The 72089-nt window shown below is 35.4% G+C and overlaps 5 protein-coding genes across 7 annotated transcripts in view; 3 read left to right on the top strand and 2 right to left on the bottom strand.

Annotated features, from left to right (window-relative positions):
* The first annotated feature begins 18080 nt into the window (after nt 1–18080).
* LOC128225949 (uncharacterized) lies at nt 18081–21318 on the top strand. Its single transcript, XM_052935842.1, has 3 exons — nt 18081–18363; nt 20037–20258; nt 21097–21318. Exons 2-3 carry the CDS (start codon nt 20058–20060, stop codon nt 21316–21318), a joined length of 423 nt encoding a protein of 140 aa, XP_052791802.1. The 5' UTR covers nt 18081–18363; nt 20037–20057.
* A 15217-nt stretch (nt 21319–36535) lies between these two features.
* Nucleotides 36536–38382, top strand: LOC128228610 (TELO2-interacting protein 2-like). The gene has a single exon (XM_052940017.1). It carries the CDS (start codon nt 36592–36594, stop codon nt 38176–38178), a length of 1587 nt encoding a protein of 528 aa, XP_052795977.1. The 5' UTR covers nt 36536–36591; the 3' UTR covers nt 38179–38382.
* A 4719-nt stretch (nt 38383–43101) lies between these two features.
* On the bottom strand, nt 43102–46470 carry LOC128226194 (zinc transporter ZIP1-like). The gene has a single exon (XM_052936086.1). It carries the CDS (start codon nt 46345–46347, stop codon nt 45244–45246), a length of 1104 nt encoding a protein of 367 aa, XP_052792046.1. The 5' UTR covers nt 46348–46470; the 3' UTR covers nt 43102–45243.
* A 1256-nt stretch (nt 46471–47726) lies between these two features.
* Nucleotides 47727–59150, top strand: LOC128228760 (lim and transglutaminase domain protein ltd-1-like). 3 transcript variants are annotated; one of them, XM_052940258.1, is made up of 14 exons: nt 47727–47860; nt 50073–50182; nt 50676–50789; nt 51320–51404; nt 51861–52002; nt 52756–52948; nt 53242–53955; nt 55130–55291; nt 55429–55452; nt 55850–56021; nt 56290–56433; nt 56658–56794; nt 57660–57845; nt 58256–59150. In XM_052940258.1, the coding sequence occupies exons 2-14, from the start codon at nt 50120–50122 to the stop codon at nt 58706–58708; spliced, it is 2589 nt and encodes an 862-aa protein (XP_052796218.1). In that variant the 5' UTR covers nt 47727–47860; nt 50073–50119; the 3' UTR covers nt 58709–59150. The 3 variants fall into 3 exon arrangements, with proteins under 3 accessions (XP_052796218.1, XP_052796217.1, XP_052796219.1); XM_052940257.1 differs by lacking the exon at nt 47727–47860 and having other exon boundaries at nt 49861–50182; XM_052940259.1 differs by lacking the exons at nt 47727–47860; nt 55429–55452 and having other exon boundaries at nt 49861–50182.
* A 3253-nt stretch (nt 59151–62403) lies between these two features.
* LOC128228151 (cytosolic carboxypeptidase 1-like) overlaps nt 62404–72089 on the bottom strand; it is a 32160-nt gene continuing 22474 nt past the window's right edge. Inside the window, exons 19-25 of the mRNA XM_052939298.1 lie at nt 71743–71814; nt 71208–71316; nt 70306–70435; nt 69216–69353; nt 68242–68421; nt 67750–67919; nt 62404–67626 (exon numbers count right to left, since the gene is read on the bottom strand). Coding sequence (XP_052795258.1) covers nt 67488–67626; nt 67750–67919; nt 68242–68421; nt 69216–69353; nt 70306–70435; nt 71208–71316; nt 71743–71814 — 938 coding nt within the window. The 3' untranslated portion in view covers nt 62404–67487. The remainder of the gene's footprint in view (nt 67627–67749; nt 67920–68241; nt 68422–69215; nt 69354–70305; nt 70436–71207; nt 71317–71742; nt 71815–72089) is intronic.

Here is a 72089-nt window from a genome sequence, read left to right as displayed (position 1 = left end):
GAACGCTTTCTCTTATAAAAGCGTTCTGCATTAATTGAACACCTTTTTCAAAGACCACACTGTCCTAGTTTTTGGTTTTGACTGGTCGCTTAAAACTGGTTTGACTGTATTTCTTCCTAATATCCTACCGATAACTATTATGTAACATGTTATTGAAGTCTAGGTAATATATTGCATTCGCTTCTTCAGTTTAAGATTTTTTTAACTTTTTTGCTTTTAAATTTAGTCCAATCAAAACACTCATACTTAACAATTAAGAAAAAACATAATCTTAAGAAGCTAATACTGGAATATGAGCTTATCAGAAGAGTAAGAAATAACTGATCCGATTACGATAGTTGTATGCCTGAGTGATAAATTTCATGTAAACGCCACAGCAAAGCACATTAACAGGTTCGTTTATTTATCATGTTTACAAATCGTCAGGTGTGCATGAATACAAGTTCGATGATATGCTGATTGTTATCATCATATTAGTCCCGTGAAAGAACAGATATTTTCCCATACATTTTAAAAGTAAAATAATTTAAGTATAGATCTATTTGTGTTAAGTTACAATATTTTATTAACTTATCTAGATACTGTTAAGCATAGCATGGAGACTGAAACTTTCTGTCTCCGCATGTGGTTAAATATACCGGTGAGGTGCGCAAGCCTTTCAGGTCAACGCAATATCTCAATTATTCAGCGGATTGGATGTTAAATAGAGACGCCACCCATCACCCCAGATCTTTTTGTTTATTTAAATCAAATACAAGTATTGATTTTTGGAAAAAATTATCAAAAAATATCGGGACTAACAATGTTAATTAAGGTAAATATTCATCTATTTGTATGCTTTTATACGTGCCAAAAGGCCCCAAGATAGCACCAAATGCGATGTTGGATTTCAAAATTTTCCATCATGCCCCCGGACCCCCCTAGACTGTGCGTATCCTAGATTTTGACCTAGTTACACCCCTGACAACTTAGTAACTTGAGGCCACATTGCAGTAACTTGTAGCCACAACTCAGTAACTTGAGGCCAAATCTCAGTACATGTGGCCACAACTTAGTAACTTGTAGCCACAACTTAGTAACTTGAGGCCATATTGCAGTAACTTGTAGCCACAACTCAGTAACTTGAGGCCACATCGCAGTAACTTGAGGCCACATCGCAGTAACTTGTAGCCACAACTCAGTAACTTGAGGCCACATCGCAGTAACTTGTAGCCACAACTCAGTAACTTGAGGCCACAACTCAGTAACTTGAGGCCACATTGCAGAAACTTGTAGCCACAACTCAGTAACTTGAGGCCACATCGCAGTAACTTGTAGCCACAACTTAGTAACTTGTAGCCACAACTCAGTAACTTGAGGCCACATCGCAGTAACTTGTAGCCACAACTTAGTAACTTGAGGCCACATCGCAGTAACTTGTAGCCACAACTTAGTAACTTGTAGCCACAACTCAGTAACTTGAGGCCACATTGCAGTAACTTGTAGCCACAACTCAGTAACTTGAGGCCACATCGCAGTAACTTGTGGCCACAACTCAGTAACTTGAGGCCACATCGCAGTAACTTGTAGCCACAACTCAGTAACTTGAGGCCACATCGCAGTAACTTGTAGCCACAACTCAGTAACTTGAGGCCACATTGCAGTAACTTGTAGCCACAACTCAGTAACTTGAGGCCACATCGCAGTAACTTGTAGCCACAACTTAGTAACTTGAGGCCACATCTCAGAAACTTGTGGCCAGAACTTAGTAACTTGTGGCCACAACTTAGTAACTTGAGGCCACATCTCAGTAACTTGTGGCCACATCTTAGTAACTTGTGGCCACAACTTACTAAAACGCTGTGTCAACGTACTTACGACTAATTTGGAGGACCGATATAAGGCCCATTCCCTAAACCAATGAATATACTACTACTTCTTCCTCCAAATTTGGGGTAATAAAATCCCCTCTGAAAATGTTTAACCTTCATTAAAATCATTGCAGATTAATGGAAATAAAACAATATATTTATTATTATTGCCACTATATCGTGTACTGTGTTTTGATAAATGTACAAGGGTTTGTCCTTAGTTTATATTTATTTTTATATGCCCGACGAACTAGAAAATATTTATGTATGTCCATTAACACATGTGCTTTTAAATACATTTCCCATTATTTTGATATTATGAACAAATCGAAAGAAACATGTTGTCATAGCAACACAGTGCATCATCTTGGATGCAGCTCAATCTACACTTGGCCTCGGAGACTCACTTTGAGATAAACATTTGATTATATATCAATCAATTTTCTGCAAAAACGTCAAAATAAGTACATGACGTCATTATCAACAACTTACGTCAGATGCTTGGATTAAATGGGCGTTCACGCAGGAAACAGCAACGATGTCATTATGGAGACAACACCAACTCTGAAAAGGACGTTCACGTCAGGACGCCCAACAATGCGCAGTCATAAACTTTTGCACGAATCTTGGACAAATGCTACAGGAGATAAAAACTATGATGGAGCAGTCATTGAGAAACCAGCCATTGTGTCGTCGGAAGTGTGCAAGTAGCACAACCTTTCTCGAGAGGGGAAAACGACACGGTCGCCCGGTTAGTTGCCCGGTGTACAAACAGGAATATTGATTATATTAATGGTATAACTGAAATATATCGGTGAGTTACTTTAAGGGATCTTAGTTTAGAAATGGCACTGGTACCGGATTTTAAAATTCAATCATTTTTAAAAAAAAAAAATAACAAAAAATTCCAAACATGTTAGTATATTATACAGTACAAAGTGGATATTTTTTTAAAAAAAATCAATGTTTTTTTCACATTTTCGGTATTATAGTTTTAAGTTCGGAATTATAAGATTTAAAAAAAAAATGATTGAGTTTGAAAATCCGGTGCCAGTGTATCTTTGTCTTAGTTTAACGGAGAACATTGAGGCACTGGGTATACTAATTCATCAAACAAGCATACAGTCGAACCCCGTTGCGGAAAAAGATTTTCCTTCAGTGTATATCAATCGGTCATTTACATCCAGTTCGAGCCAACGAGGAATTCGAGCCAAACCAATTCGAGCCAACGGGGTTCGACTGTATCTACCAAATGTTAGACACTAATTTATGTGTGTGCGAGTTGTGTTTCATTTTATTCGAGCAATTGGATGAATTAATCTAAAAGATATAGTGATGGAAATTGATGTTTTTATTCATTTATTATCAGCATTTGCTGAAAAGGTGTTACAATAATGATGAGTTAACGGTACAGTACTGTCCTACTGATTTTCGTTAACACAATTTTTATACGCTGTCTTATAACTATTCAAATCTCGTAAAACTGGCTTTGCGGTTTTATATACCATTTCGACACAAATATTGTGGGCATAGTCCGCTGCCACTAGACGTTAATTTTACACACATTTTATGCTTTTCCGAGGATGTTTGTTGAAGGTCACTGCAGTCCCCGCTCTTCAAGATGAAGAAAAACGGAGTGAATCGAGAAGACTTGTGAATACCATGCTGCTGGCAGGTCGTAATTTGGTATACCGCAATATATCACGACTCAGGGCTGTCTTTCGTACGGTGGCACAGAGATGACATCCGCAACACTTTATTCATACTGTGGCCACAACTTAGTAACTTGAGGCCACAACTTCATAACTTGAGGCCACTGCTTCATAATTTGTGGCATCTCAGTAACTTGAGGCCACATCTCAGTAACTTAAGGCCACATCTCAGTAACTTGAGGCCACATCTCAGTAACTTGTGGCCACAACTTAATAACTTGAGGCCACATCGCAGTAACTTGTGGCCACAACTTAGTAACTTAAGGCCACATCGCAGTAACTTGTGGCCACAACTTGGTAACTTGAGGCCACATCGCAGTAACTTGTGGCCACATCTCAGTAACTTGTGGCCACATCTCAGTAACTTGTGGCCACATCTCAGTAACTTGAGGCCACATCTTAGTAACTTGATGTCACATCTCAGTAACTTGTGGCCACAACTAAGTAACTTTTGGCCACATCTCAGAAACTTGTGGCCAGAACTTAGTAACTTGTGGCCACAACTAAGTAACCTTTGGCCACAACTTAGTAACTTGTGGCCACAACTTAGTAACTTGAGGCCACATTGCAGTGACTTGTAGCCACAACTTAGTAACTTTAGGCCACATCGCAGTAACTTGAGGCCACATCGCAGTAACTTGTAGCCACAACTTAGTAACTTGAGGCCACATCTCAGTACATGTGGCCACAACTTAGTAACTGGTGGCCACAACTTAGTAACTTGAGGCCACATCTCAGTACATGTGGCCACAACTTAGTAACTGGTGGCCACTACTTAGTAACTTGAGCCCACATCTCAGTAACTTGTGGCCACATCTTAGTAACTTACTAAAACGCTGTGTCAACGTACTTAACGACTAATTTGGAGGACCGATATAAGGCCCATTCCCTAAACCAATGAATATACTACTACTTCTTCCTCCAAATTTGGGGTAATAAAATCCCCTCTGAAAATGTTTAACCTTCATTAAAATCATTGCAGATTAATGGAAATAAAACAATATATTTATTATTATTGCCACTCTATCGTGTACTGTGTTTTGATAAATGTACAAGGGTTTGTCCTTAGTTTATATTTATTTTTATATGCCCGACGAACTAGAAAATATTTATGTATGTCCATTAACACATGTGCTTTTAAATACATTTCCCATTATTTTGATATTATGAACAAATCGAAAGAAACATGTTGTCATAGCAACACAGTGCATCATCTTGGATGCAGCTCAATCTACACTTGGCCTCGGAGACTCACTTTGAGATAAACATTTGATTATATATCAATCAATTTTCTGCAAAAACGTCAAAATAAGTACATGACGTCATTATCAACAACTTACGTCAGATGCTTGGATTAAATGGGCGTTCACGCAGGAAACAGCAACGATGTCATTATGGAGACAACACCAACTCTGAAAAGGACGTTCACGTCAGGACGCCCAACAATGCGCAGTCATAAACTTTTGCATGAATCTTGGACAAATGCTACAGGAGATAAAAACTATGATGGAGCAGTCATTGAGAAACCAGCCATTGTGTCGTCGGAAGTGTGCAAGTAGCACAACCTTTCTCGAGAGGGGAAAACGACACGGTCGCCCGGTTAGTTGCCCGGTGTACAAACAGGAATATTGATTAAAATAATGGTATAACTGAAATATATCGGTGAGTTACTTTAAGGGATCTTAGTTTAGAAATGGCACTGGTACCGGATTTTAAAATTCAATCATTTAAAAAAAATAAAAAATAAAAAAATAACAAAAAATTCCAAACATGTTAGTATATTATACAGTACAAAGTGGATATTTTTTTAAAAAATCAATGTTTTTTCACATTTTCGGTATTATAGTTTTAAGTTCGGAATTATAAGATTTAAAAAAAATGATTGAGTTTGAAAATCCGGTGCCTGTGGGAACTTGGATATGAGTTATAGAATGTCGTAGAAAATAGTCACGGAAGACCTTAACTTGAGACGGATAAGTGTATGGTGGCTCCAGTGTGTATCATGAAATTGAGATGCCATGGATGCGCGTTTCTCACAGCTCAAGATTTCTTTAATGGAACAAGAGAGGTCAGTCATTTTTACAGAAATAAATTTTATCTGCTCTTGAGAACGGATAAATTTACCGACGCTATTTTAAAAATCACTGGAGTTTACTTGGTAAACAACCCTAGTAAATTTTGAATCGATAAAATGCGCAAACACTGCGAAAAAGTGTCCTAAGCTATTTGATACTTCAGTAAGTAAGATTTATTGCGTTATACACAACGATGTCAATTTTATGTAACTTTTTGACAATTATCTTTTTTTCTTCTTGCAATTGAATCATCGGGTGTCTAGCCCCTTTAAAGCTGCACTCTCACAGATTGAACGTTTTAAAAACTTTTTTTTTTATATTTTTTTTTGTCTTGAAACGAGCCAATATTTGCGAAATTGCATGGATACCAGTTATATAAAACTGCTGACAAAAATATTTCATCGCAGATTTTTAAATTTAAGTTAATAATTAATGTTTTATGCATTTTTCTAAAACCGTTAGTAACGGTTTAAGCCATAAAACATTAATTATCGAACGGAAATATGAAAATCTGCGATCTGATCTTTTGTCAGCAATCTTTTATCATTGGTTTGCAGATATTTACGCAAAAAAATGCTCTTTCCAAGACAGAAAAAAAAGTTGTAAAAACGGTATATCTTTGAAAGTGCTGCTTTAAGAAGTGCAAACCAACATCACTGCCCAGCTTTGTGCAGAGGACCTCGAGCACCCACCATACCCTCCTTACCTGTTCCACGCCTAAAGAAGAAACTTAAGGAAAAGAAAATTGTAAATTTAAATGAAGTACAGAAAGCAGCCATGAACATTCTGTATTCGTATGAGAGTGAACAAGAGTGAACAAGAGTTCGTCGCAATCAGCGTTTTATTGTAATAGGCCGCGTGTTCATACTGGGGCTATGTTACAGAGATTGGTTAACTTAAATGTTCTTTACTTAAACAAATGTACGTTAATTGAGTTTATCAAATTTATTTTGTATTCGCCAAAGAAGCTTTATATATATATATATGTTATATTGAGGGTTTTAAAGATATGCACATACCTTTAAGTCATATTAAGGGTTTTAGAGATAAATATTCATCTTTGATTTATATCATATTGGGTTTAAAGATAAAAATTCATCTTCCATAATATTATACTACATGTTATATGTTATATTGAGTATTTTAAAGGTAAACATTGACGTTTTATTTGTGTTACATTTGAGGGTATGAATACTAAACTCGCAACGTTTCATGTTATATCAATGTTGTTGTTTTGTTTTTTTAAAAAACACAGGTCTTCAAACGATAAGCATACAAAGAAGATGGAAGGACATGATATTCAATGGATGTGAATGCAACCAATGCTGGTTTAACCTGTAAAGGTCCCCCCCCTCACCCCTTCACCCACCCCGGAACTATTCGATTGTTTTAAGTAACTTAATAATAGCATTTTTAGGAAAGAAATATTTTTTCTGTTTAGTATATGCCTAAAAGGGATATAAAATGAGTTATTTTCAGAGAAGCGCGCCAAATTGAATGTCTCGAACTTAACGTAATTTCTGAAATGATGTCGTTGGTATTGTGACCAAGCTCTGTTCGCACCGACGTTTGATTTGAAAGTGAGTGCGGACCACTGGCACCGGATTTTCAAACTCAAACATTTTTTTAAAAAATCAAAAAAAATCTTATAATTCCTCACTAATTTTTTTTTTTTAAATATTTTTTAATATTTTTTTACATATTCGGTATTATAATTTTTTGTGAGGAATTATAAGATTTTTTTTTATTTTTAAAAAAAATGTAAGAATGTTCATGGTAAAACAGTCGTATTACGGTATCAAATGTATGAATTAGCTTGTCAATTAACCAATACTAATACGGGTAATGAAAACAATTTTGAATGCCTGTACAATGATGGTTTCATTTGAAAGAGTATTGCTTACTGATTCCTGATAAGGAGAATAAATTGCCGAAATTGAAAAATGAACAAATTAATTTCAGAAAGTAATTCGATGTTTATTAATGAATAAAGACTTTCCGGGTGAGAGGGGGGGGGGGGGGCATTCCCTTCCACCCTCTTAACTGGACGGTCCTGCACAATTGATGTAGCTTCGCTCGAGGGTGCAAAAGAGAGATCAATTAACTCGATCTTTGGTGTGTAATAATTTAAGCCATCGTGCTTCGGCATGCATCACCGACATACAATTACCAACATGACACATGTACACAATATTTATGTGTGTGTCTCAAAAAAATGGAATGTATTATACGGGCGAATGTTGGCCCCAAACGTATATATTGTTTTATATAAAATACAATACATAATTTAACTACGCCCCGCTATGACAGCTCACGATAATCAGGTGCAATTAAAGTAATCCGTGCAGGGACAGACATCACTCTCAATTAAAGTATCTTTACAAAATACATTGTGTAATGATTATAAAGTAACCGAACAATGCTTTCTAGCCCGCGGACATGTGTACAGTCAGTAGGTTTGAGTGAACGGAGTCGTATGTGGTTAGCCTTGCATGTACATGTCACAGTCTTGGACGTATATTGCTCAGTTGAACGCGGGAAACGAAAAAAGAATGACCTTTCATATTGGCTGTCAACAAGACAATATCTGCAGGAATGTGTTTGTGTGGTTTACATGCTTTTTTCCTGCTAAAATTTAATGTTTTGTAGGTTAATGCCGAATTGTTTCTGTTGAGTTTGTGTTTTTTTCTGCCAATTGTTGTTGTTAAACAAATCGTTCTGAACATCGGATTATTCTAAAAGGACCAGCTGAATAGCAAAAAAATAACAAAAGTGTCAGCTATATCTATGTCAAACGATTTTGTTTTCGGTGTGCTCTGTCTTGATTTATTTTAGATATTTCATATATTACAGTCGCTGACGTCTCCTCCGCGATCCATTGACACCCTCCCACGCCTGACGCACTCCGACGGCCAATACACCTGATCTGACCAGCAACCGTCGAAACAACATCAATAGAAGTAAGTGTTCTAAAAGCCCAAAACCTCTCTTTTGTATTTCAAGTTTTGACGGAAGTTTAACAGTTAAAGTTCCGCACTGTAAGTCGACAAGAAAATTAATGTTTTCACTAAATAAGTCACTTTCTATTTCAAAAGTTTATCTATTATAAATAAGAATAATATGAGAAATCTGACTTAGTTAATTTCTTCTTTAAATGAGTTGAATATAAGATATCATAATCGATTTGATTTTCAGTGTCCACGGTACCGGAAGCGTCCAAACATCCAACAGCTACTGGTGGTGATGCCCTTCGCACTGGAGTTGACTATGACGCAATGGCTCGATGGCTGGACTGGGGAAAAGGTTAGAATAGCATAGTGTATAAATACCTGCAAATAGGTAAATTATATAATGAATATAGCTTGTTCACCGATAATAAGGATGTTGGATGGTGGTTATGTACGTTCATGATAAACAACTATAGAGCTCCGCTAATCTTAACAACTCGGCCATCCCCGGCAAGCTTCGAGAGGATTCCTGTTGGATACTGGGCGAGGTGTTCTGATTGGAGCTCAATGACTGTTTAAAATTCAGATCAAGGAGGAGAACTTCTGAAATGCTATTTTATTCAAAACTGTTGACTGCCTCGTTGAGTCGGCCATATTATTTTGTTCAAGTTTCTGCTGGGTATGTCATTCGCCATATCATTTCGGTTGTTTTATATCTTTACCAGTCATAGCGGTCTGCACTAGTTCCATATGTTTTTTTTTCAAGTACTTCTCTAGTATTTGCAATGTGTTAGATTGTTATGTTAACTTTTGGTTGAATATATGAGTTATGTCACATATTTCCGCGAAAAGTTTTGCAAAAATATTTTTTGAAAGTATTTACTTATTGTCTTTTTGCATTTAAATCAGCAACAGGTGCTCTGACTCCATTGAACACTAGGATATATGAAAAGAAAAAGAATAGTGTTTGTAATTGCTCTGTGTCAATATTTTTTTTTATTTAAATCAGTCCCCAAACTATGACACTAAGAAGTCTAAGTTTAATGAACACATTTCTAAATTATTTTCAACAATATTTGTTAATTACAACTTTTATTTTAATGTTTGGTCGATGTTCTAATTATGGCAACTGTCCTTTTGCTGTGAATGATAAAAAATGATGTTCACATGCATAGAAGTTTCTTCGTCGTTTCTGGTGCATTTGTTTACTTAGTTACTTTGAGCTGTAAAACTGTTTGTCAAATTTTTGGGGAATGCATGACATGGGTAGAGGTTTTATTGATATAGGTCAGTTTTGGAATAATTTGTAAACCTCCCTTTCTGATAGATCAAAAATATCATTACATATAGGTTTCCCCCCCCCCCAAAAAAAAACAACCCCAAAAAAACAACAACATAAAAACTAATAATAATGGCAGATCACTTTGGGTTGAAATAAATTGTGTAAACATGTATGTTTTGCATACAGTTGTCAATAAATTATATGCCATGCTATCAATAGCATATATATCTTAACCATGAATGCATCTTTTACTGTTAATTTCACTCAAAAAGACACTGACAAATTTGTACAGTAGCAGTAATTGGGTCACCCAGCATTTACCATTTAAGTACAATAGTTGTTTTAATTAAATGTGTTTTTTTTTTAAATGGAAGTCTCTATTCAATGCTTCAGCATCAATGGTACTGAAAGTGTCCCAACCAACCAACAAGAAGAGATGCCCCACTCGGTGGAGTGTGCTATGGGTGACGGCTAACTGATGTCCAATGGCCTGATAGCTGGACTTAATCAGGTAAGCATAAATATGTAGAGTATGAGAATGATGAGAAAAATGCTTACAATCACTAATTTATCAATGTTATCTTTAACAGTTTTCATGTTATGCCCCTTCAAATTTGAAAAATCAATCATTTTTAGCTCGACTATTTGAAGAATAAGGAGGGCTATACTACTCGCCCAAGCGCCGGCGTCCGGTTCAAGTTTTAGGGCAAGTTGGGATTTTCACAATAAGTCCAATACCCTTCATTCAATTGACGTAATACTTCACACAGCTGTTCATGGCCATCACATAATGAGGTTAGATATCTACATATTACCCTTTATACAAATTATGGCCCCTGATTGACTATGGAACTTTGGTTAAAGTTTTAGGGCAGATTGGGATATTTATTAATAACTTCTATAACTTCTATACCCTTCGTTCAATTGACTTAATACTTCACACAGTTGTTCAGGATCATCATACATTTTGGTTACATAACTAGATATTATCCTTAATACAAGTTATGGCCCCTGATTGACTTAGGTTTAAGTTTTAGGGCAGGTTAAATTTTATGGCAAGTTGGGATTTTAATAAAAACACTTCTATAGCTATCATTCAATGCACTTAATACTTCGCAGAATTATTGACAACCATCTTACAACAAGGGACATAACTCCATTTTAACCCTAAATACAAATTATGGCCCTTGAATTTAAAAAAAAATATATATATATATATATATATATATTTAATTTCTTTTGAAAGGCATATTTGTATATTCTTTACCACATTTTCATAATGAGAAATCAAGTTATTTGAATTACTTGCGTCATTGTTCAGGCAGGCTGGTGGGGGGGCAGCATCAAAGTCACCTTATGTATCAATAATTATGACCCCCTTCGAAGAAGAGGGGTCTATTGCTTTGCACATGTGATTGTCGGTCGGTAGGTCAGTCCGGCGGTCCGTCGGTAGACCAAAGCTTGGCCGAGTGATAACTCAACAATTCCTAGATGTATGGTCATCAAACTTGACATGAAGGTTGGGCCTGACCAGTAGATGACCCCTATTGATTTTAGGGCTCATCAGGTCAAAGGTCAAGGTCACAGTGACCTTTATTGGTAAAATAATTTTAAAGCTTGTCCGAGTGATAACTCGACAATGCCTGCACCCATGGCCTTCATACTTGACTTGGAGGTTGGACCTGACAATGAGATGACCCCTATTGTTTTTGGGGGTCATCAGTCAAAAGGTCATGGTCACAGTGACCTTGAATGGTAAAAGGTTGTCTGAGTGATATCTCAACAATGCCTGCACCCATGGCCCTCAAACTTGACTTGGAGGTTGGGCCTTACCAGTACATGACCCCTATTTTTGGGGGGGTCATCGGGCAAAAGGTCAATGACACAGTGACCTTGAATGGTAAAAGGTTGTCCAAGTGATAACTCAACAATGCCTGCACCCATGGCCCTCAAACTTGACATTTAGATTTTTGGTGACTAGCTGATGACTCCTATGGATTTTGATGTCAAAGGTCATGGTCATAACACTGTCTATCCTCACACTTTGAATGGTCATAATCTTAAAACTGCCTAAACAGCATCCAATGTCAGTGACAAAGCAGCTGTGATTTCGGTCCATGCATATTTCATTCAATTGTTCATATAATCCTGACAACATGGTGCTCAGGGGGGGGGGGGGGGGGGGGGGCGTAATGTTTGACAAACATCTCTTGTTTTAGTTTTAGTTAGGTTTGACATAAAGAGACCAAACTTGGTAATATTACATATTTATTGTATTCACTTCTAAGTCAAAGTGAGGTAGTCAAGCGCTGTCCTACGACAGCTCTTGTTAAACAATTGTTTAATTAATATCAGTTTTTCCCTATCAATATCAATGTTACAGCGTCCACGGTACCTGAAGTGGCCAACCATCCAACCGGAAGAGATGTCCATTGCAGTGGAGTTGGCAAAGAAGCGTAATGCAGCTACATTGGCAGTCAGGTTTGAGTAAAATAATGTGGACAACATCATCAACCAAGGTATGTATTATTTTGCTCACCTTTTTTGTATAAGATTTGTTTGTACTATTTGGCCCATCATTGTTGTTGTTTTTAAAAAAATCATCCTGAAGGAATGTTTTCACTAAGTATGTCACTTTATATCTCATAGCCTTATGATGTATTTATTAAAATATATGGATTTCATTTTTTAAATTTCTTACTAAATCAATTACTTTATTAAACATATCAATGATTCTTCGAATTAATGGTTCTTTTTTTCCAAATACACCAAAATTGAAAAGCATTTTCTGTTGGTTTTTGAAATCTTAAAGTGAGAATGCTAAAAGGTACCAGCATTTTTCCCAAGATTTCTTTAACCGAACCCAAGTAGCAGAAAATGTTTTTTTCATTTTCGTGTATGTCAAAATATATTATTTTTAAATAAAATGATTCACATTGGAGGGGCTTCATTTGTACAACTGGTAGGAAAGGCTCATGAAATGAGAGTGCAAAACAATATTAAACTGATTAAATTCATATGAATATATTTGTTTAATGAACATAATTTAATTGATTTGGAATGATAATTGTTTCAACTACTTAATTCACATGTTTAACAATTGTTTTTTTTAATTTCTTGAAATAAGTTACTGTATCAGTTTTTCCTATTAATATCAATGTTACAGCGTCCACGGTACCTGAAGTGGCCAACCATCCAACTGGAAGAGATGCCCTTTGCAGTGGAGTTGGCGAGGAGGCGCAATGCGGCTACATTGTCAGGTTTGAGTAAAATAATGTGGACAACATCATCAACCAAGGTATGTATTATTTTGCTCACTTTTTTTGTATATGTTTTTGATTGCACTATTTGGCCCAGCTTTGTTGTTGTTGTTTTTAAAAATTCAACTTAAAGAATGTTGATATAAGTAGGTCACTTTATATTTCATAGCCTTATGATAAATTAATTAAAGTATATGGATTACATTTTTGAAGGTTTTTATTAAATCAATTACTTTATTAAACATATCAATGATTCTTCGAATTAATGATTCTTTTTTTTTCCAAATACACCAAAATTGGAAAGGCATTTTCTGTTGGTTTTTGAAATCTTACAGTGAGAATGCTAAAAGGCACCAGCATTTTCCCCAAGATTTCTTAAACCGGACCCAAGTAGCAGAAAATGTTTATTTCATTTTGGTCTATGTCAAATTATAATATTTTTAAATAAAATGTTTCACATTGGAGGGGCTTCATTTGTATAAGTCTAAACGTGGTCAATAATTAAACTGGTAGGAAAGGCTCATGAAGTGAGAGTGCAAAACAATATTAAACTGATTTAAATCAGATGATTATATTTGTTTAATGAACATAATTTAATTGATTTTGAATGATATATGTTTTTTAACTACTTAATTCACATGTTTAACAAATGTTTATTTAATTTCTTGAAATAAGTTACTGTATCAGTTTTTCATATAAATATCAATGTTACAGCGTTCACGGTACCTGAAGTGGCCAACCATCCAACTGGAAGAGATGCCCTTTGCAGTGGAGTTGGCGAAGAGGCGCTATGCGGCTACATTGGCAGTCAGGTTTGAGTAAGCTAATGTGGACAACATCATCAACAAAGATATGTATTATTTTGCTCACTTTTTTGTATAAGTCTTTGTTTGCACTATTTAGCCCAGCTTTGTTGTTGTTTGTAAAATTCATCTTGAAAGAATGTTTTCACTTAGTAGGTCACTTTATATTTCATAGCTTTATGATGAATAATTAAAATATATGGATCACATTTTTGAAGGTTCTTATTAAATCTATTACTTTATTAAACCTATCAATGATTCTTCGAATAAATGATTCTTTTTTTCCAAATACACCATAATTTAAAAGGCATTTTCTGTTGGTTTTTGAAATCTTACAGTGAGAATGCTAAAAGGCACCAGCATTTTTCCCAAGATTTCTTTAACCGAACCCAGGTAGCAGAAAATATTTATTTCATTTTGGTGTATGTCAAATTATAATATTTTTTTGTAAAATGTTTCACATTGGAGGGACTTCATTTGTATAAGTCTAATATAGGTTAATAATTAAACTGGTAAGAAAGGCTCGTGAAATAGAAGTGCAAAACAATATTAAACTGATTTAATTCATATGAATATATTTGTTTAATAAACATAATTTAATTGATTTCGAATGATATTTGTTTTTTAACTACTTAATTTACATCTTTTATAATTGTTTATTTAATTTCTTGAAATAAGTTACTGTATCAGTATTTCATATAAATATCAATGTTACAGCGTCCACGGTACCTGAAGTGGCCAGCCATCCAACCGGAAGAGATGCCATTGCAGTGGAGTTGGAGAAGAGGCGCAATGCGGCTACATTGGCAGTCAGGTTTGAGTTAGCTAATGTGGACAACATCATCAACAAAGATATGTATTATTTTGCTCACTTATTTGTATAAGTCTTTGTTTGCACTATTTAGCCCAGCTTTGTTGTTGTTTGTAAAATTCATCTTGAAAGAATATTGTAATAAGTAGGTCACTTTATATTTCATAGCCTTATGATGAATTAATTTAAATATATGGATTACATTTTTGAAGGTTTTTATTAAATCAATTACTTTATTAAACATATCAATGATTCTTCGAATTAATGATTCTTTTTTTTCCAAATACATCCAAACTGAAAAGGCATTTTCTGTTGGTTTTTGAAATCTTACAGTGAGAATGCTAAAAGGCACCAGCATTTTTCCCAAGATTTCCTTAACCGAACCCAAGTAGCAGAAAATGTTTATTTTATTTTGGTGCATGTCAAATTATAATATTTTTAAATAAAATGATTCACATTGGAGGGGCTTCATTTGTATAAGTCTAAATGTGATTAATAATTAAAATGGTTGGAAAGGCTCATGAAATGAGAGTGCAAAACAATATTAAACTCATTTAATTCAGATGAATATATTTGTTTAATGAACATAATTTAATTGATTTTGATTGATAATTGTTTTTAACTACTTAATTCACATGTTTAACAATTGTTTATTTAATTTCTTGAAATAAGTTACTGTATCAGTTTTTCATATAGATATAAATGTTACAGCGTCCACGGTACCTGAAGTGGCCAACCATCCAACCGAAAGAGATGCCTTTGCAGTGGAGTTGGCAAAGAGGCGCAAAACGGCTACATTGACAGTCAGGTTTGAGTTAGCTAATGTGGACAACATCATCAACCAAGATATGTATTATTTTGCTCACTATTTTGTATAAGTTTTTGTATGCACTATTTGGCCCAGCTTTGTTGTTTTTTAAAAAAAAATCATCTTGAAAGAATGTTTTCACAAAGTAGGTCACTTTATATTTCATAGCCTTATGATGAATGAATTGAAATATAAGGATTACATTTTTGAAGGTTCTTATTAAATCAATTATTTTATTTAACATATCAATGATTCTTCGAATTAATGATTCTTTTTTTTTTCCAAATACACCAAAATTGAAAAGGCTTTTTCTGTTGGTTTTTGAAATCTTACAGTGAGAATGCTAAAAGGCACCAGCATTTTTCCCAAGATTTCCTTAACCGAACCTGAGTAGCAGAAAATGTTTATTTAATTTTTCGTGTATATCAGTATATAATGATTATATTGCACATTGGAGGGGGCTTTGTTTTAGTTTGAATGTGGTTCATAATAGACTTCACATTAGGAAATGCTTATGAAATATAAAGTGAAAAACATTTTAAGAAGTAGTTTAAGTGACATATTTGTTTTTTAAATGATAATAATTATGTTTAACTTATTTTGAAAGATATTTGTTTATTACCCTTTTTTATTCATATGTTTATGATACTTGTTTCAATAATAAAGAAGTTTTTTATTGAAAAAATGTGACTGCATTGCTTCAATTCTTTCAGCATCCACGGTGCCAGAAGTGTCCAACCATCCATCCAGAAGGGATGCCCCTTGCAGTGGAGTTTCCTATGGGAGACAACTCACTGATGAGGCGATGGCTTAATAGCTGGATTCAATCAGGTGAGCATAGATATGTAGTGTATGAAACTTTGTACCCATGTTAACAGTGGCAATGTGCACATGTATAGCAAGGCCCATATTCCGGACTTTAATGAATGTGAGTTATGCCCCTTATTTGACTTATAACGACTTACATTGTTATTCACATATGGACACTCCTGTTTTTTTTTATGATCAGTCCCCTAGCTCACATTTAAAGTTCTATAAATGTCTTTGCCTTTTCTACATGATCTGTTTGATTTAGGTTGTTCGCACCGGCTGCTGTCAACAACATCCTGAACAAAGATATGTATTATTTTGCTCGCTTTCATGGTTGAGAATAAAGTAAAAAAGCCTGTTTTGCATTATAAATGAGTGAGAAAGTTTTAGTTATAAAATTTGCGCTTTAAGGATCTTTTTATGTAGCAAAAGACTAATTTTTTCACTAAGTAGGTCACTTTATAATTTGAGCTTATCATTAATTGATTAAAATTTGTGGACAAAAGGTCTAAATGTTTATTATCAAATCAATAATTTTGAGAAAAAAATCCAATTATTTTCATATTCATCTTTTTTTTTTAATTACACGAAAAATTAAAAAGGTATTTTCTGCTGGTTTATGAAATTTTACAGTGAACATGTTAAAAGGCACCAGCATTTTCCCAAGATTTCTTGAACCCTACCTGTGTAGCTGAAAATGTTTATTTCTTTTTTCATGTATATCAATATATATTTATAATACAGGTGGGAGGGGCATTGTTTGTTTTAGTTTAACTGTGGTTAAAAATAAACTTAACTGTAGAAAAGGCATATGAATAATAAAGTGAAAAATAATATAAGAAATAATTTTTGTTACATGAATATATATCTTTATTGAACATATTTTAAATTTTGAATATAAGTTCATTACCACTTTTATTCATTTGTTTAACATTTGCTTGTTTAATTATGATACTAATGTTTTAACAATGTAGAAGTTTTACATTGAAATAAGTGGCACTCTTGTTCACATCAGCTGCTGGTGACAATACCTCACCATAAGTATGTATTTAATATACTGCTCACTTTCCTGTAAAATGGTTTGTTAACACTTAAAAGGTCTATATTGCATTTTAAATGATAGAGAAAGCACTTCTAGGATCATCTCTTTTTTTGAAAATCAATGTAGCGAAAGGCCACTCATGTTTTCACTAAGTAGGCAACTCTATATTTCAAAAGCATTTAGATTAAAATTTTTAGACAGGAATTCAAATGTTTCTTATCACATCATTAATTTTGAGAAAAAATCAGTTATTCTTCATATAATTTTTTTTTTCTTTTAAATACATGAAAATTAAAAAGGCATTTCCTGTTGGTTTTTGAGTTGCCTTTAGGCAAACTCTCTGGAGTCATGTTTGATACCATATTTCAGAGTTACACTCTTTTTCGCGGACCCCTTGATTCAGGTAGAATGCCGCGCTGAAAGAAGTTCCATATCTATCATGTTTTCCACATGCATAGTTCAATTATTATGTGTGATGTGTCTTAATAAATCATTTATTGTGCGAGTCTGAAACTCGATTATTTGCATTTTGGTCAAATGAAGGTATTAAAAATGATTTATCCTGTCTCGTAGTAATTTATGCTTTTACATATTGTCAGAGGGGTGAGCGCAAGACTGTGTTAAGTGTAAAGCAATAAAGAATGCGCTCACCCCTCTGTCAAATTGTGCAGTACCGGGTAATAAAAGTAGTCCATTGAATTTCCCGCCAGCTTGTCAAAACCCGCCCAATTCTGTGGTACTTCGGCTAAAAGTAGTCCATGAATGTGAAGTGTCGGGCGTGCTATTTTGTTATTTCATTAAAATAAACGTATGGAAATTAAAAAAAATTAACGTCGAGAAACGTTTGTTATCATAAGTGATTTATATACAATTCATTTTGAATGTTCGACTAAAATATCGCGGAGGAATCGTCGCCAGCTTCAATCCGGGCTAACTCTTCTACAAACCACAAACTATATCTGGTAAGTAGCCAACTATAACAAATTGTTTTTCCTTCAATTTCTTATTGTATGTGTTGAGTATTTTACAATCATAGCAGTGCATTGTTATTTTTGTCTTGTGACATATCTGCACAATTTACAAAGCGTCCGAAGTCAGTCATTTTTCAAAAACTCTGGGCATCGTTCAACAACACCGGAGCCTGCCATTTTGTAAAATCTCGGCCCTCGTTCAACAACAACGAATCGACAATCAGCAGTTCCGTTTGCATGCACTTGAATATATTGTCATTCACTTGAGTTTTCTTTTTATCGTAGGTTATTTATGTTTGATGTTCTCTGTGCATTTTTAAACAAACCATTTTTGCACAAATTACGTGAATTCGACTTCGGAAAAAACGATCCGTCTTCGTTCATTTTAGCATGCATGGAATAATTTCGTAACCAAGCCTTATGTTTATCTCGGGTTATATATGTATGTTGTATTCCGTGCATTTCTACTTAACGTTACTCGAGTGCGCATGCTAAATTTAGGTTATCAATGATAATATCATTTTACTGCGCTATTCGCCCCCACCACCATTATCAAACACGTACATTTGGGATTTTTTTATTGATGTTCACACTCACAGACATGTATTGATTTGACATATTAAAGACTGGTTAAAAATCAATTAACATTTTGTTTACATCAAGAGTTTGATAATCAATAGTTTGAGGTGTTTGGAGTATTGGATACATTGTTAAAATATTGTAAAGCAAGTATTTGAGAAGCACTTGTGACTTTTTTCATCAAGTGTTTACATCACACGTGTTTGAATATTGGAAACGAGATTTTAATTGTTAAGTGTGTGTTTGATCAATAGTTTGATTTTAACTTTTTCATTTTTATTGGTCGAGCTTCTTTGATTCTAAGTCCTTTGGACTGTATTGAGCACAAAGTGTATTCTAAGTGTTTTCTCAAAGTGAATATATATAAAAGTGAACACTTAAAAATTGATTGCGTAATTGTTATACAAAGTATACCATCACCCATACATAGAGCTTATTGGATAGAGTGTAACAGGATTCGCCCTATGTGTCTGTCTAGCCGTACACATGTTCGTGTCTGATCCATATCTCCCGTCATGAATAAATGATTTTTTAAATTTTACAGAAATGCTAACCACATCCAAGATTATGTGTTGCAGGTCAAAGTTCAATGTCACAAAGCTTAATTGTCATATATTCTACTAATACAGCTAGTGACTTCATATTTGGCATGTAGGTGTACCTGATGGAGCCACCAATTTTCAGTGGTAACATTTGAAGGTCAAGGTCATCCTTCAATGTCAAAGGTCAACTTTTGAACTATTGCAGATACAGAATTGATACTTGACATGCATGTGTATCTCATTAAGTTGCAGATATTCATTTGTAACATAACACAGTCAAGGTCATCCTTCAAGGTCAAATGTCAAATTTATTTGTGACAAGACCCTTTGGGCGCATTGGTGTTTCAACTACACACTTTTATTTACCATCGCAAGGGTTACAATTTGACAGGGTAATAACTAACGTTTTTTTTTTGTGTGCAAATTTAATGCCCCTTTACAGGCAGACAAATGTTGGCATACATAAAAGATGATGATTGAAAATAAGCAATCAAAAACTTCTTTATGCCACATCAAAGATGTCGATGTTATTTCTCCTTGCAGGACAGCGTTGCCACTACAGTAATGGTGAATGACAAAGAGGTGAATGTGCGGACCATTACGGTGGAGGACCGTACTGGGAAGGTGAAAGTCAGCCTGTGGCGCAACATTGCAGCAGAGCCTGTGGTGTTGGGGGATGTTGTTGCCATCACCAATATTGTTGTCAACAGCAAGAGATATAACAATGAGGAATCCCTGTCGTCAACACAATTTACAAAGATAGAGGTAAATGCTATATCTTGGAACATACAAACATACATGTACTCGAGCAAAAGTTCCTTTCCAAATCCTCTGATCTACCTAAACTATTTGCAATGCACAGACTTGAATTTTAGCATGAAGGTGCATCTCAACGACCCACACATTTTAAGGGTCCACTTGTCAAGGTCACATTCAAGATGTAAAGTTGCCATTAACTTTTCATCCATTTGACAAACTTCATATTTAACATGATATTGCATCTCAGGAAGCCGCTCATTTTTTTAGCGGCCATGTTAAGGTAAAGATGTCCCATCAACATCAAGCGTTTCATTTATGAAATGTTTATACTACCCCTGGCAATTACGCATGTAAACTATTTCGATAGTGTATTTGTCCCATACTCTAACTTAAAAACTACTTGAAAGAATTAAAGGAATTGAAGGAATTTGATTGAAACTTGCAACTTAGATAGATAGCAATGTGAAGTTGTGCACTTTGCAAGGGTTATAACGCTTGGTCAATTTGTTGCAGAGTTATCTCCCCTTGTTCCATAGTTTAATAGTGTAAACTTTGTCCAGAGCATACTATGACAACTACTAGATTATATTTGATAAAGTTTTAAACAATGGTAGAGCTCAATTAGAGGAAGTACAGTTTACAAATACCATAACCCATGTTTGCTTAATGACAGAGTTATTTCCCTTTGTTACTTTTTCTTGTCCAGTGCATAACTTGAAAACTACCGGATGGAATTTCATATACTGCATACAATGGTAGAGCTCAATGAAAGGAAGTGCAGTGTACAAGAACCATAACCCCTTTATGCTTAATAACGGAGTTATTCCCTACTTTATTTATATAGGTTACTGACATGCCAAACACCGAGATGACGGCCACCATTCTAGGACTTGACCTGGGTGATGTGGAATCCCAGTTACTCACAGAACAGGATGGAATCTTCAATGTATCAAACGAAGTGCTAGTTGCAGCCTTTCAGTGTCAGTTCGAAGACATTACAGCCAAACTACCAAAAACACTGAATTTCATAGCCAAAGTACAGTCTGTGGTCACCTTTAATGAGTGAAAAATCATGTTCAAAGTTTATAGTTTAGAGATGTTTACTTTTCATACACTGGAGCATGACAGTCTGTGGTCACCTTTAATGAGTGAAAAATCATGTTCATAGTTTATAGTTTAGAGATGTTTACTTTTCATACACTGGAGCATTCATAGTGTTGCCTGTTATATCATTCCATCACCAAGAATTACCAAACTTGCTAGCTCTTGACCTGGGTGGTGTGGAATCAAGCTTAGTCACAGAACAGGATGGAATCTTCACTAAATCGAACGAGGATCTAGTTATCACCTAGGATTACCAAACTTAGTGTGAGGATGCATATATTGAATGCAGCGTTCCACTTTCATCAGTTTCATGTCCTTCTGACGTTGACCTTTACATTTGATCTTCATTATTTAGAGTAATATTCTTGATAAAAATTCACTTTAAAACACACAAAAATCTATCTTTGTCTGTCAGAGGACATTACCTATCTGTCATTGATGTGACAGATTGATGCATTATTTGATGTGAAAGTGGCGTATTTTACCTATTATAAAAGTCATTTGAATTCAATTTGAGAATTTTATTTCTCATAGTTCCTGCCCACAACTGTCAATCATTATGTGAACCACCAGCCGCGTTTCACAATTTTACTTTAAAGGTACCAGTATGAAACAAGAGCAGCAATGTGCCAATCAACCTCTTGTGTACTTTTTAATTGGCCAATTGTAAAGCACGCAACGGTTCGTAAACTAATTTACAATCTGGGGTGGGAATCATGAGGCATTTAAATCCTCACACTTTATTCATTTTGGTGTAATTAGGGACCCCCACACATCAATGTGGGAGCCCTATAGTAATCACCCTGTTTGTCTGTCCGTCCATTCGTTTTTTGTTTTTCTTCCATAACTTCAGTATTTCTTAACACATTATCCCCTATGCTATATTTAGATTCCGACGTCATTTTTATATTTTTAGCTAACCAAAAATAATCTTGAAGGCTTGAAGTATCGGTTTATCTCAATGGTTTTAAAGGCATTATGGGATATAGAGCATTTGCTCCTAAGGAGCAAATGCTCTATTTCTCACAATTTCTTCAAACATCAGCCACAATAATTGTGCAATAATGTGTCTCTAGGAGATAATGAGTTAATGGAATTTGATAAAACTTCATACAATAGTAAAGCTCAATGGGAAGAAATGCAGTGTACAAGAACCATAGCTCTAATTTACCTAATTATGGAGTTATTGACCTTTGTTACTTTGTCTTGTCTGGAACATAACTTGAAAACTACTGTATGGAATTTCATAAAACATCATACAATGGTAAAGTTCAATGATAGGAAGTGCAGTAATTTGCTTAATTACAGAGTTATTGCCCTTTGTTACTTTTTCTTGTCCAGAGCAAAACTTGGAAACTACTGGATGGAATTTCATAATACTTCATACAATGTTAAAACTCAATGAGATGAAGTGCAGTGTACAAGAACCATAACTCTTAATTTGCTAATTATGGAGCTATTGTCCTTTGGTACTTTTACTTGTCTGGAGCATAACTTGAAAACTACTGGATGGAATTTCATATTTACTTCATACAATGGTAGAGCTCACTTGGTCAGAGTTCTAGTTCAATTACATATTGTAGGAAAAAATCTACCTCTTTTACTAAAAATGATTTCATCTATAACGTTTTTGGTCATTACTTTTACCAGACGATATAGGTTTTTTTTCGTGTTTGAAAGATTGAATATTCATCAGCAGAATTACTTTTAAATCTTTGTCAGTGCATATCTCCTATACTATATGGCCTACGATCACCAAACTTGGCTTGTGGTTGCATTTTTGGATTGTGAAGTGTCATGTATCACTATCATTCTGACCTTGACCTTCACATTCTACCTTGATTTTCACACACCAATTGAGTGGAGGCGTCCATGTACCATATATGCATGTCTACTAGTAGTTAAGTTTTAAATGTACTTTAGTTAAATACAAGGAGTACAGGAATACTCGCATTTTATTATACCAGGCTTTAAAAATTGAATTTGCTTTTGCCAAATTCCAGCTACAGCTGTCTACATTCTTTTTACATGCTCTTGGTGACACCTTCCCTAATTGACCACTACCTATCTAAGACAGGTAGTTGTATTAAAGAGTTGTTTTGCTGAATACACTCAACAAAACTCCTAATCGGTCACCTAGGTAATCTTCTAATATTCCCTTCCCTGTACAATAAGCTTAATTACAAATTAGATTTATGAAAAGACCATTATCTCGTACACATGCTGTGAAAACTTGGTTCACGTACTACGCTTCATCAAAAAGATACAGTGTCTCAAATGACAACACTATCAATAATAAAAGTCACAAAATCTAACATAGCGTATAAAGGAAGAAAAATAAAAATACCACCCTTTGTCACTTTAAAATGATATTACATGACATGTGAGACTGATACACAGTCACCAATGGCTTAATAAGTTAAAAAAAAAAATTCAACTTTAACATTACCTTCTATGTGAAACAGAGACTGTGTCAAAAGATTTTAAAAATACAAAATCAATGAAAAATGTGATTCCCTATGGAATTTGCATTGTAATTTCTTTTCCTTGTGACTTTTGGATTAGGAGTAATCACATATGAACTGTGTTTTCTCTTCCGTTTAAGCTTCGATTTAGCTGAAATTTTCTAAGAAGATTGCCACGAGATGGGGAAAATAGAATACTGAACTGTATATTGTTGACACTTTATGCATTTTTCAGGAAAGTTACTTTACTAAGTGACCGATTAGGAGTTTTGCCAAGTTTACATCAGCTGAGACAATTACTAATTTTTCAGACAGGACAGAAATATAGTTTTAAAAAAAATCCAGTTTAAGAAGTGATCGGTTAGAACCTTGACTGAGTGTATGTCATTTCACATATCTTACAAACTATTGATATGTCATTTGCTTATTATGTTGCCTATGATTTCTTTCTATGTTATGACTAAACTTTTACTATACTGTACATATCGTTGTCTGTTTATCTTTGTTTCATTCAACTTAGATATTTTTTCAAGCCAATTTTTTTTTTGCTAACCTTAAATTAATATAACAGGAATACAACTGCTTTCATAGTACATCATTTACCCATTACCCGATATGCTATATTTGGATGATGACATTATTTTCTACACTTGGTTATAAATTTTTGAAATGCTTTGCAAAAGAAAAATTGAATTTCTAACAGTTTTGAAAACCTTTTTAAAAAAGTGAGCATTTGCTCCTTAAGAAGAACATGCTCCATTTTTAACATTTCTCGGATGCATCAAAATGTGTCTTATCAGATAATGGGTTAATAGTGTCGCGGGTTAGTGTTAGTACACATAATTAATGGCAACATATCAAAGCCAAGATCATCCTTCAAAGTCAAAGGTCAAATTTAAGGTTAATCAAGATGTTAATAGGCCATATTGCATACAGGCAGCAAATTGTTTTACAAACAGTGTTTTATGTGAAACACGAGACATACTATTTTACAAAACTGATAATGTACAACATAAACCTTGTACTTGTATTACTTTTACACCATCTTGTATGTACAATCTCATTCTAACCAGTATTTCAAGCAGATTCTATGCCAATCTAGTCATTGTTTTTTTAGCTCCACTGGCCGAAGGCCATGGAGCTTATGTCGTCACAGATTGTCCGTCGTGAGTGCGTGCGTGCGTGCGTAAACTTTTACTTTAAACGACATCTCCTCTGAAACTGATAAGCGGATTTTGACAAAACTTCACAGGAATGTTCCTTTGGTGGTCCTTTACCAAAATTGCTCAAATGGTTCCGGTCCATTGCACAATATGGCCGCCAGAGCTAAAAATAGCAAAATCTTTAAACGACATCTCCTCTGAAACGGTTAGGCAGATTTTGATGAAACTTGACAGTAATGTTCCTTGGGTGGTCCTTTATTAAAATTGCTCAAATGGTTCTGGTCCATTGCACAATATGGCCGCCACAGCTAAAAATAGCAAAATCTTTAAACGACATCTCCTCTGAAACGGATAGGCAGATTTTGATGAAACTTGACAGAATTGTTCCTTGGGTGGTCCTTAACCAAAATTGCTCAAATGGTTCCGGTCCGCTGCACAACATGGCTGCCAGGGCAAAAAAAATAGAAAAACCTTTAAAGAACATCTTCTTAGAAACCGATGATCAGATTTTGATGAAACTTAACAGAAATGTTCCTTGGATGGTCCTTTATCAAATTTGCTTCAATGGTTTCGGTCCACTGCACAAGATGGCCCCCAGAGGTAAAAATAGAAAAACCTTTAAACGACTTCTCCTCAGAAACCGATGATCGTATTGCAATGAAACTTGACAGAAATGTTACTTGGGTAGTCCTTAACCAAAATAGCCCAAACAGTTCTGGTCTGCTGCACAACATGGGCACCAGAGCTAAGAATAGAAAAAAAAACGTTAAACTACATCTTCTCAGAAACCGATTATCAGATTTTGATAAAACTTTACATAAATGTTCATCGGGATGCCCTTTAACCAAAATTGCCCAAATGGTTCCGGTCCGCTGCACAACATGGCTGCGAGAGTTAAAAATAGAAAAACCTTTAAGGACTTCTCGTCCGCAGTCTTCACGAAAAACATTTTAACCTACTAGCCAGTTGGACTAGCATAATGGCATATTTTACTAGTCCGAATGACAATCTAGTAGTCCGACTATTTTGCCACATTATAAAACTGTATGCTTGAGGTAAATACCTATTTCAATTGAGCAGCTTGCAGTTTGAGTAAACATTTCTTTATTATGATGCTCATGCAGTGATAGGGAGTGACATCCTTCTGTTGGGAATAGTGCTCCTTGTTTTTCAGAACCTATGGGTACTATGTAAAAACAAAATGCATCTTGCTTGAATAGACTGTAATAATATCAACATGGTTAGAAAAGAAATGCCATGCTTTAATAGCTTTGATTACATTTTACTACTGAATTACCTCCCTTTAATAGAAAAAAAAATAATGTCTTAATTTTTCACGTATAGCATCTTTAAATAATTTAATTTTTAAACAATAATAATTTATGAGTAAACATATAAGCATAAAGTTCTCACAAAAAGATCAATTAAAAAACCTTACATTTATACATAGGAAAGTATATATAGACTGAACATTAATTTTCGTTTAAGTGACATTCTGAAAGTTTATGAAACAGCTATTTTTAGTAACTTAAATGGCCGAAAAGTGTAAGTGAAACACCAAGTCGATTCTATCTCGTCAGTTCTTGTTCAGGTTAGATATTTGCTTCATAATCTATTCAGATAAAATGTTAACCGATGATCAGATTTTGATGAAACTTGACAGAAATGTTCCTTGGGTGGTCATTAACCAAAATTTGTTAAATGGTTCCAGTCCACTGCACACCATGGCTGCCAGAGCTAAAAAATAAAAAACTTTATACGACTTGTCGTCGAAACCGATGACCTTTTTTCGATAAAACTTGACAGAAATGTTTGTTTGGTGCTCCTTTACTCAAATTGCCCAAATCATTTCAGTCCACTGCACAACATGGCAGCCAGAGCTATTAAAGTAAAAAAAAAAATCAAATAACTTCTCCTCAAAAATTGATGATTGTATTTCTATGAAACTTGACGAAAATGTTCGTTAGGTGGTCTTTGCTTGAACCTTTTGGCCAGTGGAGCACAGGCACTGATGTGCCTCTTGTTTCTTCATCTCATATCTTCAAAGGCTTAGAAAAAATAACCCCTTCACTCCCAGGCCAAGTGTGCACATGAAAACTATTATATTTACTTCCAACTTAAAACACTTCCCCAACCTTTGGTAATAAAATCTATGGATTGAATTTCAAACAGTTTGGATCTAGATGAAACTTTAGTTACTAAGTGTCTTGTACAAGCTCAAGCCATATTCATAAAGCTCCTAAGGAAAATCTTAAACTTAAGTGAACATTTCCATTGCATATTTCTCACTTTCTTACCCATAATACTTCAATGAAACTTTGCATTCATATGCAAAACTATGTTTTTCATAAGCATGAAAAGTTTCTTTGACGTTTGCTTAAAAATAAATTGGAAATCCGCATCTAAAATGTTCACTTAAGTTTAAGATTTTCCTTACGAGCTTTATGAATACGGCCCCTGAGCTACTGTGTGCCATTTAGGCCAGTAAACAGGTTAAATATTCACTATTTTGTTACCTCTGATTTTTTACCAAATCATACTTAATGTGCAATGTATCTATTTTCTTGATAAAAATAAAAGAAAAGTCCACATTTTTTTTTTTGTCACTATAACCACTTCATCAACGTCAAGGTCACACTGATTTCAACTGTTTTATGCAAGACTTGTAACTGCAAGTGATTTTACATCCGACAATTGTATACAGCTGTTTGTCTCCCTCCAAGTGTGATCTTGACCTTATAGGTAGGGACCTGGATCTTGTATATGTCACATCATCTTCATGTGCTGAACAACTGTGTATAGTTCTTTCAAACCATGACAATATTACATGTCTCATGCCTGCTAAAAATCTAGAACCTTTCGTCAAATATTTACAAAACTTTTGTTTACTCATATAAGCTTCATTTAACAATGCATCTGCAAGAAACTTCTCTTGGCAACTCTCAGGACCTTCAGTCCTTTGATTTAAATCTTACAGTGATTATGCTAAAAGGCACCAGCATTTTTCCCAAGATTTTTTTAACCGAACTCGGGTAGCAGGAAATGTTTTATTTCATTTTTCGTGTATATATAGTATTGGAAATTGGAGGGGGGCTTTGTTTGGTTAAATTGAATATGGTTAATTTATAATAGGAAAGGCTTATGAAATATATAGTGAAAAAAAAACATATGAAATAATCTTAGTATTAGCTAATATGAATATATTTATTAAATGAACTTCTGTTGTTCAATTATTTTTAAGAAGTATTAGTTTATTACCGTTGTAAATATATCTTGAACAATTGTTTGTTTAATTATGATACTTGTTTTAATTATATATAAACTTTTTATTGAAACAAGTTACTGCACCTGTTTAATGTTTTAGCTTGAGTCCCACCATCCTGTCGGAAGTGATTCGCCATACAATGGGCTTTGGGTGACGACTTGTTTCTGACGCAAAAGATTAACACCTGGATTAGATCAGGTAAGCATTTTGAATAAAATTTGAGGTTAAAATGATTGAATAATCAATGATTGAATAATAAATGGGAAATGGTTATAGTGAGGTCAGTGTACAGGAGATGAGAAGTTTATGGATTATGGATTAATTTGGTCTTGCTTGTTTTTTAACTTCATACCCCCCCCCCCCCCCCCCCCCCCACTACACACACACACACACACTTAAACACAACACACTTGAATTTTTTTAATTCATATTTAATAAAAAAAAAAAAAAATTATTTTTTTTATTTTATTTTTATGAATAAAACATAACAGTAGGGTTGGAAGAAGTTCTTTTAAGGCCTAATGATACTTGTCTAGTTACAATATATATGAATTATATATTGAAATAAGAGTACATGGAATGGTTTCAATCTTTCAGTGTCTCTGGAATTGGAAGTGTCCCACCATGCAGCCGGAAGCGATACCCCTTGCAACCAGAAGTGATACCCTTGCAACCAGAAGTGATACCCCTGCAACCAGAAGTGATACCCTTGCAACCAGAAGTACACCCCTTGCAACCAGAAGTGTTACCCTTGCAACCAGAAGTACACCCCTTGCAACCAGAAGTGATATTCCTTACAACCAGAGGTACACCCCTTGCAACCAGAAGTGATGCTGCATCAGTGACAGTGGACATGGTATGACTTTAACAAAACATTACCTGAGTCAACTTTAGAATTAAGATTATTATAAATGGAAACATAAAACAAATTATTTTTTTACGAAAAGACTATAACAAAGGTAGGGTTGGAATACATGTAATAGTTACAATCTTTAAGTGTCCTGGGAACCGAAAGTGTCCAACAATGCCACCGGAAGTGATACCCCTTGCAACCAGACGTGACCTTGTAACCAGAAGTGATACCCCTGCAACAGAACATGATACCCCTTGCAACCAGAAGTGATTCCCCTTGCAACCAGAAGTAATATCCCTGAAACCAGAAGTGATACCCCTGCAACAGAACATGATACCCCTTGCAACCAGAAGTGATTCCCCTTGCAACCAGAAGTAATATCCCTGAAACCAGAAGTGATACTCTTACAACCAGAAGTGATACCCCTGCAACTGGACGTGATACCCTTACAACCAGAAGTGATGCTTCATCAGTGACAGTGGACATGGTATGAATTTAACAAAACATTACCTGATTCAACTTTAGAATTAAGATAATTATGAATGTAAATATAAAGAAAAATATATATATTTTTACGAAAAGACTATAATAACGGTAGTGTTGGCGCCTATTTGGTAAAAGTATTTTTTAAGGCCAAATGATACTTGTCTAGTTACAGTTTATAAGAATTATATATTGAAATAAGAGTACATGCAATTGTTTCAATCTTTCAGTGTCCTGGGAACCACAAGTTTCCCATCATGCAACCTGAAGCGAACCGCTTGCAACCGGACCTGATACCCCTGCAACTGGACATGATACCCCTTGCAACCAGAAGCGATACCCTTTCAACTGGACGTGATACCCGTTGCAACCAGAAGTGATACCCCTGCAACCGGACATGATACCCCTTTCAACCAGAAGTGATACCCCTGCAACCAGAAGTTGATGTGACAATCTTATATTAATGTGACATTCTTATGTCGATGTGTCATTCATATGTAAATGTGACATTTTTAGTTGATGTGACATTCTAATGTTGACGTTACATTCATATGTAAATGTGACATTTTTAGTTGATGTGACATTCTAATGTTGATGTGACATCATATATTAAACATGACATTCTAATGTGTATGTGACATTCTTCTATCGTTGTGACATTCTTATATTGCTGTGAAATTCTAATGTTGGTGTGACATTCATATAATGATGCAAAAATCTAATGTTTGCGACATTCTTATATTGATGTGACATTTTAATAGTGATTTTACATTTTTCAGTTGTGACATTCTAATTTTGATGTGACCTCACATATTAAACATGACATTCTAATGTGTATGTGACATTCTTAAGTTGATGTAACATTCTTATGTTATTGTGCCATTCAAAAATTGATATGACATTCTTAAGTCTGTGACACTCTTCATGACATACTTTTAGTAATTTGACATTCTAATGTTTATGTGAATTCAGGGTTCCCACTGCAGGGAATAGTCAAGGAAAAAGTTGTTGTTTTCAGGGAAAAGTATGAAATTTTGAAATTGGTCAGGGAAACAGATTTTTTGGCAAAAGTCAGGGAATTTTATGATGAAGGGGCATTTGTCGTACAAGTTCTCTTATTTATTGACAAAAGGCTAAGGCAGTTTTTCCTGTTTGTATTATTGTTGTCATTATCAATATATAAGCACAGTTTGGACCTTATTTAACCAATAGCTTTATATTGCTGTATATGCTTGTGTAAAACTTAAAGTACTTGTGTATAATTGTGAGAAGTTTCTATGCATATAACACTTAACTGCTAATATTAGAGCATTGTTATGTCATGTATGAGCTTGATTTGTATGTTAATGATTCTCTTAATTCATTCCTTATTATTAGTATCAGTATTTAATAGCTTTTACTGAACTGCCCTTTAAGGAGAATTTCTATGATTTGTACAAATTTTGTGTTGAATCCATCTAAAAAAATCATATAGAGAACAAAATTACAAAAAAATCATGTAGAGAACAAAATTACAATTAAGGGCATGGGATTTGTTTTCTTAATTTGATTGATTGTCTTGTATTGAACTACCAGTAGATACAAAAAATCATTGGCTGATTTTTTTAACAATACTAATTGAATCTATGTGATAATATTTAAGATAATACTTAGGATGAAGAGGGAGATAACAAAAAAAAAACAATTAATATTAAAAAAATAAAAGTAAAAGGGAGGTAAGGGTTGGCTATGGGGAAGGAAGGAGGCCAACATCTTTAAGTAAATTTCATGCTCATATATGACCTGTATGTGTGCGTTTGAGCATGTGAATTGGTCAGGGAAAATTGAATTTAGTCTCAAGCATGGGTGAAAGTTTTCCGTATTAATACGGAATTCCGTATTTTCGGTCTTCTCAGGGGTCATTTTTCTAAATCGTATAAATCCGGGGAGTTTTTCGGGGGGGGGGGGGGGGGGGAGGGGTCCCCAAACCCCATCATCAACATCGCGATCCACTCAAAATCGAAGATAAAACAAAGTTAAATTTTCTGGTTTCCCAATTTTGTTCTATAAATAGCGTTGCCATAAGTGGTAAAAATTTGTCGGCGATATCAGCCGAACGTTTCCGAAAATAGTCGTTTCTTTTCGTAAAAAACGCATTGTCATTCCAATGTTCTACGAATAATCTCGGCAGTTTCCGCGCAAACAAAAACTTGGATGGCGGAAAAAGCCGGGTTTCGCCGAATATTTTCGGTCAGGATCCTTTACGACTTTTACGACATACCGCAAATTGGAGTCAAAAATAAACAATGAAATAAATCGAAATACTGCTGTCAAAATTGAACAATGAAGTTTGTACCCCCAGGGTATAAACTAAAGAGCTTGAACAGCCTGCGGAAAACAAATGGAGGTGGCAATGGCTGTCAAAAGTGTGAAATTGTCCGATTGGTAACTTGGTAAAAATACAAAACTCTATTCTTTAATTGTATTGTTTTTCATTTTTTAACTTTTATTGAATGAGTTACAGAGTTAAATGAATTCTTGATTAATGAGCAAGAATTGAAGTATTGAGGGATGTTTCTGTCAGGGGCCTTATGTACATGTATGTTGACAAAAGCTGCCAGAAATATTAAAATATACAACATAGATTTGATTGATTAAAAGACCGGAAAGGCTTTGAAATGTGTTTTAAAATGCTTAATTCCTGGACCCACCAGGGGCCCTGCGCCCCCCTGCCCCCAGCTTAATTTTTCAGTATTTTGAAAATTTGCAACTTTCACCCATGAGTCTGGCAGTCAGTGAAAAGTCAAGAGAATTTTGTTTTGCCATCTCTGTGGGAACCCTGTTGATATTCTTAAGTTTGTATTACAACCTTATATCAATGTGACATTCTAATAGTGATTTGACATTAAAGTAGTGATATAACAACCTTGTATTGGTGTGATATTCTTTTATTGATGTGATATAATGTCATATTTGCGTCATAAAATTTAAACCAGACATGAGGCTCAACATTCATACTTTGTGAGCCGACACTAGGCACATGAGCACAGGTTTCCAGAGTTAGTCTATGGTTTTGCCTGGCTGCTCAGGACTTTTCAGCCAGTGTTTGCTTCATTCAGTGCTATAGTGTGTTTTTTACCTGTATTGACATGTGAACAGCTCAGAACGTTTGTAGCTAGTTTTTCTAGAGTGCTATAGTGTTCCTAATTTACATATCTTAACATGTGTTTCTTTGTTGGCTGCATTTCATCTCTTAATGTGTTATTTTTCGCTAAACACGACATCACTTTAGAAAATTATTGATAATAATACTATAACAATGAATGTATGGACTAAGTTACATGTGCAAGATATTAAATTATTCAGCAAATGAGCCCCGACTTAACAACTTGAAACCTAATTGGAATATCTTTTATAGTATTGTATTGTATCAAACTATATTGATTTTGTTTGCACTTAATAGATATCAAAACTATTTTTTCGTTTTTTTTTGTTGTTTTCATTTTTTTTGAATACCCAGTAAAGGTATTTAAACCTCATCACTGTTGCTGTAGAAACAGACTATTTCATTCATTGACCTTTGCTGTCTCAGAATCCTTATTCCTTAATAGTATAAAATCATGATTAACTGAGTATGAAATAAGATTGTCATTTGTTTGTGCTATGGCATTGTGCCCTCCATTTCTTTTGTGTTTTTGTCAATTCACAGCTCGGTAATTTGTAGCTTTGAAACAGATGTCATATGTCAAGGTTACCTCATACAAGTGTAGGTCATCTGTCACAGGTCAAGGTTACCTTATACAAGTATAGGTCATCTGTCACAGGTCAAGGTTACCTCATACAAGTATAGGTCATCTGTCACAGGTCACGGTTACCTTATACAAGTATAGGTAATCTGCCACAGGGCAAGGTTACCTCATACATGTTTACGTCATCTGTCACAGGTCAGGGTAACCCTTACAAAAAAGTTTTTGTTTTAAACGGTCCATACGATGATAGAAGTAAAAATAACATAAATCTGTTATTAATTTATTTGCCCACTAATATGCGCAATACACTTATCATCGTATTTGTCAGACAAAATCGCCTCCGACAAAATTGGTTTTCTTCCTAGCAAAACGGCTTCTTACGTTCTTACGTCTGTAAAAGAGGACACTTTTGAAGAAAAAACGCATACTGTATGTTATGCATACATGGGGATGGGATAAAGGAAACTGTTTGCATGTATGAAAAAGATATGTGCAATTTGTGAATATGACCAGTTAGAGAACAAATATTTTGTTTAACAGTTGTGCTATGTATTTGTTGATTCAAAAGCCTTGAACATAAATTTGGATACATTATGTAGTACGTGTTATTTTCTGACTGAAAAATTTCTATAACCTTTTAGAGAGAGGTCGTTGATAATACAAGGTATAATTACTTTTTATCTTAAAATACATCTGGCATTCAAAAATAAAATGTAATTGTGCCTAAGTATATTACATAAAAGACACAGTTTTTCATTCATAAGAGTTCTATTTCATCTTCCCACTTATAAGTGTACAAGTGAGGACACTGTATTTTTAAAAACTGGCTTAAACCACAATAAACAAGAGGAGCCAAGTCGACACTGTCAAATATCGGGCAATAACTCTGCATTAAACTGTGCATTTTTCCTTTTTTGCGCATTGTCCAGTATAATTGATATGCGTCATGATTTAGAAAAAAAATCTAAGACAATAAATTATTAGACATCAAAAAGTGACTTAGTCATGTAAAGACAATTATTAGTAACAGTAAGCTAGATTGCAGTGTCTCAGAAGTCCAATCCTTCTGGTGTTTCCATTGAATTAAAGGTACTACATCCTAAGTTACTGGATCACACATGATTCCTATGTCCCTGTATGCTTAAACAGCTGAAATATTGTCTTCCGCTCAGGATAAACTTGCCTTCCATCTTAAATCCCCTGTGCTCCTTATATGCAAGTGTGTTAGTAACTACGCGCTGCTTCGCCACAATATTCTTAGCATACCGAGACACATTGCTAAAAGGAACATTAGCAACCCAGACCATCTTTTTAGAAGTTTAATATAGCTTATTCATGAACACCATTGCAAGCAGCTCATTAAAACCTTTACAGAACATTTTGATTTTTTTTAAATATCATAATAAAAAAGAGTTATGGCATTTTAAAGTCAGCAATTTCTGGTGGTTTTTATAATTTTTTGCCCTTATACAATCCTATACAGCGTTTCATGAGTCGCGGAACTCGTTTTTTAAGAATTTTCACCATTTTTTGTTTAAACAAAGTTATTTTCATGAAACTTGTCTTGTGTGTTGTTTTTTCTCCTCTTTCCATTTATTCTTCTTATTTATTTCTTAAGAAAATGCTTTGTATAGAAAAATGAAAACCCAAAAATAATACATATTGTTTTACATTTTATTAGTGCGGTCAAATCGATAGTATACCCAGCTAACACATTACGTTAGTATAATGTTGTGCGAAGGTTGTGTTACGGTAAGGCTATTGTACAACGTTGTCATAACGTTGTCACAATGTTGCAACTAAATTAATTGTAAGTATTGTACAGTAGTTACCATGCAAATTAAGCGCAATGTAGTAAATAATTGAAACAAAATGACGGATATGATTATGATTGAAAATATTTCAGCCCTATTGATCCAAAAGATGTTAAACATTGAGACAGCATTGTGTTCAAAATTGTATTTTGTCCAATGAGATGGCAGTATTTTTTTTCAAATCTGCCATACATTTAATTTGGTAAATCAGCATTTAGCCTTCATTGATTTTAATCAGATGAATCGGTATATTCATACAGAGGGCGTGTACACACTATGAGCTCAAACAGTAAGATGGTTAACGGTAATAAGTATGTATTTCCCAGTGTAAATGGATATGCGACTGCGCCGCATTTACGAGACTCGCCCATGTTTGTTTTTAGAGTAAAGTGTACTTTTGTATGACGAAAAAACGTGTGGCAAATCATGAGAAGTGTTAAACAAAGACACTGCATGACGGCTGGAACCCTTGAACAAATGTTATTATATGCTCAAATATTGTCTTTGAAGTCCACGACATAGAATAGCTATAGAAATGCTTTTCAATACAAGGCTTATAGGGTAAGTTATCCCAATGTTTGTGTTTGAATCATTGTGGGCGTGTGGCTTTGTTGTCAGTTTTAAATTTTTTTCCGTTGATTGTACCGGCGTAGGATCGCTTCCCACTCAAACCTGTATATATTTTGTATACTCTTAAGTGTTTTTTCTTCTGCTATTTCGATATTAAAGAGTATATTCAGACGCGTTACCGAGAAAAAATGTTAGTGCTAAAACATTAGCGTGATTGAATGTATTTGAAAATCTGAGAAATACTGCTTTTTCTTTGGACAAAATGGACATAATGTTGATCACCTATGGTAATAATTGACAAAGAGCTTGGTACACTCGGGTCATTGACAACATGAATAATTGCACACATTCCAGGGATCGAATGAGGTTTAGGTTAACATCTAAATGAACGTACATGTACGTGGCTGTACCGTTTTTATATGTAATGTACAAAGATGTTGTAGATAAGATAATTGAAAGCAAATACATGTACAAAACGGCATTAAAGCTGCACTCTCACCGATTGACAGTATTGGCATTTGTGATTTAATTTTTTGCCCTCAAAATCATCAAAGCCGTTAATTTAGCCATATAGCATCGCCCTGGTGTACGGCGGTTGCTCGAAGGTTCAGATTGCTACCTTTTAACTGATTAGTCCTAGCTTTTCACTATACGAGCGTGTGTGTGCGTGCGAGCGTGCATGCGTGCGCGCACGTGTGTGATTGTGTGTGCATATTATACAAATCAACACATATGTATTTAACACAGATATATCGATTGTGCTCAAAACTGTTTGTGCTGGTTGACCGATGTCGATAACGATGCATTTAGTCGAGTTTTAAAAAACAACATGGCAGCCTCCATTGTAAAACATTGCACATTGTCGTAATAAAAGAATTTCGCCTGATCACAGCTATGGCGGTGCAGTTAAAGACCCTAATATGTCAAATAAATGTACAAAATGGTTGTTTCTATTCGAAAAAAGACAAAGATTTCGCTCTACATCTGTATGAGCGACACAGTTTACAATCGATGCTTGAAACTACTGGAGAAGTTATGCGGGACAAAAAATGGCGGGATCTTTGTGATAAGTACATAGCGGTTGTCACTGTTTTGATAGACAATGGTCCTGTGGATTGGATTTCGACATTCATCAATGGATTTAATGAGCAGGAAACGTTTGCTATGTGTGTTGGCAGTTTAAAGACAGTTTGCCGATTTGCTGAGTCGAAATCATTTGCTGGTAGAGACTACACTGTGTATGATGCGTCAGATTTTGAAGATGTCGCATACAAGGGTTATCTTGTTCTCAACCTACTTCAATTTCTGCTGAAAAAGCTGGTATTGGTAGGACGTGGGAACAAAGATTTAGACCACTGGAGAGCATTGTTGCAGAACTGTTATTTTTGTGTTTTTATTGTGTCACAACACGCTGAGAGACATCAGTGGACAAGTGAAAAATCCACTGAATGTGCCGTTGAATGCATACAGCTGCTGAAGGAAGAGTTTTGCTGTTTGTCAATGTGTCAACTTCTTATACTTGACACAAAATATGTGTCACCTTTGGTTGAATCAGAGACAGAGTACAAGTCAGCTGTCAAGAAGTCCATTTATGGTAAATTACTGGTGCAATGGAAGCCAATGCTGCAGAGAAATACTTGGAAATATAATCCAGTGGTGTGTGCAAGTTTTAGTTGGTGTCTGGAGCAAATGATCTTTCCATATGTGAGCGACTTTATAGAGCTTATTCTTCCACCAACATTGCTGTTCATTGATGATCATGAGTTGCATAACAAGATGAATGGAACCAACTGTTTAATTCACATTCTCAAAAACACAACAGGTGAAGAACTTCGCTGGTATGGTAGAGCTGAGGTCATATACAGTGCCCTGAAACTTCAGCTTGTTTCCACTGAAGAGACTCTTCTGCCATTGACCCATGAAGCAATGTTTCTGACACTCAAAATTCTTGAGAAGAATCCAGATGCACTTGGCACAAACACAAGATATGACGAAGTGTTGCAGAATGTACTACAAGCAGCTAGCCATGAAAACAAGCTTGCTCTACGCAGAGTTCATACTCAGCCGCTTAAGCATTTTATCGAAATTCTTGGTATAAATTCTGTCAAGTATACTCCGATTCTTCTTGAAGTGATCGAAGAGTATCTGGATGTTTCAGATGCTCCAACAGAAGAGGCTAGATTGAACATTCTTGACACTTTGAATGTGTTCATTAAGGTTGCATATCCCAGAATGCATGCTCATATGGGAAGTTTGATGAAAATATTAGTTAAAGTTTTGCACAACATTGTTTCAAAAACGTGGAATATTAAAGAAAGTGTGAAAGAAAATCTCACCAAGAAGTGTGTAGAATGCTTTGAACTATTGAAAGCTGTTGATGGAGTGTTTTTTACTAAGACAATCAGTAGCATGAAAAGTCTGCCATTTGATAGTGCATGTACAGAAATATTTGACAGATTACTCGCTTCAGTATCATTATAGCATTTATAATACAGTCATTTATGGAAGAATGTTTCTACACTTATACAAATTTAGAACCATGTTATTAAGATCTTGCTGAGTGAATGCATTTGCATTATTTTATTTGGCTTCTTGGTGTTAAGTACCGTATAATTTGTGCATGATTTATCATTCTTAAAAACCTTGTATGCTTTTATACAGCAAATAATAAAGACTTGAAACTATTACATTATTTCAAAAGTAAAGCATTGAGAATGGTAGTATGGATGTCCTTTTTTCGTCAGGGTTTATACTGGGAGTAGGATTACATATATATTATTGGTCCCAGGTTTATATTAAAGTACATGTATGTAAAACATTAAAGCTATTAAAAAAGTATCCCAGGTTTTACATAGATCACTATTTTTGCACAGGAAATAATAACGGAACTATCTGCACTTATTTTTCAGAACTTTACAATTGAATCAATGGACTTGGTGAATTTAATTCGTATGTACAGGTTCAGTGTTTGTACACTTGCTGGTAAGAGAACATGTAGTATGTTTAATGATAATATAATAAGTTTATAAATGTTCTTTAGTATTCCCAGTGTTATGGCCCTTTTAGTTTAATACAATTACATAAAGTTTTTTTTTTTAAATTGAGCTGAGAATAGATTGAGTAAACAAAATCAAGAAATCAAATCCGGCAAGGCAGATGCAAATAAATTCCTAAAAGGTCCAGGAACAGAGCTGGATTACTTAGCTTGCCAAAACGGGAAGGGGATTTAGTAATACGGTAGTAGGCGTGTGCGTGTGTGGGCAATCTTGTCCAACTTGAAAGGTCTTAAAGGTACATGTTATGACATCAAACTTAATATACAAACATAGAACTCATTGAGAAGTGCACTGTACAGGATCCATAACTCTGTGTGCAGTATTTTTTTAGTGATCGCCCTTTGTTAATGTTCATACTTATATTTTGTCTTAAAGGCCAAATAAACTGGTTGTCTTGAGTTATTGCCTTTGAATTTCGTATACAGGTGGATGTCATTTATGAGAAGGGCTGTACGCAAGTACCATAACTCTGGGTGCAGATCCAGTAATGTTTTAGTTTTTTTTATGACTTGAGCATAACTTGAAGTCTTTGAGGTATTGATTTCAAACCTCATATAGATCCCATTGAGGTGAGAAAACCAGAACTCGGACTGCAGTATTTTTTTTAGCTGTTGCCCGTCGTTAATTTTCATTGTTACCCTTTGTCTTAATGCGAAGTTGATACTGTCCTTAATTCGGCAGGGGATATGGCAGTCTGTGTTTATTTTGTTACTATTTCACTGTGTTTCATGTGATTACATGTAGTTTGAACAATCTGTTAGTTTTTTTTACTTATCGCATATACACCACCAATAAGGAAATTAGTGCCATGAAAGTCCATTGACTTTTTCTTTCAAACATTCTTTATCATCCAATCATAGAAAATACATCATTGATGTACATGTACATTTTGTAGGTACTGGTATCACTGTTTGTTAGTCAAGTTTGATGGTGAGCTAAATTCCCAAATCACTCAGATAATTATGTAAAGCTTCTTTTTTTAATTTATACAGATACATGTATTAAAAGTACTTTAGTCATACCTTGTAAATCAACATTGAGATGTCTGTAAAAAATAAAGCAGTAAAACACAGGAACAAGCCCAATAACCTCAATTAAAATTTTACCAAGATCTAGCTGGAGGCCTAACACACTAAACGAGAGACAAACATGTATACGACAACAAGCTCATTACAACAGTGTTCTGTTGGGGCCATCATGTTTCGTCTTAGGCGGATATGCAAAGGAACGACGGAAAGACACAAAAGTATGAAGGCATAGGAGCAAAGGGTAGAAGATTTGAAGGCAAAGGATAACGTCATACTTTCCCGTCTACATGTATTGCGTAAGAGTGGAGACATGATGGCTCTAACCAGCACCTTGCATAGCTCAAATACCATTACCATATTCATAATTGTTGGAGTAACTGGACAGTGAAATTGTCAATGTCACCGTAGTAAGAAATCATTGGAAGTTTAAACCTAGTATTTGGTCGAACACACGACACAGAAAGACTCTCTGACAATAATGGGTCACAGAGTTGTGACCTTCACTGTACTAAAGTGAACTAAACAAACCTGTTTCCCTTTCAGATTTGATAAAGATGCACAGATAATAAGTTCAATAATTGTTTCAATGACAATGAAACTTTGTGACATTACTGTTCGGTTACAAGGTATAAGGGCTAGGTCAGGTATAAGTGGCAACAACATACAACTGTAACAGGTGTAGCCTCTTTGAGTTAATCTTCTTCACTGGATTTCTGCTGCTAGCTTACAGAAACTTGGTCAGTGCAAATCCATTGTTTGTGATGTGTAGTGATTGAGGGCACAATGGGCCTCTATAGACTGAATTCACTTAATACAAGCGCTGTCATAGACAGTGCGCTCGACTAAATGCCGCTTTGTCTTGGAAGTGAATACAATAACGATTTAATATGTGCTTGTCAAAAGCAATAAAAATGAAAGTCGATATAAATAGTAAACACGACACGCTGCGATGCGATGAAACCAGGTTTTCAATGGTTAACAGAAGAACTTCTGTCAGCCTTCGTTGTGTGATTCCATTTCAACTGTTTTTAGCTCTACTGGCCAATGGCCAGAAGAGCTTATGCGATGGTAATGTGTACGTAGTATGTGCGTCTGTGCCTCTGTTAACAATTCCTTGTTAACACGATACAGCCTTCTAGATATCTATAAGAGCTTGGTTCCTTTCGAAAACCAGCCAGATCCGCCCATGCATGCCTAGATTATGGGCCTTGATAGTATAAAAAAAATGCTATTGTGTAAACAATTGCTTGTTAAAACATACAGTCTTCAGTTTTGATTGTATCTCAATGTAACTTGTACAGTATCTGGATATCCATTAGAGCTCGGTTCCTTTCAAAAACCAGCTAGATCTGCCCATGCATGCCTAGATTATGGGCCTTGAAATGATTAGATTATGGGCCTTGATAGTAGTGTTTGAAAATCGGACTCCATTTTCTATCGATAATCGAATCGAATCGGACCAAGTATTTTGATTTAATGTCGGACAATAATCGAAAGTTCATAATACCATTTAGGAATACATTGTTTATACGTAGTATTATCATGATAATTTAAATGGTTTAACCTGGAGTCAGTACGTGTGATGCTATAGCCATGCTTTTTGCAACAGTAAGTCAATATTCATAACACTTTTCTGTCTTTAATAATTTTATGAAGAAAACATAACTACAAAACACCTACTTAATACTGGCACATCAATTGCAAAATGATGCACACCGCATCAAATAAGTTATCTTAGCATTTTATCCATGTAAAAGCATACTAAATATTTGTTAACCAGCTTAACATTCAATAACCTGTAATTATATATTGAAGATTTCATTAAAATATTTTAATTTTATAAAACTTTCACAATGTATATTTGTTAATAACAAACAATACCAAAAAGGTTTCAAAAACAGAATGCATCGAACCGGGATCTCTGGTATTTGCATATAAGACCGGACCCACTACATCATAGAGACAGATTATTGAGGATTTATGAAATATATAAACAGTTAAAAAAAAATTGTAATTGTGCGAGAGTTTTTAAGCAAAATTGTTTGTGTAAGAGAGTGACCTCCCTTGTTGAAATGAACTCGACAAGAATTTACCAGAAAGAGAAAATGACATTTACTCTACTTTTACCGTACAACAAAAAAATACGCAGTAACCGGAAGTAACATTAGCGACATTGATTTTGGACAACCGTTATCGATTGTCGCCAACAAAGCATTGTCAGCGAGGATTTATCGATTGTACTCGATAATCGTTTCATCAATACTTGATAGTATAAAAAAATGCTATTGTGTAAAAAATGCTTGCGAACATGATACAGTCTTCAGCTTTGATAGTATCTCGATGAAACTTGTACAGTATTCAGATATCCATAAGCGGTTGGTTCTTTTCGAAGTTTTTAACCCAAGATGACCCAATATCAAACTCGTCCAAGATTTTATTAAGGGTAACATTCCGACCAAGTTTCATTAAGATTGTGCCAAAATTGTGACCTCTAGAGTCAAATTGTTGACGACGGACACAGGGCGATCACAATATCTCAGGTGAGCTAAAAATGAAAGTCGATATAAATAGTAAACACGACACGCTGCAATGCGATGAAACCAGGTTTTCAATGGTTAACAGAAGAACTTCTGTCAGCCTTCGTTGTGTGAATCCATTTCAACTGTTTTTATCTCTACTGGCCAAAGGCCAGAATAGCTTATGCGATGGTAATGTGTATGTAGTATGTGTGTCTGTGCGTCTGTAAACAATTCCTTGTTAACACGATACAGCCTTCAGTTTTGATTGTATCTCGATGAAACTTGTACAGTATTTACATATCCATTAGAGCTTGGTTCCTTTCGAAAACAGTGATGTTAACCACACAAACCCAGCCAGTAGAGCATAGGCCCATTTGGGCCTCTTGTTTATTTCTTTTTTTCATTTAATGAAAACCTGGTAAAAAAAATTTGCCTGTCCAAGCAAAAAAAAGTCAATCAAGGGCCATAATTTATATTTAGGGTTAATATTGTTCAGTAATTAGTCAATTGAATGAAAGGTATAGAAGTTGTGTGTACTTGCCCTCAAAATTTTACCTGATTTAAATTATGCCCTAGATTTTTTAATTCCTAAGTCTAGTCAGGGGCAATTATTTATATCTTTGATATGGAGTTATTTAACCTCTGTTTGATCGTCCTGAACAATTATGTGAAGTACTAAGTGAACTGACTGAAGGGTATTGGAGTTTTAAGTGAAAATGCAACTTGACCCGGACACAGATGCTGGGGCGTGTGGTATAGCCTCCTTATTCTTCGAATAGTTGTGCTAAAAAACTATAAAAATCAAGTACGTACTTTTATTACTTTCTTTAAACTTTAAACTATTTAAACATTTAATGAAATAGAACATATATTGTACCAACAAAACTTCATAATAGTATTAATACATGCAAGAGTTATATATGTAAAATATGATTTAATATATTTTCAAACAATTGCTCATCCATATAACTTCCCAAGTACAGATTAAATTCTCCATAAAAGCATTCTACCAACATAATTTTACCTACATTAAAAAATAGATAAAAATTCAACTAACAACAGCTGTCACAGTAAAGACGAATGTCCCCGAAGTGTCATTTTGTTTAATAGATTATGCAAATTCTGATATACATGTACCTCCATTCTGGGAGAGCTAACATAATATAAGCATATGCCAGCCCCCATGATGGTTAACCTCAAGTATGTGAGAGTGATGAAGTAGGAGGAAGGGACATGGGTCTTTCACATTACACATACAATGTAATGGTATATGATCTTCAAGATGGGTCCTGCACATGTCATGTCTACTATGTACAGAATACATGTGCTAAGTTATTGTAAAATCCTTCCAAGCATGGTAAAATAACGTTTAATAGAGTAGAAGGACAGTTAGACATACAGCATGATTTTAATATGAACACCTTCATGGACATAAGGGGCATATTCTATGCATGACAAAATTACAGACCCAGAAACAAGTGCCATTTCTCTATGACCCTGTATACATGTATGCATCAATCTATAATAATTACCCTAAAAGTGTAAGGTTGACTTTTTGGGAGGCGATGCAGGTTGCACAATACATTGCCTTTATGTACCAAACATGTGCCAAGAAATATTAAAAATCCCTCCCGGCATGACAAAGCTACAGCTTGGACACGACCATCTACACTCTATGTGTAGATAAGCAACATTCAATAATGATCCAACTCTAGTGATTCTCTAACTTTGAAGAAGGGTTGTCTTATAAATGACACATTGCCTTAAAGTACTGAACATAAGCCATTTTATTTCAAAATCCATCCAGGCATGCCACATAACAAAGTTATAGCCCAAATACAATCAACTATATTCTATCTGTATATATGCAGAATTCCATAATAATGAGCCCGTAAGTGTGACCTTGACCTTTCAAAAAGAGATGTGGGTCTAAAAGGTGACAGTGACATGTATTTCTGTATCCAACACATCTGCCAAGTAATTTATAATTTGTTCATTCATGACAGAGTTACAACCAGAACTCGACCATCTAAACCCTATTTATGCGTAAAATGCAGCAATGAATAATGATCAAATTTTAAGTGTGATCTTGAACTTTGAAGAAGGGTTTTGTGTCCTGCACAAGACACATTGTCTGTCAAACTTAACACATTTGCTAATTTACTTTAAAATCCCTCCATGCATGTAAAAGTTACAGCCCCCACTCAGATAGTCTATCTATACATGTATGCAGCATTCCATTATCATTAAAATCTAAGTGTGATCTTTTAATGGATCATATTCAGGGATGGGCAGTGCAATTTTAGGGAAGCACATATTTAAAGCTTATCTTTATATAAACATTTGTTTTAAAGTGTTTATAATTCGAACAGATGTTTCCATAATCTTGTTTTAGATAAATGAGTATGTTATGACACCAAGTTTCACATTTCAGCAAAGAAAAGGAAAAAAAATAGCAACTAGCGAAGTATGAAAGTCTTGACAAATCATTAAAATGACAATATTCATTCAAGGAAGCATAATCATCAATATAATGGGCATATTGTGACTTATTTGTGTGTGAAAAATATTAAATGTATCAGTTATTAAAGTTGACATATATTGGTTATAAACTTATTCCACTTCTTTAGTCAATCAATAACAACATCATGTGAATATAGTTTTTAGAACTTGCTATGCATTAAAGGGGCACAATATAGGTTTACACTTGATATACATGTTATGATGTACATGTATGCATACAAGAAACAAATTAAATTTAATGCATTACAGTATTATGTATAACTCATTTGTTCTTTCTATATGAATATGTTTAACAGATCTTTCATACAAAGCTGTAAATGAAAAAAGAACCTTACAGCAGTAAAATATGTCAATATTACAATAAAATATTTTTAACATTAAGAACTTCAATTAAAATCACAATAGAACCAACAGATCTAATCATTGTGGCTTAACATAGCAGGTAGGACCATTGTCTTTATCTAGAAACAAAACACAAGTTACTGTAGCGAAACCCAAAATTAAAAACAGGACTTTCAGGAGTCTGTGGTCAGGGCAATTGAACTCTGATGGGAGGACTTCGAAGAATGTCACGTACAGAAAAGTTCCGCAAGCAATCCCACTAAGTATTCCTTGAACAAGCAATGAGTTATTTGAGTCCCATAAATCCATAATGCCAATTCCAATACCGATTCCAATTGGTGCAGTTATTGAGAAGAATACAATTGATCGGATGATTCCAGCTTGTGACAATCTGCTCTCTATTAAGTTCATTCCTAAGCAGAAACTGAGGATTGACTTGTGAATAACTAAGGCACCAAATATTCCTATGACATCTTCAGTTTTCTTCTGAAGTCCAACAGCAAGCCCTTCAAATACTGAGTGGAAGGAGAGGGCCAATATCAACAAAAGAGCCCGGAGTGATGAGTGTTCATGTTCTGGGAGGATATCATCCCCGGGATCTTCATGTCTTGAAATGTGGTGATCACTCGCAACAGAAATCCTTTCTTCACAGTTGGAACAATGTCTTCTGGATGGTGTCCCAGGAAAACTATGACTAAATGGTTCATCACTTATGCCTCCTATTGAGTGTTCACTGGCATTTGAAGTTGACCGGTAATAATCTCTTACAGAGCTTTCCGGTTCATCATCAGTCAGGAGAGGTTTCCGTTCAGTTTCTTGATTTGATTGCGTCTGACCTTCTTTTACACATAGAACTATTTGTTCTATAATTAATATTACAAAGAAACCAAACATCATCACAAACTCGGCCACCGGAAATGAAGTAAACAAGCTAATGTCATCGAATGTAGTGCCGATGCTTACACGGACATCTGGAAGTAGGTCAAGAACTCCTGTGGCCAGGAATACACCTGCAGCATAGCAGCTGAGGAAGCTCAGTATAGTTCTGTAGCGAGACTTGTGACTTTCAGTGTCGGCACGTTTCTTAAAAACATTTTTGAGAATCACTGGAATAATTCCAAACACAAATGTCAGCACAAGCAAACCGACTAGAACTAACACTTTGACAATAATCACATTCATCGTGCATTGTATTAGGATTATTGGATATAGGATGAATTTTTCATAAAATCACAAACGTCTTTCTTGCTTATAATTAAATGTCACAAGATTATTTGTCATTATTTGTCATCCGCCATTTTGTTTCCTAAAGGATCACATGACTGCAACAGTAATTTTCTGGTTATGAAAATTGTAAAATGGTCAGGCAGCACAAACATGATTTCGGTGATAGCTTGTTCGCGCGCGTGTATAACTCATATCCTCGAATATGAATAAAAAACAACAACACACAAACACGTAAAGTTTATAACCTTAAATGTTTCGGTGTAACACCTTCATTGAAAAAACACGTTTTAATGTTGTAGAGGATTGATTTTGAAATTCTTAACTCGTCTATATAGATGCTAATGACGTACGCTACTGTACACCCTTAGTGAATGAAGGACTGACAATATTTCATAATCATTTGATGGACAACGTAAAGTTGTGTCTCTCATAGATTAACAATTTTGACCCTTTTTTAGTTTTTGTTTCAAAATCAGCTGAGTTTGGTACCAATGCAATCATTTTTAAGATAACTCGAAATAAAACATATCTTAATTGTTTGGAAAACTGCCGAAAATTTCAGTTTTCTTTAAGCGTTAGTAACGCTTCTAGCCATATTTTCCAAGATTGGTGTTTTAAAGCTGCACTCTCGCAGATTTATCATGTTTACAACTTATTTATTTTTTGTCTTGGAAAGGGCAATTTTTGTGTAGATATCTGCTTACCGATGATATAAGATTGCCGACAAAAAACCAAATCGTATATTTTTATATTTCCGTTTTAAAAAAAAATGTTTTATGGCTTAAACCGTTACTAACGGTTTAAGAAAAAATGCATAAAATATAAAAAAAATAACTTAAATGTCAAACTTTGATTTGCGATCTAATTTCTTGTCAGCAGTCTTATATAACTGTTTTCCATTGATTTATGCAAAAATTGGCTCTTTTCAAGACAAAAATTAAAAAAGTTGTCAACACGTTCAATCTGTGAGAGTGCAGCTTTAACATCAATTTTGGAACTTAAATATGAAAAACAGCAGATCTGATCATTTGTCAGCAGTCTAATATAATTGGTTTGAAGACATTTACGCAAAAATGGCTCATTCGAAGATAACAAATAAAAAAGGTCTATCCCTGAGAGTACAGCTTTAAAATAAACTGAAAAAGCCATGCATGATAATGTTCCGACAGGAGAGTTGCTAAAAAAACTTTAATTATTGTGAATAGTTACATTTTGTTACCAGAGCTGATTTTATTTATTCTGATTTTCATTATGTTCATGTTTTTCATTTTCAATATTGATCATGCTTCAATGTCTATATAACAAAGCGCGCGTATATTGTTTCAAAAGTAACGCGACACCTTTACACTTACCGTACATGTATAAACAATGAAGTATTATTATGTTTGTCTTTCACTTTTAATTAATTAAAAATCCTCGGATTATTTGGACTTAAAGGGTTGTTTCTTCTTACCGTGACTTTCGATTTGTAAGTATTTAAAGATAAACTATTTCCCACTTTTAAATTAATCATTTTTTATGATTTTCATTTTTGGAATTGTGGTTGCCATGAATAACAACAATGACATTTGCTCTTATGTATAAACGATATTTAGCAAAAAATTTGTTAGGTCGAACAACACACCTTCAAATTAAAATTTATTAGCTTTTCGTTTATTTTTCAGTTTTGTGTTTTGTTTCATTTTTTATTTCAATTAAATTTATTACATCAGCTTCATCTGTGGAGGAAACTTCTCGATCATGAACCAAAAGGATTCTCCTTCAGTGTTTACATATAGGATAAAAACATATGTCAAATTTTGAGGCAATTGGGACAATTTTACTAAGGAAAATGAAAAATGGGCGTTTTGTTTCCGGAACATGTTACAAGTTGACCGGACAACACTGAAAGGGGATTCCCCTTGATCAGAGACACAGTCCCTCCACGGTTCATTGATTATCATAAATGTAAATTGAACGCATCATGTATGTTGATATGTAACGGAGAAGCCATGCATTTTACTTAACGATTATGATACATTTAACATCACGTATCAATTTCCGTCTTATCTCATCGATTAATAACACTGATCGGAACCATTTATAATCATTTTGAATAACATTGACTTTTCAGACGGTTTAGTTCGGTTATGCTTCATTTGACTCGGTAAAATGATTAACTCACATATTTGTGAGAGATACACTGAGAGATTTTGTGTATGATATAGCGTTTAAAGGCCAACATTACAATAATTTTTATCCTGGATTTTGTTTACAGATGCACTCTTACTCTCAAATAAGATTTTCCACAATTAATTAAATTATGTTAATATACTGAAAAGGATGAATAATAGTCGAAAACAATGGTTCCTATAAGCTTAAGGGCATAGAGATTAATTCGAAAGAAAGGTGCAGAAAACACGATATTTCTACCGTATGAGACGATAGTAGATCACAGTAAATCTTTTAGCACCTACCAATCATTTAATATTTTCTGGTTTTCAGCTATTAGCTACACGGTTACAATCTTGTTATCAGTAATTAATATTTTCCATAAATTCATTATTCAGTAAGAAGTTAAAGGTTTATCATTCAAAATGTGTATAAAGTAGTTAAAGGTTTATCAGTCAAAATTTATGTTTGTTATACATGTGTATGTATAGATTTTAAATAAAAGTGTCACATTAAATAATCGCCGTAGAACCTTTCTAGTGTTGAATCTCAGCTCTGTTCAATGTTATGTCGATAGAAAATTCATGTTAATTTGTATATGTTCATCATATTCTTACTTCAATTGTCAACAAAAAAGGAGAAACCGATGACATTTTTTGTACCTTTTTCTATCCAGAAGAAGCTATAAATATTTGCAAAGAGATCAATACAATTCTTTTTCGTCCTTAACCATGGACCGCCATTCACTGTACTGCTGCAAATGGCTTGACTGAATCAAAAAAGTCTGAATAGCCCTTTAAAGGCGCACCATATAGGATAATGCAAACATGCAAATATTTCATGACATAAACTGTTCACTGGAATTGACTACGAGTTGACCATAAAAACGTATGAGAGTTGTCAGAATTGTTTCTCTTAAAGGCGCACAGTACACGTGTAGGTTGTTGCCAAAAAGTTTTTGTTTAGTTTAAAGGCATGATCATGTCTAACACATTTGGCAGATGACTAATGATCAAAACAAAAAAAGCTATGATTTGCAAACAGATAAAAGGATAAAAGCCTTTATAAAAATAATATTAATTAATAGCTACGTATCCTCAAAATTCCTCGTATAAAAGCTCCAAAATATCGCTAATAGTTTTTTAATCAGTACATAAATCGTATTCTGTTTTGTGTTGATCATTACACGAAGCGAGTTAAACATGATAATTCATTAAAACACTTTTTTGCATCAGCTTGTATTGTGTCCCTTTAAGGCACACCGAATTCAATCAATCATATCGATCACCAAGGATGAACGTGTTGTGTTTACGTTATTCAGTGAAGTTTGCATCTTCATTAATCTAAATCATATCTGGACTTCTTTGAAGAAGATGGAATAAATAGTCCGGTGCCGAGTCAAAGAACAGAACTATAACCAGACTCAATTGTTTATTGTAATAACAGGTTCTTATAATAACCTTTCGACATTTTACGTTCGTATGTGAAAGATTTCTGGAAGCGCCTTACGGACTGACTTTATGTATCAGGGAAGAAGTGCGAAGTGTTGAATTTCTCGCGCGCTCTGCACGTGACAATGGGGTGTGTGGGCTCATCAGCGGACGGAGAAGCCAAACGGAAAACAGAGGACGTCGACTACGTAAGTCAAAACAGACATTTTATACGTTAATTATGGTTTTCTTGGTAACGATCATATTTAATTGTTAAATTTATTAAAGAGTTTTTAAAAAAAGCTGATGTAAACAAAACGACGACACTTGTTCTTATATATAAAACATTACACATACACACTCAATTATACTTGCAATGATTACAATAAAATCAAGCAATACACCATGCATGTTGTTTAAATAAACACCGACCTTGCTTTGGTTAAAATAATATAAACCTTTGAGTTGTTTAAAGTGTTTGAGTAGCTTTTAGTTTTTATTGCATTTCTGGGTTACCTAAATTTTGTCATTTTTTAAAAAAGTTGTAGGCAAAGGCCTACAATGCCTTTATGCAGCTACGCCACTGCAAGTATTTTGAATTACATTGTATATAGTATATATGTTATTCTGTAGTATATAAAATATACCGTAAATCTAAGCTTTCTGATTACAATTTTGAATTCATCCTTTTTTCACATTAAGAAAAATATAGCCGACGATAATCCCGATTACCCACCGCCCTACATTCCGGACTCCTGTCGGGACGAGGTTATAGACAAAGATGTCAACAGCCGAATACAGACACGGATCGACACTGTGAGCATTTAAAAACATACTCAAGTTTCATTCCTCTAGTTTAAACATTATTCATTTTACAACGATTGTTAAGAAAGTTATGATAACTTAAACTAAGTCATTCTCAATAGCACGATGTTGCGCGAGAGTGGTGTCTTGTGCTACGGGGAACCGGATAACCCGGAAAACCCCACTTGTCCGGCTTGGTGACCACTTATTAAACTCACATGCCTGGCGCCCAGGCTGGGAATCGAGCCCGGTTCGCCTTGTTGCGCTAAATGGACAACCATTTCAATCCTTTGAAAAGCAAACACGTAAGAACTTTGAACCTTGGAAACACTGAAGAGAAGTAAAGGTTACGCATTTTTTTTTGTTTTATTAAAGATAAGGCGATGCACTGACCCGACTGACCTGAATTTAAACTTGAACGGGATCCTCAGGACTGGCCATACATATATTAAGCACTGTTTCAAACTAATTAACTGACTCGGTTGAGTAGCATGCTCTTTTCATTCTTGGAGGGTAAAACAAGATATGTCGTCTGATTTCAGATGCCGAAGCAGATGGATCAGACATACGAGTCCCTCCTCAAGTACCTGTCAGAGGGCGCGACCAAGGAGGCCCACCATGTCACAGGTACACTTTTTCATAATTTGTCTTTATTTTTTGCGGTTTTTTTGTCGTTTACTCTGAATGCCGGCCGTTCCGTGCGGTCAGTCTAATCTAACGTTTAAGGTATTTGTTAGAGGACACACTGCCAGAGAACTGTCATATCGAACTTACCTAGTACGAGTTCTTTCTTACATTTTCTGATTTTGGTGGTATTTTATCGCTTGCTCCGCAGTTGACGAATGAGTCGCCTTTTTAAGGATTTTCCTATCTTCTAAAATACTCTGGACGCAATCGTAACAACTCGGACATCTCCGGCAAGGTTCGTGATAGAAGATGTTTCAATTCCTGTTTTATACTGGCCGAGGTGTTCCGATTGACTCTGAAGATTAATGATGATGCAGTTAAAGTCAGCTGATTTGAAAACACTAATATATCTTGCACATGCACCATACATGTATACAGATGTGCATATTTCCTCAGCGATTTTCCTGTGGATGCGTTGTCAAGACTACCATGACGACGCCCTGGACCTAGAAAAGGATGGGGACACGCCCCGAGGGTACATGAAGCTCATCAAGGCTGGAGAAGGGGACTTCACGACATTCTTCACCATTCTCTGCAGGTATAATAGTGTTTCTGCTTCCCCCTCAATCGTAACAACTCGGACATTTCCGACAAGCCTCGAGATAGAAGATGTGTCAATGACGTTGGATAATGGTGGTCCGATTGCTTCCACTTTTAACCACACGAGGCAATTCTATGACGATTTTAAGGCTGAAAATGCCAACAAATATCTAATTTACACCTACCGCTATTCAAGAATATTGCCACAAAGGTACGACATTTGTTCGGTACTATGCTGAAGTTAACAACTTGGTTAACGATATCGTTGTTAACTTTTAGACGTGAACTATTCGATGATGAGCTCACATATTTAGATATTAACAAGTTCAGCTGAAACACTTGTCTCAAATTTTGTAAGAAATACAGCAGATCACAAATGTATCTAAACACTTCCAGGACGGAAACAATTTGAAGGTTAACAACCGTATGACGTAATCAACACTGTTGACTTTAAAGAAGTTTTAAACAATCGGCCCCATATCTCTTACACAATATTGATAATTTTGAGTTGCTGTGTCAATGTAAAAAAGTCTCGTTGCCACAATTAATCAGTTTGTTTTCCAAATCAACTTTCCTTGGAGGCGACAGTAGCAAACTCTTTTGTTTTGTATCCTTGTTGGATCGAAGTGCGTACTCTGCAAGCGGGGAACCAACTTACAAATGTTAGCCGCAAACACTTTGACTTAACGCCGGATGTTGCGACAGTTTAACAACGATTCCTTAGTGGACTAAATATATATATATCTTTCAGGCGGTCGGGTATTCCGTGCAAGATCCTCCATGGTCTAGGGAAGGGAAAGGACTACTATATCGGGAAGCCGGAGCGGCAGATGACCACGTGTTGGTGTGCGGTGTTCGCGGATGAGGAGTGGCGGCTTGTGCACGTGCAATGGGCGATGGCGGGCGCTACGGACGACAACCAGAACGTGCAGAACGGCCAGGCGGTATGTGCCAACAATGCTGAGGCATTACATGCTCAGAGCATGGAAAGGAAAAGTGTTTTATAGTTGAAGTACAAGGATTCTATTAAAACGACAAATCTTTCTGTTGTAATATGTGTATGCTAGAACAGACTGACTCTAAATTCTTTAGGGCGAGTACAGCGTGCCCTTATTACATGTACTTAAGGTGGAAGAAAGGCTATTAAGTAACAAATTGATTCTAAGTTTAATAACGATGTAAATACATTTTTTAATCTGATATTAGCTCAAATGAAGACATATGCTTCTATTTACAGAATGCTGACTTCTTTTTCTTTACGGACCCGGACGAGTTCGCGACCATCTGCCATCCAGAGAACTTCCGCTGGCAGCTCCTAAACCAGGCGTACTCTAAGGAAGAGTTTATCAAGCTTCCCTACTTTACTCCCGCTTTCTTTCAAATGGACGCGTCCATCTTGGGGCTCAAGGCCGGCTCAGTTACCACTCACAACGGAAAAATGGATTTCGAGATCGCGTTTCCTCGAAAACAGATGGATAATATCCAAATTAAATGCTTGTTGACTTATCAGCAGCCGTTAAAAGACATGGATAAAAAATCTGAAGCGCCGAAAACGCTTGAAAAGTTTGTGTTTGTCAATCGGAAGCCGTCGATGTTTATATGTGAATTAGTTTTTCCTGTACCCGGAAGATACTTATTTGACATTTATAATGTCGATGCAAATAAAAACGGTGCTAAAATAAAAGACATGTTATGCCAGTTCAGAATTCAGTCCGACCGGAAATTCACTGAGGAAACACTTCCAGAACCTTTACCGGAAGTGCCACCAATCGGCTGGGGCCCGGGCCCCACGTGCCGGAAACTAGGTTTGGTCCCCCTCACACATTTTGAGGGTTGCATCTACATGAAGCCGGGGGAGACACGTGACATCCACTTCCGCCTAACACGTGATCTTGACGTTGTTCCGGAACTCACCCACAGTTATTTGCCTATATACCAACTTGTGGAACAGGTATTGAAATTTATTAATGTAGAAAATAACAAAATAAAGATTGTTTCCGTAATGTTTCCAAAACTCTACATATGTACTAGTTTATCAATAAAAAAGTAGATAATTTTATTACATTCAGCGAAAATGAAGATACATATCTCTAACTGGGGCGTGATTTACTGAGACTAACATGTACACGGACAGTCTGTGCGAGGCGACATTGGCAGAAATGAGCGACCTCATCTGGATTTTCATGTACCCGATATTCTTACGACTTATATCCGTGTATCGGATATTCAATGTCATACACCAAGTGATGCAAGTGATAGAAGTGATGCAATTTGAATGCAGACTTCACCATTTGCGAAAGACCCGAGATGGATTTCAGCCTGTCACTTTCAACTACCAATAACCAGTCCAGATAACTCCGTCAATGTTTGCAATGCTATCCGTTATGAACCACCCGTGCTTTCTGCTGAGAATGGTGCGATAGCGGTTGAAGGTTCGATCAGAAACGAAGTCAAAGAACCTGAAACGAAAGATGCAGTTCTGGTCGAACCTACCGAGATGGCTGCATCTCATAATATTGAAAATAATATTGCCATATACAGCTGTATTAGTTGTACAAAGCTGCTCTCGAAAGCAAGCTACAGAACGTGCACAGTGCAACTCTGACAACAAAGACGAAATGTAGGAACGCTTTTGCGTTCCCGGCGATGAATAAGAAAATATAGAAGTGGTGTCTGTAGTCCAACCAAGATGGAGTTCAGCCTGCTAACAAACCTGCCAGACTTGCAGCCGTCTATTATTGACATGATGCTCTCAGCCGATGTTTGCGATGCTTTCCATTATAAACCATCATTGTTTTCTGTTGAGTGATTATATACATGTATCACATTACGAATAAATGCACCAAGTCATAGACTAAAGATACTGATGTGGTGAAACCTACTTAAATGGCTGCACCCCATGGCATCGATAAAGAACTATGCGCGTTCATAACGTGTTCCCGCTACATACAGCTGCACGAAGAGTACTAAGTCCGAAGAAGAAAAGCTGCGGAACGTGTACATGATTTTTTTTCTGAATAAACGAGTCTCCGTCAATGAGTCCCGTCCCCACTGTAAAATTCAGGCACACCCTGACACGTGTTCACACATTGAGTATGCTTAGTTTACGGTATATATTTCTCCAGGTCGAGAGCGAGATTACGGAAGACGAACTGCGCCTGAGCGTCCAGATACCGGAAGACGGCCACTACGCGCTTAAGGTGTTCGCTCGAGAGGCCGGAACTAAAGATTACCACCTGGCTTGTGTCTATCTGCTTCGCCAGAGAGAGAAACCAAGGTTACCAGAGGTATGCGCACCCGAGCATTTCATTTTAGGCACTAAACTGATTAAAACATATACAAATATTTTTCCATTTCGTGTTGGCATATTGCAATTAATTTCATATGATTGTTAAAAATGATATTTTTTCCATTCTTTTAAAAGAACTATGAACGGGGACACAGAAGGGTATGTTCGATGCACGAGTTTATGTTTTGGTGAAGGGTTTTCAATACCCAGTTTCTAACTGATGGTCTTGCTTTGTTGACGTGTTTCTATAACCCCGATGTCTGTGAAATGCATATTGTTTACTTTAAAATTTGCAATTCTGAACTAACTTTGAGTGAGATTCTACTATGGGTAAGTTCTTAAAATGATGCTATTCGGTGTTTGCATTTTTCTGTGGGCCAATGAAAGTCGAGGATTTTTCAAATTTTCTGTTCATTATTTTTACGTAGATTCTGACAAATGATCCACAAACACCAAATATGTTTACTTAAGACCTTACTATCCGGAGTCTTTAAAAAGCTTTAAACGTATTTGCCAGCCACACTATGTCTGGGATTTTATGTTTGGACATCAATAGAAACACCGGGACAAGATGCTACGTGCTCGGCTGGAGCGGCACCTGGAGACGCACACAAGCCGGAAAGAACTACAGGCGGCCCTGGACGCCCTCGACCTTTATAACGTTCCGGACAAGGGCGAGCGGAAACGTGCGGATGTCAAGATTAAGCAGTACTGGGAGGTCAAAACAGGTGGGGACTGTGTGATTGTGGCTATGTAATGCCGACAAGTCGCCACATATATTTTATTTTGCAAATTCGCTCTTCGAATGCTCCCAGGGATCTGTCTCATTTGTATTTTATTGGTATTATGGTCGTTTTCTTGCGCATTTAGACAGTCATTTATCTTTTTTGTATAATAAAAATGTTGCATTATAAAAACTTTATTTTTTGTTTACTTTGCATCAAAAGTAGCCAATTCATTGTCAGTTACCTACCACGATTTACCTTTTTACTGCAGAGTTAAACTCGGCCATCAAGGGTCGTAATGGGAACGTATTGCGGAAGTGGTTAGAGCGTGCTCGTGCATCCCCGTACACGGCGGACCTGCAGGACGATATCAAGCGGGCGGAGGCGGTGGACGGGTCCCTTGGACGACGGAAAGGTATGTGATTTATAGTGAACGTTGGATAAATATTTTGATGTCAGGTATAATATGTATCTGGAATGCCAAAATAAAAGACAGTATGAAGAGTTCGTCTTTTTGAGTGGTTCTGTAAGGTTGGCTACGCCCTAATCCTTAGGCAATTATTATATTGCAATACTACAGAAAATAACTCTTAAAAGTGTCTTTCAACTAGAATTCAATTTCTCCGTTATATTATACAGGTTACATGCACCCCATAGCGCGGATGGATCCCCACACGATGACGGAGATCCACAACTACCGGCGTCCGCCGCGGGTGGCCCATGACGTCATGATGGCCACGTACCTGCTTCTAGGGGAACGCAAGGATGACTTAGAGGTATTAATGGTTATCACCATGTTCAGTGTGTGTATACCACGTGATAAATTGCGTCATAAATGCTACGTCGGAAAGCAGTATATTGCTTCGAATCATTCTTCGGAAGGTTTAAACAAAGATTGCTTCACCATTTCTGGACCATTTTAAATGAAACAATGCGCAGTCAACGCCACTTACGGAGCCCCGCCTTCGATCTTTTACCAGAGTTGATTGAGAGTTTAGTTTCTTAAAACACTTAAAACACTTCGACAAACCTGACGGAGCACTGTCAAAACATTATTTTGGAAACAGGTGTATCGAAATGTATGATTAAACTAATCACCTTATCAAACTTCGGTAATCAAACGAAGGCGAGGTACTTCAAGCGGCGTAGACTGCGCTTTGTTTTATTAATAATGGTGTAGTAAAAGAAAAATTATTTTTGTTTTAAGTCTTCATTTTTTTGCAAAATGTTGCCTTCCGACGTAGCATGTATGACTTAATTTTTCATGTGGTATACACACACTGCTAGCAAGAGGCTAAAACAAAACAACTGCTTCTTTTAGAATGTCATTGTTAGGGTTGGTTGTTAGGGTACGTCGCCAATACCCAACCATCCATCGACATTTCATACACACACCACATTGTTCTGTAAGCGGAAAAGCATCTTCTCTTTACCTGATATCTCCGCCGATATAAATTGGATGAAAACTAGAGGGGATTTGTTAAAAACGCTGTATGACATATTTTTAGACACTTTTCCCCAAAGATGCTTTATTGCAGTGGGTCCCAATATCACAGTAAAATGATTACAAGGGTACATGTACATGCACATTTATTAATCAGTTTACGTTTTTGTCTGATCCCAATTCAATATCAATACCAGGAGTGGGAACAGATCCAATACTTGATGAACCAGCCTGGCGCTGACAGCCTCAAGCGCCGCATCCTCGCCCGCCGACCCGAAGACGTCTATGTTCACGTGGCTGAGCAGGCTGATGACGTCATCAAGCCGTACAGCATGGAGAAGACACGCGAGGTCTCCAATGGTGTCAGTGCTTTCTATAAATGGGTACGTTCAATTTCATTGAGATAGGAGTGCTCATTTTTCTGAAAAGTGTTGGCGAGGGGGGGGGGGGGTTACCCCCTTGAAAATTTTAACAAATGGTGCATTTTGTGCGCATTTTACTGCCCTTTTCTCCTATTTTGAAATAAAAAGTAAACTTGGGTGATTTAAGGGGGAGGGGGCGGGTGCGCCCTCCTTGATCCACTAGTGGATGGTCAGCCATAGTACAGGGGGGCATTTCCACAGGAATCCTAGGAGCGAGTTCGAGATTTTCAACAGTAGTTATGCATTTCCCGAATAGAAATTAACCTGCACGTGTTGTGTAGCATTTTAGTACCAGACATAGACCTGTATGGGTGAGAGACAGGCACTCAATAGGTAGCTTTACAGTATCGCGGCTTTATTGTTCTTTACAGAACAAGCAGTTCATTCGTGACGTTCAACAACGTGATATGAACGAGCGGGAACGAAATCAGCTGTCTCGGGATCTGTCCGGACGCGAGACGTACCGAGAGACGAACACCGCCGCCACATCCGATGCAACGACCACCAGGCCGTCAAACGTTTTCGTCGGCCGCGGGCCACCACTCCAAGAGGAGGACTCGGGCACCCCGCGCGAAGATTCTTCGGAAAAGATGCATAACGAAAATTCCGACCGTCGGGACTCATCCGCGCAGCAGAAAACCAGAAGTAATGGCCAACGGAAGTCCGAAGAGCAGGGTAATCCTGTCCATCCATTTGCCCCGGAGGAAAAACAAAACGGCCACGGGGCGATGTTGCTAAGGAAGTTCTTTGCGAGTCCGTCTAAGCCCACCGAAAGGGAGGCTGTGACGCCAGTGGCATATGCAGGATGGAAGCCACAGAATTAAGTTTGATCATCACACTTTGAGGTTTATCAAAGAAAACCCCGCGGTCAATAATGAAATGGACCTGAAGACAGTCATAATAAGATCGGATTGCGAATGATAAGTAGTGGCTGGGGATGGTAAAATCTCTGAACTGGTGGACATACCATAGATGTAGATAACATCAACTACTTAATACTACATTTAATTTACTAGTTCCAGTCGGTATATATTAGGAATAAAACATGGATGTGCAGTAGAAGTTAAGGAAATGAAATATGATTTTGCTGCTAGAACTGTGATAAACAATGGTATGTAAAGAACATATAAACTGTGGCATTTTCAATTATTATTTATGTATTAAACACTGCTATTTCTTTAGTAAAAATATAAAATATATTGTTTATGTAGTAAGGATATGGCATTAATAAAATGGTAAGAGACAAATACAGACCCTTTTCTCATGATTCAAAATTGAACACGTGAAATGGGTAAGTGGTTTATTACAGTATCTTATCAAAGAAAGCTACTGACATATTTCATATATAAACAATTTATTTCCACTCGAAAGGGATTTGAAATGTTTAACAGTTCGACTTTTTTGTGCAAAGAAGACAAACTAAATCCAAGCTGTAACATGCCTTCCTCATTGCTTACCAGATACTTGTTTAAATGTCTGATACTCTTTAAAATACATCACGTATAGCATGAACGCGTCTCACTTTGACTACCATCCACATATTCTGTCACAGCATAATTGTGTTTAATCGAACGTTCTCTGTAGATGAACTGTTTAATATTTTTTGTATTAGTATGTTTGTCCCTTCATGTCATGCGTATGATTTTGCCTCATCTGCGCTCACTACCCATTTCCATGCATTTTTATAGTTTCCTACACGGTGACAAGTATTTTGCACTGTTCGGTAGCGTTCTCGTGCGCGTGAGCGCATATATACGCACAACTGGCACCGGATTTTCAAACTCAAACATTTTTTTAAAAAATCAAAAACAATCGTACAATTTTTTTTTTGTAAATATGCACTTTGTACTGTATGTTAGTATAATATACAGTACAAAGTGCATATTTAAAAAAAAAATCAATATTTTTTTATATATTCGGTATTGTAATTTTTAGTGAGGAATTGTAAGATTGTTTTTGATTTTTAAAAAAAAAATGTTTGAGTTTGAAAATCCGGTGCCAGTGATACGCAGTTACGATGAAAACAAAAACATTGGATGCGGGTTAAAATTGCCAGTGTTGAGTCCATTTAGTACCTCATAATGTGTTTACAGGTTAGTATTATTGTCATCATTCTTCTTTGTATTGCAATTGTTTTGTGCATGTATTTATTTAATGTTATGTTATAGACAGTTCAATAGAAAACATTGCCTCAATGGCTTGGTGCGAGCTTTGGGGCTATCCATGAAACACAGGAATAGGTTTTCATATTATGGGTGGATGCCAAACAATACAAATTGGTATGGCCTTAGTTGGCATAAAAATTTCACATATTGTTGATCAAATAAATGAATGTCTTTCCAAAGGAACATGATGGCAAATGAAACTTTCCACAAATTAATGCTCTTATTTGGACCTTGTGTTATGACTGTATTGCCTTGATGTGAAATTCTAATGTTAATGTGACATTCTTCTTGATGTGACATTCTAATGTTGAAGTGAAATTCTTCGATTGATGTGACATTCTAATGTTGATTTGAAATTCTTTCATTGATGTGACATTCTTCCATTGATGTGACATTCTTCCATTGATGTGACATTCTAATGTTGGTGTGACATTCTTCCTTAGATGTGACAGTCTTCCATTGATGTGACCTTCTAATGTTGGTGTGACATTCTTCCTTTGATGTGACATTCTTATGTCATTGTGACATTCTTTCATTGATGTGTTATTCTAATGTTGATGTGACATTCTTTCGTTGATGTGACATTCAAATGTTGATGTGACATTATTCCATTGATGTGACATTCTTATTTTGACGTGACTTTCTTCCATTGATGTGACATTATAATGTTGGTCATTCTTCCATTGATGTGACATTATAATGTTGGTGTGACATTCTTCCATTGATGTGACATTCTAATGTTGGTGCATTACTTGAAAAGTCTGTTAGTTTCCTTTGTCCCAAATATGCCATATGCAGACTAATTTCTCTTGGTTTCAAAAATGCCATTTACAGCGTTACTTCCCATAGTTCCTAAATCGTCGTTTGTAAAAAGTTACCTCCCTTAATTTCAAAAACGCCATTTGCAAAAAATTAATACTTTTCTTAGTTTAAAAATACGCCATTTGCATAAAAGTTACTTCCTTTAGATTAAAAATACGCCGTTTGCAAAGAGTTACTTCCCTAAGTTCCAACAACGCCATTTCCAAAGAGTTATTTCCCTTAATTAAAAAACGCCATTTGCAAAGAGTGACTTCCCTTAGTTTAAAAAAACGCCATTTGCTAAAGTATAAACAGAATTATTTCCCTTAGTTTCAACAACGCCTTTTGCTAAGAGTGACTTCCCATAGTTCCAACAACGCCATTTGCAAAGAGTTACTTCCCTTAGTTCCAACAACGCCATTTGCAAAGAGTTACTTCACTTAGTTCCAACAACGCCATTTGCAAGAAGTAACTTCCCTAAGTTAAAAAAACGCCATTGGCAAAGAGTTATTTCCCTTAGTTTCACAAACGTCATTTGCAAAGAGTTACTTCCCTTAGTTACAAAATATGTCATTTGCAAAGGTGCTTCCCTTAGTTCCAAAAATGCCAATTGTAATAAGTTACTTCTCCTAGTTTCAAAAAACGCCATTTGCAAAAGTATTGCCAGAGTTACATCCCTTAGTTTCACAAACGTTATTTGCAGAGTTACTTCCCTTAGTTTGAAAACCGCCATTTGCAAAAGTATTGAAAGAGTTACATCCCTTAGTTTCACAAACGTCATTTGGAAAGAGTTACTTCCCTTTGTTTCAAAAAACGTCATTTGCAGTAGTATTGACAGAGTAACATCGCTTAGTTTCACAAACATCATTTGTAAAGAGTTACTTCCCTTAGTTTCAAAAAACCGCCGTTTGCAAAAGTATTTACAGTTACTTCCCTTAGTTAAAAATACGTCATTTGCAAAGTTGCTTCCCTTAGTTCAAAAAGCGTCATTTGTAATAAGTTACTTCCTTAGTTTCAAATATTGCCATTCTCAAAAGTATTTAAAGTTACTTCCATTTGTTTAAAAAAACGTCATTTGCAAAGAGTTACTTCCCTTAGTTCCAACAATTCTATTTGCAAACTTTTAACAGGGTTACTTCCCTCAGTTTCAAACATGTCATTTAGTAAGTTTTTAAAGAGTTACGCCTCTAGTGCCAAAAATGCCAATAGTGATATTTGCATAATGTTACTTCCCTTAGTTTGAAAAAATGTCATTTGTAATATTTTTATAGGTTTACTTCCCTTAGTTTCAAAAACAATTCGCAGAGTTACTTCAGTTTGCACAGTTTTTACAGAGTAACTTCACTTAGTTCCAAACACAATTTGCAATACTTTTATAGAGCTACGTCCCTTAGTTCAGTAAATGCCATTTGCAAACTTTGTACAGGGTTCCTTTCATCAGTTTCAAAACGCCATTTTCAAACAAACTACATCGTTACTTACCTTAGTTCAAGAAACGCCATTCACATTTTTTTACAGAAATACTTCCCGAAGAAAGACAACAGGAAACAGCATGAAATGGGTAAGTCGTTTATAATGACAAATGCTTTGACAGTTGCTTATTACGAAGTAAAATATTGATGTACATAGTTTGTGCATAAAATTATAACCACCTTTCCAACAAGTAAGTCCCACATAATCATTATGAAATATAATATTATAATAAAACGATATACTACAATTGGGGGGTAATTACATGAAATGTTTTCAAAGGTTTTCCAGTTATAAAAACATTTTTCATTTCTTTTAAAAATCTTTTCTTATCTCTCAACATGGGGTACAACAGATTAAAACATTTAACAAAATTGGAGTTTTGAAATCTGCTACTTCTACGAACCAAGAGAAATGCTCATCTGTTATTCTAAGTCAATCAACAGCCATAACTAAACAAATACTTTTGCCAAATGGGATTGCTTGCAGATCTAGGTATTGTTCTATCATTCGTCACAGTTTCCAGGTTATGTCTGGCCAGTGGCCAATATTAAAATTTTGCACGATGACGACAATAATAACACCAATGCTATGACGATACCTTAACTTGCATTTTGTAAAAACAGGTAAGCTGAAAAAACTAATTTAACTACTAATTGAACATTCCTTGGGTTATTGAAATATTTTTCATACAAAATTAAAATCTGTTTAACAAATGGTGCTACTTAACAAAATAACAATCCAACAATATATACAAAAAAAATAACAGTAAAGCTGAAACAAATTCAAATTCAGTTCAACCACTTTAATAAAAGAACTATCACTACTAATCATATTTAAATTTGGAATCCAGGAAAACGTAATTAACAGTGGCAGGGGGTAGTTTCGATAAAGATCTTAGTTGATTTTAGTCATAAATTGAAATGATCATAATGCCATAATTTTATTATATTCCTGCATGTATGTGAATAGTTTAAGCCCGGAATTATAGATATTCTGGTTTTCCAAAGCTAATCCACAGTTACAAACAAAATTATACCGTTTTAATACACACATGTTACTTCAGAAACAATAGAGTCCTTGGACTGTTACATGAATATCAATAGCTCGAAATTCACCTTTTTTTGTACCGGCAAGGGAAAACCCAGTTGTGTGAATTCTGGGGTATATATATTGAGCTTTAGTCAACATTGAAAATGAATTGTAAGTTGAGGAAATAAAACAAATCGATGTATGGCTATTTCTATAAATTCATACAATTTTAAGATAAGTGAAGTTATATTTAAACAACCCCCTGGCTAAAAAGACCATGGTTGACTTTAGTCTGTCTGAAACTTTTCTTAACTTTGTTACTTATTTTTAAGCTGAAAAATCTGTATATTCACTTTTTAGTCTAATTATCATAGTTTGAACAAAAAACCGGCCGTGCAAATAATTTTAGGAGCCTGTATTCTATTCAGAATCTCATGTTGCAGGGGCCAATAATTATCACTAGAAAAATAAACACCTATGAAAAAAATAAAATGGATGGAAACAACCCAAATAAGCCATAACTTACTGATTATGCTTTAAAATCTGTTTATTCGTAACTTCGAAATTGTTAAAACTATCCCAAGCCATTAACACATATTTACATAAATCAAACAAAGGCAGTCTAAACTATTACAACAACCATATTATGTACAAATAAAATTGAAAAAGCAATGGTATTTTTTAGAGATATTGTAAACACTACTTGTATGTGAGGACTATTTATTGTGTCGTTTACAGGGACCTATTTCAATAAAATTCTTAGTTGTAAAATGTCATACTTTTTTATGATCTGTGCATAATGCACTATAACTGGTTAAAAAAATGAACACAAAGTTGTGGAAAGGAAAAGAATACCGCCTGGTTGCCTTTTGTAATGTTTCTACAAATTAAATATTTTTGAAGGTTTGACTAAATTGGCACCACAATCATATATAGACCATACTTGATGATATGCATGAGAATGCATCAGATGCTTAAATCAACCATAATTGATGATAGGCCTAGCAACAGAATAAAAGGCCTTAACCCCCCCCCCCCCCCCACCTTGCGCTAACTTAAAAAAAAACTCAATGTGTACACATATCTACACATTCACATACACATACAAGAAGAGTTTTGTTATCTCTCCGATAATGACACATATACAAGCAAAAGCAAAAATAATCATCATGTAAACATTTATCACAGACATATAAAAATATTCACTAACAAAGCTGTGTGACAGCTTACTATACATATGAGGTATAGTCAAATGCATATGTTTAATAAGACTTCATCATATTTATGCCTCAGATATTATGACCACAAAAAAAACAAGAGCGCTGTGGATCAAACGTCATTGCTCGTCTGTCGTTTTTTTCAGACAAACAAGGGGTGTAACTCAACAACTATTAAATCCAGAGTTATGAGCTTGGTCACACAAAATATTGTCGCTGGTAATTTGTGAACGAAGTTTCGTGAAGTTATCTTTTCACCAGTAACATTTGTACAAAGTTCCATCACTTTCATGTGAATATCTTGATGGTTTTTGAGTAATGGCCAAGTAAATGATTTTGCATGTTTATTCATTCCAGAGTTACTTGCCTTGCTACACATGTGCATGTTTTCACCAGTAACAATTGTACAAAGTTTCATCACTTTCATGTGATTATCTTGATGGTTTTTGAGTAATGGCCAAGCTTACTGATTTTACAATACAACAACGACACCAAGGCTATGTCAATAACTTTACTTTTTTTTCTTTGAAAACCAGACAAGCTTAAAATGTAATTCAATCCAAAAAAACACTATCACAGTCAATTTTATTGAACACTCAAAAACCTATAATAGCTTTCAGTCATAGTTCAGAGTTCTTTAATAATATTGTGGTGGCTGTGTTATCAAGACTCCTAGGAGCAATTTTGCCCTTAGGGGAGATTTTCAACAGTAGTTAAACATTGCTAAAAATCACTCCTATGTATGAAACCTCTCTTAGGACTCTTGGCCCCCAGTCTTTTAAGAAAAGGGTATGTTCAGTTTATTTACTTTTTATGTACAACAATACAGAAATAAACAAGAAGTAACAAGTTTGCTTAAAGGGTTTTTGCACATTTATAGACATTGCTTCTTATTGCAGTTTCCAGTAGCATGTCTTTGCTTGCTAGGTTAGGCATAAATTCAATACTTAGCTAAGCATCTTTATACTGTAATTTCTTCATCTTTTTATTTGATTATTTTTTGACATTTAAACTAAGGCTAAAAATCAGAACTATCGTAGGACAATGCTTTTAGAAAGCTTGGAATGCTTGAAAAACACATAAAAGCACAAATTGTGCAATAAAAACAGGAGGCCCAACAGGACCTACATGTATGCTGTACTGGCTTGAATGTTTTGGCTTTTTACTGAACACGCATTCAAAGAGAAAAGAACTTATAACAATAGCAAACAACTCTCTGTACGAAGTTGTCTCAATTAGAAAATACGCACTCTTTCGGGCAAAGGGAAAAAACTACTACACACAACTCTTTGTAAATAGTTGTCTCCCTTAGAAAACACTGCAGCAATTCAAAGGCCATAATCCAGATATGCATATGAGGATCTGGCTGGTTGTAGTAAGGAAATGAGCTCTGATGGATATTTAACTACTGTATAAGTTTGATGTAAGATACAATCAAAACTGACGACTTTATTGCATTCACAAACAATTGTTTACAAACACACAGACGGCGGACACCATGCCATTGAATAAGCACTTCTGGCCTATGGCCAGTAGAGCTAAAGATAAAAATCATTAAAAAAATAAAACTGGCAACAGAATACATAAAATGCATATTCTACAAGTGGCAGTAATGTGACAAAACATATATTTATGCTAAAATGACCATATTTTGATGAAAAGAACATTTTGCTATGAAATAATACAAAATTTAAGATTCATGAATATAATGAATTAAAATAAATGGTGTTTGAAGAAGTGGTTATAACTGTGTACCGGGTATATAACTTTCCCTAAGATGAAAAGACTAGGTTCTAACTGAATGAAATAGTTTGCAAATACATGTATGAATAATGTACTGGTTTAACATAATGGTGAGCAATTCGCATTGAGAATTAAATAACTTTCAAAGCTATGTGCACAGTAAGCTACAGATTTCATTCCAAATGCAAAGAAACATGTACATGTTCACCAATTTGCAGCTAAAATGTGTATGTACAATAACAAAGACCTTTTCCCAGGGAGATAGTTATTGCCCTGCCTCTCTAAAAGGAGATAGATTTTGGTGTAATTCCCTGGTGTTTTAATTGTTTGTTAAAAAAATAACTGTAAAGGTGTATTTAACAATAAAAACAAACTGTCTTTATGGCTTTACGCGAAAACATGTCCGAAATCATTACTACAAACACCGACATATGCCATCTAAAAGGCCCCTTTTAAAAACTTTCCGCTTTTTCTCCAAAGAATAAAAAACATAATCACCTAATCACAACACATCAATCACCCAAACCAATGAGAATAAACACACAATGATCAACCAGATGACTCTAAAGTAGAACACAAACTGTCGAAGGATCCGCTGTCTTCCCCTTTGGCAATTTCCAGTCTTGAGGGGACAAAGGCTCTGTCTCCACTGACAATGCAATCCTCGCTGCAATAGCAGCAATTTGGTCATTCAATGGTTTTGTTTCCATATCACTGGTCTCAGCAGTATTTGTGTTGTATTTACCGGTTTCAGAAGTTTCTACAACGTCATCACTTGTTTTCCTAGCAGTATCATTTGCATCGTCTTTCACTTCATCATTTTCTGTACATGGTTTCTGATCATCATTGTCTGGCTCTTCACCTTGCTCTTCTAATGCTTCAGATTCAGCATCTACTGCTTCTTCATGCACAGAGTCCTTAACAATTGAGCCACTACCACCAGTTTCAGAACTTTCCAGATTTTTATCTTCTCCTTTAGCTAAGTTATCAATACCATTACCATCAACAATATTATCAGCATCAATTCCATCATCTAAATTTCTCTTTACTGCACGTTTTCTACCCCTTTTCACCCCAGTTTTCCTCGATTTTCTGACACTATCAGATTTTCCTACACTATCAGATTTTCCTACACTGTTGTCTTGTGGAGCGTCCTCCTGTCCCCTCCTTGGTTGTCACAACTCATCAACATCGTCTTCATCGCCTGACTCTATATACGATGAAGACTCGTCATCTGCGAGGACATCATCACTGAAGCCCTTCTCACCCCTAGCCTCTCTCAAATCAGCTGCTTCATCACTGTTATCCTCCTCTCTGAAACACACATTTTACACTATTATTTAATGCTCATGTGACTAGCTAAAACAATTAGGCCTACATTTTTAATTGTGGCATACTGGAAAGATTGAAAAAACACAAAATCACCCAACCACTCACAGATACTCTCCCTGCAGGTTTCCATACGCCCCAAGCTGTTCTAGGCTGGTCTCACAGGGCATGGTGAGGTTTGTCTCATACAGGTTACCCCTGCCCCGGCCCAGCCTTAGAAGACCCTCACAGAACCTGTGACCCATCTCTTCCAGTATGTGGGTGGAAATATGTTGATCCTGGTAATAAAAAGTATAACAGTATGTTATTGTAATAAGACTCTTAAGTCAGTAGAGGTAAGAGTGGTGTCCGGCCTTCACCCAAGAGGTGGTGGGTTCGATCACCACAAAGTGTTCCTGCTCATAGCTCCTAAAAATGGCTTACTTCACACCTAATTGATTCCCAGCCTAGGCCCATGCGAGTTTGGTTTGTGGTCATCAAGCCGGACAAGACCAAGGGCCACATCATGCCAACCAGAGTTATAACGGTAATATAAATTTGTAATAACTTGTTTCACAATTGTTGCAAAATAAATAAGTAAACTATTGCTCATATTCTAACCTTGAACTTTCCCTCTCGATCCATGCCACAGTAAGTGCTCTCCATTGTGTACGACCTGTTGACCCCGATCTGGCGCCACACAACCATGCGAGCTGTTGTTTCCTTTGTTTTCTCCACGACAAAACTGCAGTTGGCTAGTGAAAACTGGGGAGCTATACAGTCCAGCACCCGCGGCAATGTCTGCAATACAAGTTACAAAAATTCTATCCAGTAAATTTCAAAATCCGATTAGAAAAAGTAATGAAAGGCAATAACTCTGTAATTAGTTAAGATAGAGTCATGCTTCCTGTACACTGCCTCTCAATCATCTGTTCTATCATTTTATGATGGTTAATTAAATTCCATCCAGTAGTTTTCAAGTTATGTTCTGGATTGACTGACCAACCACAGGGTGACTCCAATACTTCATTTGTCAGAGGTATGAATACTGTTTTATAATACACATGCTTAATAATTCAACCATTCATACTTCTTTTCTTCTCTAGGAATATTGATTGCTTAGCTGAGATGCTACGACAATGACATAAAGAACTCTCATCAGATTCAGTTTTTTTAAATTGGAACATAATGACTGATTCTTCATAAAGCCGGCAGATTAAAATTCCACAATTTGTGATTACAAAATACTTCAGGAAATGAAAAAAGTATTTGTAGTGGCACTTGAACAGATCTATCGAATTCAAACAGCTAAACATCAGAGGCCATTTTCGTTGAAAAATAAGTGGTGACTTCAATAATCTCAAATCAGTATACATGACACAAATGGCAGAACAATGATTTTGTTTATTTCGCCAACCTCATGTTCATTCTTAATACTTACTTATCTTTAATTCACTCGAGTATCTATAAAAATAGTGAAACTATGACAGTAACATGATTTTAATTTACGACTAATTGTCAAAGATCATTAATGAAAAGGCTCCCAGAATTTGTTCTTTATAATAATTTAAAGTCTTATTTCCAACTTAACCCACCCTAAATCCATTATCTTCCATCTTGTTGCCTGTGGACCCAGGGTTGTTAGTATCATTAACGATCCAAGACATCGCCGCACTGCAGCCATATATGAAAATGTTCTTCCGGCGAGAGTGGCCATGGTAGTCGCAGTATACCTGAAAAGTGTGAGAGATAAAAACCGTAATCAAACATAAAGAAAAATCAAAAGAGGTATATCAGTCATGTTTGCATTATGAAACACTGGGTCACTTAAGATTGGACCTACATCTTGCACCTTGAGATGACAGCTTCTAACAGCTGAGAACTATCAGTCCTGAAAAATAACTGCAGGTCTGTTTGAGTATGAGGGTTTCATGCCCAAAGCAGGGTAAAGGGGCTAAGACTCCTTTTGAAATTGTTTCCAGTCATTTATATGCATTTTCAGGTACTCCCTACCATTTTTTAAGCAAATGTCTGAGCAAAAAAACAATCTTAACATCAATACAATAGTCTACAATTAAAAGCTCTCACTCCTGATTTCTGGATTAATCTGGGGCCGTATTCAATACGCTTCTTAGTGAATATTTTCATTTTAGTGAAAATTTCGTAATTTTTGAGAACTATTATTTTAAATACCCGCTACGTTTCATCAGATTTATTCATATGCATATATTGTTTAAGACCATTTTCTTGCTTATTTTCATATTTTTGGTGTATAAGCAAGCATTTTTGTTTGTTTTTTAAATTCAAATTAGAAAAAAGGCAATTTTTCACTACGATGAAAATTGTTACTAAAATGCTTAATGAATACAGCCCCTAAACATTAGAACCACTGAAAGGAATATGTCCTTTCTATTTTAAAGAGATGGTAGTAACTGTTTGCCTGTACAGGGTAAAATGGAAACAAATATATAAATATTAGACAGCTGGTGGGGTAATAGTAAAATTGTCCACTTGAGGAGTCGACCAAGTAAATAATATTTACATTGATTGTAACAAATGCATCACATGATTTATATACAGTTTTTTTTATTTTTAGTAATCTTACCAAATTTGAATACATGAATATACAGAAATAATTGCAAATCAACATTGCAACATGTATACATAAGAATAAACTTCATCTACCAATGGTGCTTTGTTGATCATTTGTAGGTACTGTAGCAGGCCTTTGCAGTGAAATATGGTTGGGTGTAACCTTGGACAAGGGTTATCCCAGCGACGGTTTAGATCTTCACCTGCCAGTGAACATCGGTGGCTGGAATAGGATAACACAACTTGTACATTTTACTAGATACACATGTTCTGTGAGCAAAGTTAATCATATTACATGTAGTCTGATTATTCCTGAATTTATGTCAGTTGTTTATAATAAAGATACTACCAAAGCCATCGAAAAAATCTGTAGCCAATTGCACAAGTTGTCCACAGGTTATATTTTGGTTAGTTTGCATAAACAAATTGGTTGGTTAAATGATATTATTGGATAAATATTGACTAATCAGTTAAGATTTGGCTTCCTTTGACCGAACTAAATAATTAAGCAGTTTCGTACGATCTCCTACAGTTCTTTTATTTTCAACTGTTAGAAGGACGATTCATTTACAGAGCATCATCATAATTATGTTTATCTTTACATTATCCAATTTAATTATTTGCAGGCAAAATAGACAATACTCATATTACATGCATTCACATTTGAAATCTTGAATAGAAAATTGCTTTTGCATCCAACATGATTAGTTTTCAATTTTACATGAAATGAATGTGTTCTTTGTGCTCAACAAGTAACAAGTACCATGTTCGAGGGTATTTTTTTTTTTTTTTCTGTACATTAACTCCCATATCTTAACAGCAAAAAGAAAGCATGCACAAGAAATGCTATTCACTTATACCCTTGTTAGTTTATTAGTTTGTTAATTTCTCCTTGATAACATTGTACAAAACAGTAACATCACCCATTTCTTACGTGATTGAAGTATAATTTCAATCACTGTTGTTGTGGGTACCGTAAATATTACATAACTTACTTTCCATTGATGACCCCGTCAGGATTTAACATGGGTACAATCTTGAAGATGTACATGTTCCGAAGCTTGACAGACACTGGGCGCTTGCTCAACAGGTAGTCTATTGTACCTGTGGGGAACAATTATGGTTTGCACATTAGAAAGTACAAAAAAAAAACCCCTAAAAACTTCCTATGTCAAATGTTGTTTACAGAGTTAAGCTGAATAAAGTTTATACATCTATATTTACACCTCAACTTCCATTCCGTAAATGAAATGCCTTTTGGCAATTGTGAATATTTCCCGTGGAAGGCGACATCTTCGAATATGTTCGAATATGTTCAGATTGCAAATCAAAGCATATAAATATACGTATTAATTGAAAATTGATTATCCTGTTATTGTTTGAATTGTGTCAGCAGGCCACGAAAAACTTAATTCAACAAGTCAAAAAGAGTTAATTTATGATGTGATAAAAATGTATTGTTGTAATTAGCATTTCAATTTTACTTTTAAAGGTAATACAAGAAAGATGAGAAACAAAAAAGCTAGGAACCTTTCATGACCCAGCTGGCATTTGACTCCCCTGGATGAACTCTCCCTGACAGGAAAATGTATGGCCTGCTCTCTGAAACACAGATACATTATTTCTAGCACACCGGATAGGCATTTCCGGTGATTTCAGCCGTGCTGGAAAACTCCATCTGGCATCCCCCCATGCCAGATGAGTCACACGCTGTGACGTAATACCTTCAATTCAATTATTAAACACTAAATGTAACCATAGTTATGCGATTTCAATAGATGAGTCCCATTAACATTAACTTAAAATATTCCTTAAAAACAAAACAAAATAACCCTTAAAAGACGTGATAGCGAAGGAACTTATTGACGTATGCAGTG

Source organism: Mya arenaria, chromosome 3, assembly GCF_026914265.1.
Source record: "Mya arenaria isolate MELC-2E11 chromosome 3, ASM2691426v1".
Lineage (NCBI taxonomy): Eukaryota > Metazoa > Mollusca > Bivalvia > Myida > Myidae > Mya > Mya arenaria.
This window is presented reverse-complemented; position numbering and strand designations above follow the sequence as displayed.

Excerpts from the sequence above, each read along its gene's own strand:
- LOC128225949 (XM_052935842.1), top strand. The coding sequence starts at position 20,058 with ATGGTGAATGACAAAGAGGTGAATGTGCGGACCATTACGGTGGAGGAC. Across the intron at positions 20,259-21,096 it reads CACAATTTACAAAGATAGAG|GTTACTGACATGCCAAACAC; the intron begins GTAAATGCTATA and ends TTATTTATATAG.
- LOC128228610 (XM_052940017.1), top strand. The coding sequence starts at position 36,592 with ATGGCGGTGCAGTTAAAGACCCTAATATGTCAAATAAATGTACAAAAT.
- LOC128226194 (XM_052936086.1), bottom strand. The coding sequence starts at position 46,347 with ATGAATGTGATTATTGTCAAAGTGTTAGTTCTAGTCGGTTTGCTTGTG.
- LOC128228760 (XM_052940258.1), top strand. The coding sequence starts at position 50,120 with ATGGGGTGTGTGGGCTCATCAGCGGACGGAGAAGCCAAACGGAAAACA. Across the intron at positions 50,183-50,675 it reads AAACAGAGGACGTCGACTAC|AAAAATATAGCCGACGATAA; the intron begins GTAAGTCAAAAC and ends TTTCACATTAAG. Across the intron at positions 51,405-51,860 it reads GGAGGCCCACCATGTCACAG|CGATTTTCCTGTGGATGCGT; the intron begins GTACACTTTTTC and ends ATATTTCCTCAG.